Source organism: Ornithodoros turicata, unplaced genomic scaffold (assembly GCF_037126465.1).
Source record: "Ornithodoros turicata isolate Travis unplaced genomic scaffold, ASM3712646v1 Chromosome68, whole genome shotgun sequence".
Taxonomy (NCBI): domain Eukaryota; kingdom Metazoa; phylum Arthropoda; class Arachnida; order Ixodida; family Argasidae; genus Ornithodoros; species Ornithodoros turicata.
The window spans coordinates 350,831-422,184 of record NW_026999389.1 but is presented as its reverse complement, the minus strand read 5'-3'; the positions used below and the strand labels follow the sequence as shown (position 1 = coordinate 422,184).

General features: G+C 46.0%; 3 protein-coding genes and 2 long non-coding RNA genes across 6 annotated transcripts; 3 read left to right on the top strand and 2 right to left on the bottom strand.

Annotated features, from left to right (window-relative positions):
• Positions 1 to 10,205: 10,205 nt before the first annotated feature.
• LOC135374524 (uncharacterized) lies at positions 10,206 to 15,635 on the bottom strand. 2 transcript variants are annotated; one of them, XR_010416936.1, is made up of 4 exons: positions 15,450 to 15,635; positions 14,775 to 14,894; positions 12,911 to 13,040; positions 10,206 to 10,463 (listed from the first exon to the last, which is right to left on the bottom strand). It is a non-coding gene; the product is annotated as an uncharacterized LOC135374524 (long non-coding RNA). The 2 variants fall into 2 exon arrangements; XR_010416937.1 differs by lacking the exon at positions 14,775 to 14,894.
• LOC135374523 (uncharacterized) lies at positions 13,913 to 14,773 on the top strand. Its single transcript, XR_010416935.1, has 2 exons — positions 13,913 to 14,068; positions 14,247 to 14,773. It is a non-coding gene; the product is annotated as an uncharacterized LOC135374523 (long non-coding RNA).
• A 4,689-nt stretch (positions 15,636 to 20,324) lies between the features above and the next one.
• On the bottom strand, positions 20,325 to 25,006 carry LOC135374518 (neprilysin-1-like). Its single transcript, XM_064607471.1, has 2 exons — positions 24,975 to 25,006; positions 20,325 to 22,466 (listed from the first exon to the last, which is right to left on the bottom strand). Exons 1-2 carry the CDS (start codon positions 24,984 to 24,986, stop codon positions 20,325 to 20,327), a joined length of 2,154 nt encoding a protein of 717 aa, XP_064463541.1. The 5' UTR covers positions 24,987 to 25,006.
• A 9,066-nt stretch (positions 25,007 to 34,072) lies between these two features.
• Positions 34,073 to 47,375, top strand: LOC135374519 (uncharacterized). The gene is made up of 9 exons (XM_064607472.1): positions 34,073 to 34,191; positions 36,594 to 36,815; positions 36,885 to 37,074; positions 41,333 to 41,492; positions 42,248 to 42,390; positions 42,452 to 42,581; positions 42,794 to 42,985; positions 45,471 to 45,635; positions 47,136 to 47,375. The coding sequence occupies exons 1-9, from the start codon at positions 34,077 to 34,079 to the stop codon at positions 47,349 to 47,351; spliced, it is 1,533 nt and encodes a 510-aa protein (XP_064463542.1). The 5' UTR covers positions 34,073 to 34,076; the 3' UTR covers positions 47,352 to 47,375.
• Positions 47,376 to 53,276: 5,901 nt separating this feature from the next.
• Positions 53,277 to 68,773, top strand: LOC135374522 (uncharacterized). Its single transcript, XM_064607475.1, has 9 exons — positions 53,277 to 53,350; positions 53,712 to 53,867; positions 53,932 to 54,121; positions 54,959 to 55,118; positions 55,854 to 55,996; positions 56,059 to 56,194; positions 56,373 to 56,564; positions 65,239 to 65,406; positions 68,356 to 68,773. The coding sequence occupies exons 1-9, from the start codon at positions 53,284 to 53,286 to the stop codon at positions 68,590 to 68,592; spliced, it is 1,449 nt and encodes a 482-aa protein (XP_064463545.1). The 5' UTR covers positions 53,277 to 53,283; the 3' UTR covers positions 68,593 to 68,773.
• Positions 68,774 to 71,354: the final 2,581 nt, after the last annotated feature.

The following is a 71,354-nucleotide window of genomic DNA, read 5'->3' as shown; positions in this document are numbered from 1 at the left end:
GGTGGATTGGGCCTGGAAGAAGAGCCTGCGTAGCCTTAGGAAACCAAGAGGTTAGTCTGATCTTTCTAAAAATGCTTTTATTAAGCAGGAAATAAATACACATATTCAGTAAAGGATGCTCCTTATATTGCAGGTGGGTTGGGCGTGGAAGAAGAGCCTTCGAAGCCTCGGGAAACCAAGAGGTTAGTCTGATTTTTCTAAAAATGCTTCTATGAAGCAGGAAATAAATACACATATTCAGTAAAGGATGCTCCTTATATTGTGGGTGGATTGGGCCTGGAAGAAGAGCCTTCGAAGCCTCAGGAAACCAAGAGGTTAGTCTGATCTTTCTAAAAATGCTTCTATTAAGCTGGAAACAAATACACATATTCAGTAAAGGATGCTCCTTATAATGCAGGTGGGTTGGGCCTGGAAGAAGAGCCTTCGAAGCCTCAGGAAACCAAGAGGTTAGTCTGATCCTTCTAAAAATGCTTCTATTAAGCAGGAAATAAATACACATATTCAGTAAAGGATGCTCCTTATATTGCAGGTGGATTGGGCCTGGAAGAAGAGCCTTCGAAGCCTCAGGAAACCAAGAGGTTAGTCTGATCTTTCTAAAAATGCTTCTATTAAGCTGGAAACAAATACACATATTCAGTAAAGGATGCTCCTTATAATGCAGGTGGGTTGGGCCTGGAAGAAGAGCCTTCGAAGCCTTAGGAAACCAAGAGGGTCTGATCTTTCTAAAAATGCTTCTATTAAGCAGGAAATAAATACACATATTCAGTAAAGGATGCTCCTTATATTGTGGGTAGATTGGGCCTGGAAGAAGAGCCATCTAAGCCTTAGGAAACCAAGAGGTTAGTCTGATCTTTCTAAAAATGCTTCTATTAAGCAGGAAATAAATACACATATTCAGTAAAGGATGCTCCTTATAATGCAGGTGGGTTGGGCCTGGAAGAAGAGCCTTCGAAGCCTCAGGAAACCAAGAGGTTAGCCTGATCTTTCTAAAAATGCTTCTATTAAGCTGGAAACAAATACACATATTCAGTAAAGGATGCTCTTTATAAAGCAGGTGGGTTGGGCCTGGAAGAAGAGCCTTCGAAGCCTCAGGAAACCAAGAGGTTAGTCTGATCTTTCTAAAAATGCTTCTATTGAGCTGGAAACAAATACACATATTCAGTAAAGGATGCTCCTTATATTGCAGGTGGGTTGGGCTTGGAAGAAGAGCCTTTGAAGCCTCAGGAAACCAAGAGGTTAGTCTGATCTTTCTAAAAATGCTTCTATTAAGCAGGAAATAAATACACATATTCAGTAAAGGATGCTCCTTATATTGTGGGTGGATTGGGCCTGGAAGAAGAGCCTTCGAAGCCTCACGAAACCAAGAGGTTAGTCTGATCTTTCTAAAAATGCTTCTGTTAAGCAGGAAATAAATACACATATTCAGTAAAGGATGCTCTTTATATTGCAGGTGGGTTGGGCCTGGAAGAAGAGCCTTCGAAGCCTCAGGAAACAAAGAGGTTAGTCTGATCTTTCTAAAAATGTTTCTATTAAGCTGGAAACAAATACGCATATCCAGTAAAGGATGCTCCTTATAATGCAAGTGGGTTGGGCCTGGAAGAACAACCTTCGAAGCCTCAGGAAACCAAGAGGTTAGTCTGATCTTTCTAAAAATGCTTCTATTAAGCTGGAAACAAATACACATATTCAGTAAAGGATGCTCCTTATAATGCAGGTGGATTGGGCCTGGAAGAAGAGCCTTCGAAGCCACAGGAAACTAAGCGGTTAGTCTGATCTTTCTAAAAATGCTTCTATTAAGCTGGAAACAAATACACATATTCAGTAAAGGATGCTCCTTATATTGCAGGTGGATTGGGCCTGGAAGAAGAGCCTTCGAAGCCTCAGGAAACCAAGAGGTTAGTCTGATCTTTCTAGAAATGCTTCTATGAAGCAGGAAATAAATACACATATTCAGTAAAGGATGCTCCTTATATTGTGGGTGGATTTGGCCTGGAAGAAGAGCCTTCGAAGCCTTAGGAAACCAAGAGGGTCTGATCTTTCTAAAAATGCTTCTATTAAGCAGGAAATAAATACACATATTCAGTAAAGGATGCTCCTTATATTGTGGGTGGATTGGGCCTGGAAGAAGAGCCATCTAAGCCTGAGGAAACCAAGAGGTTAGTCTGATCTTTCTAAGAATGCTTCTATTAAGCAGGAAATAAATACACATATTCAGTAAAGGATGCTCCTTATAATGCAGGTGGGTTGGGCCTGGAAGAAGAGCCTTCGAAGCCTCAGGAAACCAAGAGGTTAGCCTGATCTTTCTAAAAATGCTTCTATTAAGCTGGAAACAAATACACATATTCAGTAAAGGATGCTCCTTATAATGCAGGTGGGTTGGGCCTGGAAGAAGAGCCTTCGAAGCCTCAGGAAACCAAGAGGTTAGTCTGATCTTTCTAAAAATGTTTCTATGAAGCGGGAAATAAATACACATATTCAGTAAAGGATGCTCCTTATATTGCAGGTGGATTGGGCCTGGAAGAAGAGCCTGCGTAGCCTTAGGAAACCAAGAGGTTAGTCTGATCTTTCTAAAAATGCTTTTATTAAGCAGGAAATAAATACACATATTCAGTAAAGGATGCTCCTTATATTGCAGGTGGGTTGGGCGTGGAAGAAGAGCCTTCGAAGCCTCGGGAAACCAAGAGGTTAGTCTGATTTTTCTAAAAATGCTTCTATGAAGCAGGAAATAAATACACATATTCAGTAAAGGATGCTCCTTATATTGTGGGTGGATTGGGCCTGGAAGAAGAGCCTTCGAAGCCTCAGGAAACCAAGAGGTTAGTCTGATCTTTCTAAAAATGCTTCTATTAAGCTGGAAACAAATACACATATTCAGTAAAGGATGCTCCTTATAATGCAGGTGGGTTGGGCCTGGAAGAAGAGCCTTCGAAGCCTCAGGAAACCAAGAGGTTAGTCTGATCCTTCTAAAAATGCTTCTATTAAGCAGGAAATAAATACACATATTCAGTAAAGGATGCTCCTTATATTGCAGTTGGGTTGGGCGTGGAAGAACAGCCTTCGAAATATGGTCCAGGAAGCAAAGAGGTTGCCTTATCTTCTTTTCCATTTTCACTGCAGAAATAAAAATTAGAGATGGGACGAATCCGTAATTTTCCGAATCCGAATCTAAGGAAGGTTCTGGGAATCCTCGAATCTTACGAATCTCGAATCTTTCGAATCCTTCCTTAAAAATAGTTTAAAAACCCAGAGAAAAAGACACTTATAGTGAAAAGTGCTTTGAAGCAGAATATAATAGATGTGTATAATGAAAAACAAATTAAATAAGAGTTCGCTTTCAGGACAGAAATATACCATATATATCTGGTTAAGTGCAATTTATTTAACATGTTGCTCGTCGACTACAGGAAATACATAATTCTCGAGTGTGAATTGTTTCCACAAAACTAAAACAATCAAAAGCAAAACCATGTTACTTTTTTTTAAAAAAATAATGTGAGAGTTTCTGCGTGACCTCTCAGTCCAGAACAATGGCCGACAAATCAGGCTTTCGGCGCATTCCGAAGGCGCTGATTTTAAAAGGAAACAAACAAACGTGGTTGGTAGGTTCGAAAGATTCGATTCGCCATTTTGGGCACTGAGATTCGGATCCCCGAATCTCGACTCCTTGCCTAGTATTCGAGGATTCGCGTATTCGGTTGGCACATCCCTAATAAAAATCCTTCTGTCGAACTGAAATTAAAACGCGTTCAGTAAAAAGTGATCCTTCTGTTGCAGGTGTGTTGGACCTGGAAGAATAGCCTTCGAAGCCTTAGGGATCCAAGAGGTTATTCTGGCCGTCTTTGTAAAAATGCTTTATAAAAATGCTTCTATTGAGCTGAAATTAAACCGAGTTACTCAGTGAAAGATGTTCCTTGTGTTGCAGTAGTGTTGAGCCTCTAAGAAGAGCCTTCGAAGCCTTACGAAACCAAAACGTTAGTCTGACCTGCTTTCTAGAAAAGCTCCTATTGAGCTGAAATTATACAGACACAATCAGTAAAAGAAGCTACTTGTGTTGCTGGTGGGTTGGGCCTGGAAGAAGAGTCTTCGAAGCCTCAGGAAAGCAAAAGGTTAGTCTAATCTTCTTCATACAAGTGCTTCTATTGGGCAGAAATTAGACACACATATTTAGCAAAAGGTGTTCCTTCGCCGAAATTGGACGTCAGAAAACTCCAAGGTTGGTCCTACCTTCTTTTCCATGTTCAGTGAAATAATAAAGATTCTCCTATTTAGTTGAAACTAAGCACACATATTCAGCTCCTTATCCTGCAGGTGGAACGAGAGGGAGAGCGACCGCATAAAATGGACGTCAGGAAACCCCAAGGTTAGTCCTACATTCTTTTCCATGTTCAGTGAAATAATAGTTTCCTATTTAGTTGAAACTAAGCACACATATCCAGCTCTTTATTCTGCAGGTGGAACGAGAGAGTGAACGACCGCCGAATTGGACGGGGGAAAACTACAAGGTTAGTCCTACCTTCTTTTTCTTGTTCAGTGAAATAATAGAGAGTCTCCTATTTAGTTGAAACTAAGCACACATATTCAGCTCTTTATTCTACAGGTGGAACGAGAGGGACAACGACCGCCTAATTTGGACGTCAGTAAACACCAAGGTTAGTCCTACCTTCTTTTTCTTGTTCAGTGAAATAATAGAGAGTCTCCTATTTAGTTGAAACTAAGCACACATATTCAGCTCTTTATTCTGCAGGTGGAACGAGAGGGACAACGACCGCCTAAATTGGACGTCAGAAAACTCCAAGGTTAGTCCTACCTTCTTTTTCTTGTTCAGTGAAATAATAGAGAGTCTCCTATTTAGTTGAAACTAAGCACACATATCCAGTTCTTTATTCTGCAGGTGGAACGAGAGAGTGAACGACCGCCGAATTGGACGGGGGAAAACTACGAGGTTAGTCCTACCTTCTTTTTCTTGTTCAGTGAAATAATAGAGAGTCTCCTATTTAGTTGAAACTAAGCACACATATTCAGCTCTTTATTCTACAGGTGGAACGAGAGGGACAACGACCGCCTAATTTGGACGTCAGTAAACTCCAAGGTTAGTCCTACCTTCTTTTTCTTGTTCAGTGAAATAATAGAGAGTCTCCTATTTAGTTGAAACTAAGCACACATATTCAGCTCTTTATTCTGCAGGTGGAACGAGAGGGATAACGACCGCCTAAATTGGACGTCAGAAAACTCCAAGGTTAGTCCCACCTTCTTTTTCTTGTTCAGTGAAATAATAGCCTCCTATTTTAGTTGAAACTAAGCACACAAATTTGGTAAAAGGGGCTCCCTGCTTTCCAGGTAGAATGGTACAGGAAAAACAACCGCTGAAATTTAGGCGGACAAAACACCCAGACCTTCCATTCGATAATCAGTGAAATAATAAAAATGCTCCTATTGAGCTCTAAACTAATCGTACATACCCAGTAAAAGGTGGTGTTTATTCCTCTGGTAGAATAGGAGAGAGAAAACGGCCGCCGAAATTTGGCCTAAAAAAACTCTCCTTACATTTTCCATGTTCAGTTAAATAATAAAAATGGTCCTATTCAGCTGAAACAACCGCACTCAGTAAAAGGTGCTGTTTATTCTGCGGGTAAAATGTAAGAGGAAAAACGACAGCCGAAATTTGGCCACAGAAAACTTTCCTTATATTTTCCATGTTCAGTTAAATAATAAAAATGATCCTATTCAGCTGAAAATAAGCAAAAATGCTCAGTAAAACGTGCTCTTTATTCTGCAGATGGAATTCGAGAGGAACAACGACTACCGAAATTTGGTCGCTGTAAACATTGCCAAAAATAACGGGATGGTGGTACTTCAAGAACTTCACCGCGAAAGACTCCGTCGGGTGTCAATGGATGACCTCCACTTGATGACCATGTCCGTGGATGACCTCCACTTGACCTCTACATGACCTTCAAACTCGGAACATTTTGGCGAAAAATGGCCCAAAATTTTTAATCCCGTTTGACCTTCATTGACCCTGTTTGACCTTGATCGACCTTGTATAACCTTGTTTGACCTCAAACGTGGCCTTGAATTAGTTCCGGACGTTCCCGCTAGGGGGCGCTGCGCTTTCACAGAAATTTCATGATTTTGGCTTCGAGGACTGCCACTTGTGCTTATTTTACTGAGCTGATTAATGGACTCGACCAATGGGGCTGTCCTTTACCTCCCTGCAGGACGAGTCCATTTCACTTAATGGATTTGAGGAAGATCTTCAGGTTAACGGAAAGTCTAAAATGTCGTATGGGGGAGGGAGGCGAGATCCTTCTCTCCCTTCTGGTACTTTGTTTACGGGGACGAACTTTTCAAGAATAGTTTTAGCGCCATCAAGGCAAGCGCTGCTTACCTTTCCAGCATTCTGAATTCCATGTTCTGAACGTCTCCTTAGCATCGCGCTGTTAGGAATAAATTATATTCAGCACTAGAGAACATTACGGACCAACGAAGTTTATAATGGCCTGTCTTTGTAGTGCTGCGTGCGCCATTCCTCCTGCAACATAGAGCGCACTATATGGAGCAATATACAGCTCTTGGCGTTTTAGGATGCCAAATTTCCAAGGTCCTTCACCAGTGCTGAAATGGGGTGCTTTGTATGGGGTACGCATTGTGAAGGATGACAGAGAGCAACAACACAACTGCAAAGTGTCCACCCAGAGATTTATTCACAGAATCAAACATATGCACACACACACGCTTCTGAATAACAACCTCTAGCCAATAGAACGAAAGGGGGAAGGAAAGGAGCAAGCATTATAACTCCCTCCCCTCTCCTCCTTTATTACACAAACCTGTAGTTTCACCCTGTGCTCCAAAGATCCTTCGTTCTTTTCATTCCCACATGCAAAATAAAATAAACCCCATATTAAGTATATATGCATGATTACAACTCGATCTAGACACTTAAAAGTCACTTGAGTCATGGGTAAGCTACTACAAAATGTAACTCAGTAAATATAACTAAAATCAGCACCAATGTAAGCAATGTTAGCCTGCAAAGTAGAAACTGAGTTACAGTTAACTGCTTTTGAAAGCTAAATAGTTACAGCTACAGTTATCACGTTAACTAACTTGGTTGCTTTACAGTTACCCTATAAGAAAAAAAATCGAATAAATACAACCATAAAAATCTTTTTTTTGCATTTGTACTGGCCTTGCATACTTTTAGACTGATACTTTCCCGAGCCTTAACGGCACGGTGGGTCAGTGTTTCCCAAACTATGGATGGTGACGGCTCTGGAACATGAAGAGAAATACACAAAGAATGTTCCTAGACCATGAACTGCACACTATTATGCGGAGGGGGATTACGCGGTATCTTATAATTAGGGTTAGGGTTCCGGTTAGGAAAAACGGCAATATAGTTGAAGCCTCGGCAGGACGACGCCAGGGAACTGGCATCGTCCACGCTAAGTATTACCGTACCTGAGTAACTTGAGTACATTTTGGAGTTACTTTAATTACAAGCGCTATCTCATTACAGTTAGAGGTTACTTTTCTAGAAAAGTAACTAGCTACTGCAAAAAGTAACTCGATATCTTACTTGGAACTTACGACCCAATGCTGCTTTGAACAGATATGACATACCTATTGGTGTTCTCTGAGGCCAATTTTTGAAGGTCCGTCTTCCAGTCCCATTCTACCTTCTAAATAAGGAGTACCTTCTACTGAATGTGTGTGTTTACTGAAAGCACCTTTATTTCTTTGCTCAAAGTGTTAAAACATGCAAGACTGACCTTTTGGTGGGATCTGAGGCCAAATTTCGAAGGTCCTTCTTCCAGTCTCATGGCACCTGTGAAATAAGGAGTACCATTTATTCATTGTGTGCTTACTGCAAGCAATGTAAGCACTTGTATTCTGTTCTCAAAGTGTTGAAACAGGTAAAACTGACCTAATGGTGTTCTCTGAGGCCAAATTTCGATGTCATTCTTCCGGTCCCATGCGATCTACGAGATAAAGGGTACCTTTTTCAGAGTGTGTGTACATGCTGTGGGCAGCTTATAGGCTCATTTATTTCTTTGCTAAAAGTGTCATAACATGCAAGACTGACCTATTAGTGTTCTCTGGGGCCAAATTTCGAAGGTCCTTCTTCATGCTACCTGCGAAATAAGGAGTACCGTCTAGTGATTGTGTGCTGACTTTAAGCAATGTAAGCATTTGTATTTTTTTTCTCAAAGTGTTAAAACAGGTAAAACTGACCTAATGGTGTTCTCTCAGGCCAAATTTCGATGGTCGTTCTTAGAGTCCCATGCGACCTGCGAGATAAAGGGTACTTTTTTCTGATTGTTTGTGCTTGCTGTGGGCAGCTTATAGGCTCATTTATTTCTTTGCTAAAAGTGTCATAACAAGCAAGACTGACCTATTAGTGTTCTCTTGGGCCAAATTTCGAAGGTCCTTCTTCATGCTACCTAGGAAATAAGGAGTATCTTTTAGTGATTGTGTGCTGACTGTAAGCAATGTAAGCACTTGCATTTCTTTTCTCAAAGTGCTGAAACAGGTAAAACTAACCCATTGGTGTTCTCTGGGGCCAAATTTCGAAGGTCCTTCGTCACGCTACCTGCGAAATAAGGAGTACCATTTAGTGATTGTGTGCTGACTGTAAGCAATGTAAGCACTTGTATTTCTTTTCTCAAAGTGCAGAAACAGGTAAAACTAACCCATTGGTGTTCTCTGGGGCCAAATTTCGAAGGTCCTTCTTCATGCTACCTGCGAAATAAGGAGTATCTTTTAGTGATTGTGTGCTGACTGTAAGCAATGTAAGCACTTGTATTTCTTTTCTCAAAGTGCAGAAACAGGTAAAACTAACCCATTGGTGTTCTCTGGGGCCAAATTTCGAAGGTCCTTCTTCATGCTACCTGCGAAATAAGGAGTATCTTTTAGTGATTGTGTGCTGACTGTAAGCAATGTAAGCACTTGTATTTCTTTTCTCAAAGTGCAGAAACAGGTAAAACTAACCCATTGGTGTTCTCTGGGGCCAAATTTCGAAGGTCCTTCTTCATGCTACCTGCGAAATAAGGAGTATCTTTTAGTGATTGTGTGCTGACTGTAAGCAATGTAAGCACTTGTATTTCTTTTCTCAAAGTGCAGAAACAGGTAAAACTAACCCATTGGTGTTCTCTGGGGCCAAATTTCGAAGGTCCTTCTTCATGCTACCTGCGAAATAAGGAGTATCTTTTAGTGATTGTGTGCTGACTGTAAGCAATGTAAGCACTTGTATTTCTTTTCTCAAAGTGCAGAAACAGGTAAAACTGACCCATTGGTGTTCTCTGAAGCCAAATTTCGAAGGTCCTTCTTCATGCTACCTGCGAAATAAGGAGTATCTTTTAGTGATTGTGTGCTGACTGTAAGCAATGTAAGCACTTGTATTTCTTTTGTCAAAGTGCAGAAACAGGTAAAACTAACCTATTGGTGTTCTCTGGGGCCAAATTTCGAAGGTCCTTCTTCATCCTACCTGCAAAATAAGGAGTACCTTGTAGTGATTATGTGCTTACTGTAAGCAATGTAAGCACTTGTATTTCTTTTCTCAAAGTGTTAAAACAGGTAACACTGACCTATTAATGTTCTGCGAGGCGAAATTTCCATGGTCGTTCTTCCACTCCCATGCGACCTGCGAAATAAATTTACTTTTTTCTGAGTGTGTGTTCTTGCTGTGAGCAGCCTATAGGAAGTTTTATACCGTTGCTGAAAGTGTCATAACAGATAAGATCAAATTTCGGCGGTCCTTCTTACTCTCACATTCTACTTGCAATCCTTCCTCGCAATCCAGTTGGTATTTTGTGTATACATTGTTTATTGTGCATAAATAAAATCTGAATCTGAAATCTGACTTGCAAACTAAAGAACTAAGTATATGTGCGTTGTTTCAGCTGAGTACTTATTAGCGTTTCATTTCTTTGCTTTATTGAATATAGAACAGAGTGTAAGCCCCCCCCCCTCTTAGTGTTTCCAGAGGCTAAATTTCGGGGGTCCTCCTTCTTGTCCCAGTCCACCTGCAGCATAAAGAGGAGCTTGAGGTAAAAGCTCAATTGGAGTATTTTATTTTGTGACTGAACATCAAACGGGGTAACACTTCTCTTGGTGTTTTCTGTGGCTTAATTTCGGAGGTCCTTTTTCTCGCCCCAGTCCACCTGCAGAATAAACGGGGCCTTTCCTGAGTACTGCGTTCCTAATTACATCTTAATAGGAGCATTTTATTTTTTGAGTGACACTTCAGAGAAGATTGTTGCTTTCAGAGGCTACATTGCGGAAGTCCTTCCTGTACCAGTCCACCTGCAGAATTAAGGGCATCACTCACTATGCGTGGTTATTTGACCTCAAAAGGAGTATCCCTCTCTCTCTTTTCTTTTCTTTTTTTTCACTGAAAATAGAAAAGAGGTAGAGCAGTTTTCTGAGCCCAAATTTCGGAGGTCCTCCTTCCTGTCCACCTGCGGAATAAAGGTCATCTTTGAATAAAGTACCAATTTGGAACCGTTGGTCACACGTGATAAAATCGCTAAAACAATGCTAAAAGCAATAGGGCCGACACAGGACGGACGCACTGTACTTTCAAGAGATCTTTAACGATCCGCCACTGTACACACCTTATACAGTTGTGTTAGTTCGTGTTCAGTATTTTTCTCGGATAACATAAGTAAACAGAAAACGGTTGAGAGCATTAAACAGTTTAATTTACGAAAAACAAGACTTTCGTGCAGTAGGCTGCACTTGTTCAGGTTGACCTGGTTCAGGTTGACTTCAGGTAACCTGAAGAAGTGCAGCCTACCGCACGAAAGTCTTGTTGTTCGTAAATTGAACTGTTTAGTGCTCTCAACCGTTCTCTCTTTACTTGTGAATCGTTATCGCCGGAAACTTGCACATTGTTTTTTCACGTTCTACGATGTCGGATAACATACATGAATTCCTTCACCACTAGACTTGGAGGTATCTTGAGTACCGTAACCTAAATACTCCATGTTAAATAGTTTTGTTGGTATCTTAGTACCTTGCTGAGTACGCTTCGTGAGAAGCATTTGTATAGTAATTAAGCTACTTTTTTCAGCATTTAGTACTCAGTACTCAATTACTCTTTCCGTTTCGTCGAGTAATCAGATGGGCATTCTGTTCCTTTTTTTTCTGTACTTCAATATATTCTTACTAGGATTTCTAGTTACCGATACTGCTTCCCGACTCTTTCTTACTTTTATTAGTTGCCTGACTTTCTGGTATGTATTTCAGTTGACGACTAGTGTCACCCCTTGCCGACATTCTGTCCACATATATGCCTGCAGGAGTTTATGCCAACGCTCGCCTTTCGGATGCCACGAAATATCTCTCGTCAGGGCGACTCAAACGTGACTTTTACGGCTCAGTGGCATTACCGACTGCTACAAGTTGGCTCTCCAAGATATCGTCACTGTGGCGATCTGGAAAATGTAGAACACACATGCTTCTCCGTCGACCACAGTACCAACTTCTATGGACCACACGACCAACTTTTATGGACCACACTTACAGTGTCTCAAAATCAACTATGCTCCCGCTCTCTCGCTATGACAAAATTGCTTGTTTCATGGTCAAGTGTAGCCCGCAAACGCTCTGCCCTGAAAGTATGCACTGCTGACCTTTCGGGAAACGATAATGCATTGGTTTTCACCGTCTCGCTCATACAATCAAATCACAGCGAGGAATGGGGTACAGCGCCACCTGTCGAATAAACAGCGACATTTCCTTGAGTTTGTTGTCTTCATGATATTAGTGCTTTCTTCGGTTTCAACGACCGACACTTTTATTCACAGCTACCACCACGTGACATCCTATGACCACGTGACGCTGACACATATGGCCATTCCTGACATCCATGTAAAGCTACTGCATTTGAACTCGTTTGGCAAAATGTTACATTATTACTGGCACAACTTTTATGATTGTGCCTAGCATTAATTTGCTACACGTCACTTCCTGAAACGGGCTGACCTACGTTGATATGTCAGCATTGGTTCACGTTAGGCTTAGTCTAGAGAGCATGTGAACACTGTATATTTCCATTCGCCGAACACAGAGGATTACGTGCTGACATTCGGAAGGCCATGCAAGCGATTCCGTGTTCTTTATGCGAAAGAAATGTCGGGAAAATACCTCCATACATCAGTGCTTTCCCTGTTGTGCTGGATGGTTCGGCGAGGCAGTGCAGAGGGTTGTTTTCTGTACTACAAACGCATTCACTGCGCATAGCCTTGGCGCATGATCCCACGCCCCGTTCTTTGACAGACTGAACAAAGATAACCGAATCGCGCAAAGCGCCCCGTCAAATCAATTAAGATCACGCACGTCTAGATAACAGCATGACAATGCCCTGTGAATACTTTGAAGCGAACCTGCCGATAATCTGCGTATATATAAGAGATGAAGCGAAAAATATGAAATGATTTGTGAGCGCTGAAACTTTGTAAAATTTGTCAGACATGCTTGACCATACCGTGCGTTTCCTATGTTCTTGCTCAGATGGGTTTATTGCAATGACGATGCCGAGAGACACATACTGAATGGTTTTCTATATTCAGTCCAGTGCTTGCGCCAAAGGCGTAAGGACTTATGAGGGAATGAGCGGGAAATAGCCTGGTAGAAAATAAGTGCACGCGGTAACTGCTATGCGGTTACATGGAAGAATAGAAGGTGGCTTGATAAATTACGCTTGACCCATACATGGCGCCGTAGGACTACCGAATGCACCAAACTACCGGCACCCCCAGAATAAGAATGGGCGAACGGGTTACTAAGAGATCCCGTGTTTTACAGAGCCAAAAATAGAACGGAGGTAGACAAATAGTGTAATGACAAATGGAGTTAATGGCATGTACAAGTATGCTATACCCTACCCTTACAGAATCCGTACCTCATGTTTCATTTGCTACTTCTAGTCTTGTTAGCCCAGGAAAGGTAATTGTAGAAATTGTAGCAGTAGCAGCAAGTACGTGACCGGCAACAGAGGTTGACGGCACAGCCACCATCTTTAGAATAAGAATCTGTTGAAAGAAGAAAATACAATAACTGAAATCAACCACGAAAATTTAATCAATCACGAAAGTTGCTTCGCAGCGCCAGCAGGGAATAAAATAAAAATTATCCTTGCTTCTACAGCCTAGCAAAACTAGTCAAGAATGATCAAGTACGCTGTTTGCGCACACTACACAGACTTCGCAAATTTAGAGGCCGCGGATGAAATGCGATTATGTACACACTTATTGCCTTGCCCTGCAGACTCGATTGTCACATGATATTCTTTTTCTCGTATACTAAGCTGAAACTATCACACCTTACCGTTATGAAATACGTACTCTGTCACATAATCTTCTAGCATTAAGCACCAGTCATGTCAGGTCTCTCGTGTTTGCCGCTGAAGGGTGTCGCTATGCTCTCTGTACGGATATGGTTTTTTGCGCGAAGTGTCAAGCTTGTGCTTGTTCTTCCTTTAATGTTTGTATATAGTTTTTTTTATTATTATGTCGCGAAATGTACGTAATCTCACTCTCTCTCTTAACCAGCGCTATGTCGGCTGATGAGAAGGACTAGGGCACGTAGAGCTACATAACGTAACTTTTCCTCCAGTGTCCTGTATCGCCTATATTTTCGTCGTTGTATTTTTTGTTGTTGTTGAATGTTATACGAAATAAAATTAAAACGAAGATGTTATGCATGGTTTGCATCGCCTCGAAGTCTGACGTTTCATCTTTGGGCGAATCACGAGGGAAGGGGCGGTACTGCAACGGGAGCCGTGCGGGCAAGATGGCACGCGCATTTAATCTGGAAAACCAAAATATCGTTTAGAATTATCTTTTGCTAGATAAGACGGGTGGCGATAGCAAGGTGTTATCGCCGATGGGGGTCTTACACGTGCTGTTTCCCTCTTTACTGCGAGGGAACCTGAAGCTTATATAACCCGCAGCGCTACCAAGGCAGACAGGAGAGCCATCCTGGGCGCTAGCGTGGGCAACATCTGCGGACTGGTTCCTTCGGCAGATTACGACAGCGGTCTACTACTGGGAACGGCGATGTAAGCGAACAACCATGCTGTTTGTTGCTGGTTAACCTGAATGTTGTTTGTGTTCTCTGGGACTCTCTTGTCCAGGGGACATGAGCAGATAGTTGGTAGCGGTTTTCTCGAGTGCTTTCATCCTTGTGTTGTTTTTTCCTTTGCGTTTTATTTGCTGTTTCCCGCCGTTTCTTGCCAGTCATGCCGGCCAAGAGGAATTCAAACTCCCTCGGCAGTGCCGTGAATGAACCCGCGGCACGGGACAGCAGATGACTTCCACTCCGTGTGCTGTCGTAATAGCTCGGCAGCACATCCACAGTCCTCGGACACCCGCTGCGCAGGAACTTGACGATAACGGCGCTTTCCAGCCACAGCAACCCTTGGTCGGAAGACTTCGACTTCGAGAGGCCATCAGAGTCACCGACGACGTCGTCCAGCATAGGGTGCTGGCCGCATATCCTGACTGTTTGTCCGATGACATTTTGCACTTGCCAGACGTTTTGAGAAGGTGGTAACAAGGTGTTATCGCTCAAAGCTCCCCTCTCACTCATCTTAAACATAGTGTCGCTTTAGTTTTACTGCGAGGGAACCTGCAGCCTGTGCAGCCGTAGCACTACGGGCGCGGAAAAGAAACACCTTGACGAGTGTTGGTGCAGAGGACAAATTACGGAGCAGTAGTCTTCTATAGGAAACTGTTTATGCGAATAAACATACTGTTGTTGGTTACCCTGAGCGTTACTTGTCTTCTCTGAGACTTATGTCTTTTGGTCAGATGTAGTTCGCCTGGTTTAGTTTGCCCCCTTCCCCCTCAGTGTTTCCCGAGGTCAGATTTCGAAAGCCATTCCACCTGCAAAATATAGTACATTCTACTGAAGCTTTTTTTTTTTTGTTAAAACATGCACGACTGACTTATTGTTGTGAGCTGCTATTCTCTAAGGCCAAATTTCGACAGTTTTCCTTCCATGCTATCAGCTAAATAAATGGGTACCTTCTGAATGTGTGTGCTTATACAGATAGCAGTGGAGCTAGACATAGTCTTGCTCTTAGTTTTCAGGGAGAGCGGTACTATTTGTTAGATGGGACAACCCCGCAATGCCTGCCCAAATCATGTCTACACACTAAATCTAGTAACTGGTGCAAGGTAAAAAAACATTTCAAAAGTTGCCCTGTAACCTACGTGCATGAGAAACTTTACACAGATCTATAAATAGAGGTTGGTCTTCTGCCCGCCAAGACGTAAAAATTAGTTGGTTACACCTACCACTGATTTGGTACGCAGATTACTTTCACAAACGATCTGACCAACGTTGATACGTGAGCATTGGTTCACGTTAGGCTTGCCTAGACAGCATGTGAACAAGGTATATTTCCATTAGACAAACACGGACGGTTACATACGTACTTTCGGAAGGCGTTCCGGACCGTTCTGTGCTCTTCGTGCATAGGAAATGGCGGGAAAATACCTACAAACATCAGTGCTCTCCCTGTTGTGCTGGAAGGTGCGCAGAGGCAGTGCCGATAATTGTTTTCTGTACTATATATGCACTCCGTATGGCATTGGCGCATGTTCCCATGTCCCGTTCTTTGCCAAACTAAAAAAAAAGATAATCGAATCGCGCAAAACGCCCCGTCAAATCAATTAAGATCACAACCTTCCTGCATGAAATGGCCTACTTCTTGACGTAACTGTGCCATTTCGAACGGAAACGTTATCACAATTCCGTAGAAAGAGACCTTCTGCACCAGGAGCCCCACCGCACTCTGACGCAAGTGATTTCACGTCGTGATCTTTGCATGTTTCCATGTAGGCGAATCTTTTGGCACCCATTGTAACCCGCAGTTGTATTGGAAATTAACGCTTTCTGAAAAGCAGCCGGTGGGGGACCTGGCAGATAACTGCAATGGTCCACTACACGGAACGGCGATAGGAGCGTATTATGCTGTTTGTTGCTGATTAACTTGAATGTCTGTTCTCCGGAGCTGGCTTGTTCATGAGACATGAGCGGATAGTTGGTAGGTGTTTTTCCATTTGCGTTTTGTTTATTTGCTGTTTCTTATCACTCATGACGCACAGGAGGGATTCCAGCTCCCTCGACACTGCCGTGGACGGACCTGCACCACAGGACCTGGCTACCGCAGATGACTCTGTACGCTCCCCTTCACCACAGCTCTGCTGCACGTCCGCAGTCTTCGGACATCCGCTGCGCCTGAACATGGCGATACCGACGCTTTCCAGCCAGAGCGGCCTGGTCAGCCTTCCCCATCGACTTCGACTCCTGCTAAGACTCCTGGCGTAGAATACTCTTCACAGACGGCTCTTGCCGGCAGCGGATGGGTTCCGGTTGCTCTTCTGCAAGGAGCGACGGTGTATGCAAATAAACGTGATGTTGTTGGTTAACCTGAGAGTTGCTTGTGTTCTTTGAGGCTCAGTGTGCGATGTATGGCTGTTTTGTCTGGTCGTACAATTCCATTTGGAATTATGCTGTCTGGTTCAGGGTCGATGAACTGGGAGTGGGATATCATTCCTGCTCCACAACACCAACAGGCAGGAGCTAACCTTGGGATCTGAACCATCGATGGGTTCTTCGACCGACTCCCAAAAAGAAAAAAAAACTGGAGATGCTTCCCTGCGAAGCCTTTTATAGCGCCCCCTCTTTCTTTCTTCCTTCTTTTCAGCTTTCAACGTTACTTGTGCTTGGCGACACTCGTGCTAGTAGACCATGGAAAGCAATCGGCAGAGAACAGGCGAGGCGCGCACAGTTGCTCACCGTGAAGCCGCGACTCATCCCATTGGCAACGTTGCCCGCGCTCAGACATAATTCTCTGTCGTCGCTAAAAGGCGTAATATTTATTGCGTAAAATTACTGCGAGTAGACTGAAACAGTCCCCTGTCCCTATTCTTCAGAAGAGCGTCCTACTCCTACCTTGCACTCACAAAGCGTAATCAATACGCAGCATAAGTGAGGATCCCCCCCAAGTACGCCGAACTCTCTTGTGTTCGTGCTCGAAATATCTGCGTCTCTCGTCCTGAGGCATTTCCCTTCACATTTCCTTACCGATTCGCTGGACTTTCTGCTCTTCCGCTCTCTTTATTCAGTTTCCTTTTTTTCTCTCTTTCTCTCCTTCAAATGTTCACTCAATAAACCAATTTGGCATTTTTGCTCAAGTTCGCCTCAGAAGATTCCCAACAGAGCGTCGTGGTTTATCAGAAAAACAAGAAAACTAAAAATCACGTTAACATCCGCTTTCGGATTTATCACATGACGTAAGCACTCGTCTACATGACAAGTTTGCCCGCCTCAAGTCACACTCTAGCGGTGGCGCTGCAGTCAGCACATCGTCTGCTTGGTGTGGGCAGTGTGGGCAAAACAGCGATCAATTGCAGTGAACGTTTTCATGCAATGTGGGCGCGTCGCAAAGACGTGTATCCTTCGGGTGCTCAAGCCGATGGAGGAAAGGGTGGCGAAATCACTTTTCATCACTTTCTGCGTGAAGCGAAACGAAGAAATCGTTTGATCGCTGCAGTTAAAGAGAAGGATTCCCTGGCATCGCCTTTGTGAGATTCCATCACGATACATGTGTACAAATAAACGACGCCAACATCATACGGTGCACGGTAGCAAATTAGCGCTTCTAATGCCCCAACCAAACAGCTCGCCTAAGGTGAAGTAACTCTATGCTTCCACCGACGTGTACGCTTGCGCAGTATCAGCAATGAACTGGCTCGAAGAAAAAAATCAGATAAACTACAACGCGATTGTGATCGCCGGCATGTTTTGTGGCTGGGCTGTCCAGTTGTCGATGTGCAGCGCAAAGGGACCGTCATGTTGTATACCGTTCATTAAGTTCATAAACAACTTCGTCTTGTAGCAACGCTTGTCTGATTCCCTCAGATCCCTAAATTATTCGTGTACTGTGGAAGGAGACAGTCGAGAGCGGTGTAGCAGTGCGACACGGCCGATGCCACACTTGCGGAAAGCGTTCGCACACTGCGTTCAGTTTCTTTCGTCCACACCAACCCCGCGCATGCGCAGATAGAGCTTCTTGTTTGTAAACAGTAAAGTGGTCTATGAGCACCTACGCCGACGTACGTACCACGAGGGGTTGCGACCGAGATAAAGATGACTGACGATCGCTTAAAATTATCATAAAGCATAATCAGCAGTATGTTTGTGTCCAGTGGCCGGTCTGCTTGCTTGCTTAGCAGAACAAAAACCTGAAGGCGCAGACAGAGACGTCCAAAGCATCACCAGGATAACATGTACCCCCAGTAAGCAAGGGGACCCTGCTCTCTTATATAAGTCAGGCTGTGAGAAGAATTACTTCATATTCCTTAAGTTTTCTTAGCGGAACCAAAAGATATTGGGCTTATATACACTCAAAGTTGTGAAATCTTACCTCAATTCATCTGTCCGGCATCGCAAGCTGGAGAAAGGAATCTTTCACACAATCACCACACGTGCGGCCAAATTGTTTCATCGTGTCCTCCACACCCTCACGCCTGTGCCATGCAGTCGCACCCTGAACGTATCCATACTCTGAAAGCTTTTCACAGCACCGCAAACAACGTCCAACATAGTGAAAACAAGCTCGTGAGTCGCTGTCAGATATGACGTGTGCATCTCGTGTACCAATGAATGTATTCCATTCCACAGTCTGCAACAAGACTGGTGAGAATGATGCGCGTCCCAGAACTACAACCTCATTGCCTGGCAGCCAGCGACGCTCATCGTGATCTTTACCAGAGATAAGGCACGCTGAATGCGGGTGGCACGGCGGAACCGCTCGCCTGCGAAGCGCTCGAAGGGCAAAATAGTGAAATAAACGCAGTTCGCGATTTGTTTCGGAGCTCGAATGCCTGGCAGTTTTTTACGCAATGAGACTTCGGGTCCTGTGCCGTCTCTTCATTATTACTTGGATTTTGTAGTATATTCTCAATGCCACTGCGCACGCGATCGAAGACACTGCACCATAGACATTGCAAGATGAGCAGCAGAACGAGCATTCCGTTTGCGCTGTCGCTCGTTGCTAGAAACTCTTCGTGGTGGCGACAGGTGGTTCCTGCACGAGGCTGCATGTTTGAGATCAGTATTGAGAGAAAAAGACAAACTGATTTTTACCTTAAAGCTCCCTAAACTCTATGATCCGATAAGAACGCACACGACACTTGATTCGATCCGCTTGCAGACAAACGAAAAACAGGAGACTACAACACAAATTGCATGCCGCTCTGGCAGTAGCCGACGATGACGACCATGAGGCAGTATTCTAAGCAATCAGTTCGCCCCAAAGAACGTTAAGCGAAAAAATCGAATTCAGTTTTGAAATTGACTCCCTGTATTCGATTTAGCTGGGCTTCACATCCAAGGTAACGTGACCACTAAATATCTGGCATTATTCCACAGATGACGTGCCACATATTTTGACCTGCTACTTGTCTAGTCGGCACGAATCAGGTTTAATATACATTCGTTACTCTTTCTTCATACAATCCCCTTTTATGCTACTGTACTTACGGAGGGAACCTAGTCATCTGTTAAGCATAGATGATTCTGTTGCATTTTTGACGGAACATGAATATCTTCAGAGGTACACCACGCTCGAGCACATAGCAAGTGATCATACGAGCAGGGGAATACACAGTACTGCACGTGAGAAGGAAAGCGTGGATGGAAGGCAGTGCCACATCAAGAATTGATGGCAAGGACGGAGCCGTGGTCGATTGGCCTCGTCTTCCAGGGTATCATATATTGCACGGGAAAGAGGCATATATATTCGTTCGTCCCAGCTTTGTATGATGTGAGAAAGTCTATATTGAAGTGGAGACTGGTTGTTGCTACTTCCAGTTTGCCTATGTATTATATTAGCTCGAGCAATATATTCTAGAACCTTTATCAGAGTTATCATCTGCGTCAGGACATTAGCACGCTGTGTACTGTAGAGCTCGGACGATGTAGCTCAACGCCGTAGAGCTCGAATGTTCTGAGCCCAGCAGCAGAGATGAGCGAAGCAGGCAGTTCTATGGCTTACTACCTTCTAGTCTCTAGTTCCATTATAGTCTTCTCAAACGGCGAGATACATTATAAAGTACACACGATTACTTATGCATTTTTCCCGGGGATAATAGTGGATGCAAGTGAATATTCCGTCTTTTTACGGTAGTCCTTCAGAAAACCGCAAAGCTGGTCACCGGAACAAGCACGATTATCACTACGCGTACGAATCAACGGCAGTAGATAACGCTAGCGAATATCTTCTCAATCTATTTATTCCTGTCTTATCTCTCATTATGCCAGAATATACACTTCTTTCGTGGATTCATTGGAGCACCAGAAGAGCAGTGAAATGTCTCACTGAAATGGGGAGAATACATTAGAGGTACATTACACCTTTCTTGCAGGTGGGATCCCGGGGATCCACACCAAATCATGCACCGAGACACGTAGAAGAGCCGGTCTTTCGTCAGTCCTTTAACGGGTCCTAGTGGGAGATTGAAACGTTCAGATGCGCTCCTGTACGCATTCAGGACAAATCTCTGTCCCAATAAGTCCAGAAGGATTTCGTTGCTATATTCCCGGTGCTTCCCCCGCTGCACCGTGGTTTCATTGAAGCAAGTAACTCTTTTCCTATAGGCGGCCTCACTTTCTTTCGTCCACAAGCGAGTCTGCTTCCCGAAGCCATCATGCTGCCTTCCGACGTCGCCAAAACCTCGCATGATCTCATGGGCCAATAGACTTCCTAGTGTTGCCACATTCACTTCAGGTGGCGCTCCAAACGTAAACAGGGGTCCAACCATGGCGCCAACTGGGACAAAAACTGTGTTCTCCTCTGTATTGTAAAAGGCTTTGCCCGCATGAACCGGCGGAGAAATACATTGTTTGTTTTTTATTAGTCCGCCGTAGAGGTTCTGCCATCGGATCTCCGCGACTGCTTTCCTTATAGCAATGAAGTCGGCGATGTAGGGACCTGTAAAATCTGGGTACAGTTTCTCGATCGATCGGCTATTGGGGCCTAGGTCGTATCCGATACATCTCTTCATTAATGACAGCTTCTTCAACGACGCGTTACGAGATTCATCGTCCAGCCAAGTCGATGTCGTGAAGAGCTTCGCGATTTCTTGGACGATGATTTCGGTCATGTTTTTCACGTCACTGACCCGGGTTTTATTGACAGTTTGAGAAAGCACTTCGGAGACTGCAGCCAGAGGAAAAACTGAAGAGACGGTGCCGAAGCATCGTTCCTTGGAAGATGTCTCCAAGACAGAAATCCAAGTCCTGTAGAGATAGAGCGTTGTCCTCCAGGCAATAAATATCTTGAGGGTATTATCTGATAAGTCACTGCTGCTATCGAACAAAAAATGAAGAAGTTTCATATGATGCGTCTTCACCCGCAACATGAAGTGTCCAGGAAGGCGATTATTCGTGTGGCGTGCCAGTGTGTCTTTCCATCTAGATCCCGAGAGTTCACTGTTCTGCAAAAACCCGAAATACGCGAGGGGTGCTACGATGACTGTGTCGTTCCCAAAGTCTCTTACATTGGACGCGCTGATCACTTCCAATTCTGCTTTCACGATGGCGCCGATGCGAGTTTTATCTTCTGCCGTTGAAAATATTGTCGATAATACTTCGGAGATGAATTTATGATAACGGCCGTCGACTATTCTCTGTAGTCCACTAAACTTTTCCGACGTAAAGTATGGTGCAACTGTCAGTTGAATCAGGACCCGTGGGGGGCGTCCAATTAGTGCGGGCTGCATGCTGAAGAGTAGAGGAATGTCGATTTTCACTACGAATCGTATCAAAATATCGAGTGGGTCGAACCTTAATTCATCCGGAAATGACAGGCCGTGTTGTTTCAAAAAATCTACTATCTCCTTTCTGTTCTTGCGCTGTTCCTTCTTGACTTTCAGACAATTTTGGAAGACAGCAGCTGCCTTTTGAAATGCATCTTGCTTCTCTGGCGGGACTTGTGCGGTAGAAAGCTTCTTGTGAAACGAATCTCTTAGGTTCCTAGAGGTCGCGCCAATCATTCCTCCGTAGGACCTGGGGAACATTCCGAGGGACTTCTGTTCGAGTCCGGCGCAGACAAAAGCGTGAAAATTTTGACAAGGATCTTTGGCACTGTCCAGGGACGTGTCCACGAGCCAACGGAAGCGAAGGCAGTCTTCAGTGTCACAATGCCTGTCGCTATTCTTTGACGAAGAATTCGCTTCGCCCCCTAAGACGAAGGACAAATTTCCGTTGGTTGTCGTGGACTCGTCGTCGCCCGGTCTCTTCCGCGAGGTGCGACTCTTGATGGCCACGGGAATGGTGAATAAGACGAAGATGGTGATGCAAAACGACATCGACATTATGAAGATCTTAGCTCTGTACTCAGATCGCCTGTTTCTGATGCGAACTTGGAGCGGCTCCTCAGATTGCTGAAATTCAAGGGAAAACCTCAACTCTCATGCAGTGGAAAACACTTCGGTATTCTGCAGCGCTAAATATACATAAGCTTGCTCGACGCCCGCAATACCCACGTGAACACTGTACGAAAGCATTTCGGGGGAACGCTTTGGAAACTGCAAGCTTTACGTATCGAATAACTGGGAGAAGATCCCAAATGAGATTTAAAATGAGAACACGCACGGACACACCCCGTCAAAACTGCTCCTCGCAGTGGTGGTGCTGGCGGTAATGAAGGATATCGCCATTGTCGCCACGACTGGGAAAATGGGACGACTGTGACTCTGGGAAAACGCGCGTCCTGGGCAGAGTTCTGAGGGAACTGTGACGATATATGTCTGACAGTATCTGAGGAAAATACCAGGGAAAACAACAGACAGCACAACCGGCACCCGGATTCGAACCCGAGTACCTTACCTCCCGGTGATACTATCTTCTACACACACACAGACAAAAAAGCAGTTTTCTGTCCTCTTTGGGTACCACATGCATTGCCACAGCCATTCTCCCTTTCTGGAATAAATGCACGGAGATTTTGTGAAGTGTAGTACCAGTGCCGGGAGCCAATATCAGGGTCAATGGACTAATAAGGGGAGTAAATGGGATCTGAGAAAATAAAAGCATTGCAAGTAGACCCGGGCAATAGCAGAAATGACCTCCAAATATCTACATGTTGAAGAGTCACCAGGTCAAGGGTTGTCGAGGCAACGCCTGAGCAATGCCTCTGATGTCTAGGCAAGGACGGGGTTCACCCGCATTAAATGTCGAAAGAACAGGAAACAAATCCCGGCATCCCTGCATAAGGCTTTTCTTACTGAGCCCTTCGTTACTGAAACGCCCTAAGGCGTTTTGCCGATTTGCTTTAAATTTTGACCGTATGTTTTCCGGACGTTTTGGGATTAAATCAGGAAGGCCGGAATCGTAATTATTATTAGTGGTTTATGTCCTCCTGTTGGTAATTCTGTTTATTCATCACCTGAGCTTGTAATATTTTGCCCTTCTATTGTCCTCTAGCCCTCCCCACTGTAACTAGCTCTAACAGATCAATAGAAAAACCCTAATAATCCATTATGCAGTCTAATTTGGTCTAATTTATTTGGTCTAATAATATATAATAATCTACTAAATAAATGACGATAATTCTCCGATTCTGAACGATATCCTCAGCTGCCTATCGAGATTTATCAGCAGAATCAAGCTGTGCCCAACTACTGCAACGGCACCTCTACCAGCGGAACTTTACCACACTGCACGCTGAAGGCCAACCGTTGACAGAATGATACTCTTATCACTCCTGATTTGTGAAAATTACTAGGCCTTTTTGTGACAACTGTCATAACTACATGGGTGTCACAAAAAGGCACACCTAGGGTTTTCGACAGAGCTGGGGACAGAACGCTGTCGTTTGGGAGGGCAGTGGGCAAGGAACGTCCTATGTGGCGTTCTGTGCTAAGTTATAAGATTGTAGGTTCCTCCAGTACTCCAGGCGGTGCCGCCGGAGTGCCGCTGCCGTAGCCTATCTCCAAGGTGTCCCTTTTCCTTTCACGTTCGGTTACGAGCTGAGACAGTTCAAGAGAGCACTTCTTCTTCTTCTTCAGCCAGGAGGGCAGTGGCCGCTAGCCACAAAGGGCGATTGGCCAGGGCAGGTGATGGTGTTGTAGTGCGTGAGGTAGTGCTTAAAGAGCTAGCGGCGAGTCAGCCGGCTAAAGCACGACATCCGACGGGGTTATTCTAGCAAACGTTACACATTTCGACCGTACTATAAAAATAGAAGACTGGGTTTGGCCCATCAAAAAATTTGTAGGCTGATAGCCACTTCTCTGAAGTTTCATTCAAATTTTTTGTAAGTGATATGGTCATGTAGAAAGAAAATTAAAAATCAAGCAAAATCTCGCCGCATGCATTATCAATGGCCTATTCCACACAAACACCGCCATTTTTTCTTGTGTCAGCTTCACATTCATATCACTTCACACAGGCTGCGCTGCCTACAACGATGTTACATGCCAATTCTGATGTTATGCACCAACCATGTTGTTCCAGTCTTGTCCTGTATGCTGGTGCCACCTGTGTGTGGTGCAATGAAAATGAAGCGCACACAGGAGAAAATGGCGGCTTGTGAGTGAGATAGGCCATAGAAAATGCATGGAGTGGAATTTTGCTTGATTTATAATTTTTCTTCCACAGGACCATAACGCTCGCAAAAAATTCCAACAAAACTTCAGACAAATAGCTGCCAGTACGCAAAGTTTGTGAGGTTGGATAAACCACGTCTTCTATTTTTACGATGCGATAAAAATGTGTAACGTTTGCTAGACTAACCCTGTAGATAAATGGGAGGAAGGCACGCGTAAGTAGCAGTTGCGGTTTTAGAAACGACGGTTGAACGTAATAAAGCCGGCGATGTTGGACGCCACAGCCCAGTTCCCCCTCCCCGAGTGTGAGGCCCCGAAAGATAGCAGGGAAGTCAGAGCACTTACCGAGACCCGCATCTTCTTCTTCTTCGTCCTCGGAGCAGTGGCCGTTTAAGCTAGAGGCTTCGTTCTTCTCGTTCCTCGTCGAATACAACGTCGGCCATAGATAAGACAAGTTTAACTGGACTGTGGTGTATTGGAGCTAAATGGCTGCCCTAAGGGCGCCTGCAGCTCCAGTTCTTACGCGTTAAAATATTATAATTTTGAGTGATGGAATTTAGAACCGGCCTTTTATACCGCTGTCGGCCAATCGTCGGCCAATCGCCGCTAAGGGCACTTTGCCAATTTGTTTTTCAGCACCCAGAGATAGCACTGGATGCTTCGGCGCTCCGCCTCCTCTAGGTCCGACGGCAAATCGTTTTTATGCATCCGGAGCCAGCACTGAATGCACGACGCCGCAGCATCGTAGACCTCCGCCTTCCGTGCTCCCCTCAGCGGACGGCAAATCGTGTTTCCGAATACAGCGAGGGTGCCTTGAGTCAGCTTGAGCTAAACTCTTAAAAATGAACTTCACCGCATAGCACGCTCCTAGCCAACCATCATCCCGAATGATATCGTTATCTGCCCTGATTTGTTGAAAACGGGAGTCGTACGCCTTTTTTGTGACACTTATGCTGTTCATAATTGTCACAAAAAGGCGTCTCCCCCACTCGTTTTCAACAATCAGGGCAGATAACGTCATCATTCGAGGTGATGGTTGGCTAGGAGGCTGCTATGCGGTGAAGTTCATGTTTAAGAGTGTACGCTGGTACGCCGGGCTCTGCGTGCTCTGGTGGTCCCCTTATATATAGTAAAATAAGATGATTGGAGCTGTATAAGCACTCGAGCGTCATCGTACGGGACTTTACCGTAAAATAGCTTTTGCACCCACAACTCGCGCTGAATGAGCCCTCGACCATTTGCTTGTAATGGGACTGTGCCATTTTTCAGCCATCGTACTCATCAAAATCGACGTCAAATCGTTTCTTTCCATCCACTGCCGGTGCTGGAAGAGCCCTCGGCCAATCGCCGGTAACGGGACTTATTGCCAATTTGTTTTTCAGCATCCAGCGTGAAAATTTTGACGAGCTCTTGGTCCGACGGCAAATCGTTGTTATGCATCCGGAGCCAGCGCTGGATGCCCGAAGCCGCAGCGCCGCCGACCTCCGCCTTTCGTACTCCTGCGATGCCATTTGTGTGTTTTTCCTGGTTTTTTATCCGGACGGCACAGTTCCCTGTACGAACGCCGACCCTGGACGCGGGTCTCCCCGCAATCTCTCCTTCGTGCGGTAGTCGTGAGTAGCAGTATCACCACCCCCAGCACCTGGTGACACCCCAACAAGCTAGGCCTGTCTTCAACACACGTGCGTAGCGATCCTGCAGTTTGTAAGAGAATGCACAGTGCATGTGCGGCTCTTGTTTTGGCTGAAAACAGCCGGAATCATTACTACGCTAATGCTACTATATACCATTTTCCCGTTCCTGGAATCCTTCTGTCAATGAGTGAGGCAACGCTTCCCGGGTTGCGGCACCAAGAACGTAGGGAAAGGACCCAGGAACGCTAACGAACAGCTTTAATGCAGGATGGATTCACTACACTCCACAAGCGCCGAATGCCTCCTACTTGCTCTTCTTCAAAACAGTGGCGCACAGCTTATTGGTCTTACATGGAATAGCACGACGGGCTCCAGGGTCATGTTGCATACATCAAGCGGACACTCAATCTACGTAGAGAGAGAAGGAGCAGAAATAGGGCTCGAACCCTAAGATGGATACTCAAAAAGTGAACACACGCAGTACGTTCGAACGACACACAAAAAAAACCACCTCGCAGACGACGATGGTTCTTCTCCATGGCCACGACCGCTGAAAGCACGTTCATGATTGGCTACGGCCGTTGAGAACACGATCCCAATTGGCTGACTATTAACAGTTACTTCACGTCGTCCAGCGCACAGCGCACAGCGCACAGAGGCCGACAACGGCAAGCCCTTTCACCACCACCACCACCACCACCACCACCAGCGCACAGTGACATTGCCCACATATGTGAGGCCCACAACGGCAAGCCCTTTCACCATCACCACCACCACCACCAGCGCACAGTGTTTCTGCACATAGGTGGTGTTGTCTCTATCCAGACCGTTCAGTGTGCCCGCGAAGAAGCATAGCCCTGGCCGATCTCCCTTGTGGCTAATGGCCATTCTCCGTGGCACGACGACGAAGAAGAAGCAGATGCAGAGTCTCGTTCACTTGTTCGGTTGCTCGCTACCACATCTTGCCTTGCCTTGCCATAGCACGTTAGCTCCACTGATCTCGATTGTAAAAGGCTGGATCGCGAATAGGGAGCGCGAGCGTGAAGAAACCGGCCGCCATCTTACTGTACCCACAACAGTCGCCGCAGCGATCATGGCAACTTCTTGCAATTACGGTCGTACCAACCGTACTGGCAAGGTTACATGGCCTAAATTTATACAGGTGAGTCACTCTTTATCGAGGAATAAATAGGCGTCCATTCTGTATATTCAGTTGACCATTATGAAGTGTTTTTTTTTGCCCAAAACGAGCACTGTATGCAGGTTGCTTGATCGCTCTTCCGACGTTCAATCGAGCACACTTGCATTTTACCCGGCGGAAAATCCAGTTTGAGTGCATAATATGCTTGAAAGAACACGTTACACTACACAGGTAGTGTTGTCATCAATATATGTGCGAGCACTCCAGCGCTTTTTTGCATGCATTGCTAGCATGGTACACCGTGTTCTCTGCGGAAGCAAGTGCCACATTCATTTCTTTGAATTACCTTCACGCACAAGTTCGGTATTACGTCATAATGAGACCACGATTGTCACCTTTTTTCATGTATTGGTATTGTTTTGTGCCTTGGTTTGATTTGTGACAGAATCCTACGTAACGGTGGTGTGGCGCGACTTGAATAACGCCTTTGTGTCTGAGCTGTATCGTCAGCTTGTTACGATAGTAATAATTTGTAGCGTGTCGTGCTATTTGAAACAGTTTTTAAGGCAAAAGTGGTCTCTCAATACAGGTTTCGTCATGAGGGCTACCCAGTGAATAATCTGTGCAGTGTGATACGGCTGGGTGTACAGGTAGGTATCACGTTCCTCATCCACTGGTGTCTACTTTACAGGAAGGAACAACCTCAGTGCACGCACTGTGGTTAGTCTCTCTCAGTTTTGCATATTTTCTTACATGTTCATATCAGAAACACACCTTACGCTTTAGGCTCCTTCACCCAGCAATATAATAATTAGAGATTATAATTCTTTTTAGAAGAGTTCCCCATATTCTTTTTAGAGTAGTTTTTAATCTTTTTAGTTTTTAGAAGATACAGGGATTGTAAACCATGTTTTAAACTGATGTTTTAACATTTGTCCAATGCATTTATTAAACAACATATTCATTTTTAACTGGTTGCACCCGAACCAATGTTCTGATGTATTATTTCCTTTCTTGTCGATGCACCATAAAAATTGGAATAATCATCATCAATGGAGGTTACTTCACAGCTGCCTCGACATACTCAAGAAATGGGTGCAGAACCTGCGTAATGCCCACAAACTTTGACTACCACAGCACCTCCAGAAAGTAAAGGCATATGTGTCACATGGGATTTTTAAAGGCATTCACAGTATATAATACCGTGTATGAACTGTTGTAGATCTAAGCAGTCTCTACAGTACACTCTGAGAAATTAAAACTTGTCAGGGAACTGTGATAATTGTTTCAGTTACTAGGCATGCACATATACGCTATAAGAAGAAAATTATTTATTGAGAATGCACTTCTCTGGCTACTCATGTTGTTTACACCTACTGTTGATCACATTCATTTATCACATATTATATTCTTATATATTATTATATTATCACATATTCGATCACATTAAATTTAAAATTTAGCATATATGAGAAAATATCAGGAGGGAAGTTGCTATTCATTGCTCATTCCAACCTAAAATTGAGTGCTATAAATTTAGAGAGCGTACCTGACCATTATCATTCCTAAAATATATATTGCCATTGTAGCAAGGTTACAAAACAATAAATGTAGTCTTTTGCGATCTCCCTGCACGTTCATTGTATCCTGAAACGCATAAGTGCAAGAAATAAACCTTGAACTTCAATAAACTTGATGTTGTATAAACTTGACATAAAATGTTGAATAATATAATGAACAATATAAAATATTGAATAAACTTGAACTCGTATATTCTCTTTACTCATCATCAGTGATCTGCATTACAAAAGCATATCGTGTCAGACGTTTTTGTTTGCGTTTCACAGCCTGGGTACACGAGGGCCAAAATGACAAAATCACAACTGTTTCAAGCTCCAAATAGTCCTGTTGCAATTTGAAAACCATACGTGGAGCTGCATTTTTTGGAACATGCTCCACATAACAAGCAAGACAAAGTCAGCACTGGATAGCAGGACCCCGTCCCCAAGCAACTTTTCTCACGCTGCAGTTGTATTCAACAAAAGCATGTGAGTGCTGGAGAAGGACATTCAGTTTGGCACAACCGCGCCTGCAAATAATCAGAACAAATAAAGGAAGAAGCAAACAAACATAGAAGGGCTGTACTTCAAAAAAAGATAAGTCCTGTGTCTCAAGGAGGTGTTACCACTTTCTAAGTAACTTAATTGATTAAGCTTACATCACTACCTGATTAACTGTCCTAACGAGTGTGATCTAATTGTGTGAAGTAATTATTTGGGCTGCTTCAGTGTGTCCATATTTGCGAGGCAAAGCACCGCTGTCGTTTACTAAAAGACTCTTTCTAAGGCGATGCTTGATATAAATCATACTAAACGCATACACGGCTAAAACAACGGCTGTGATTCTACAGAACGATCTCTTTCTGCCATGCGAGTATATCTTTTCCCGGACCGTTCTTTAATAAACAATTTTTGTCCAGAACGCAGTACGGGATATTATATACATGGTTGTTGTTAACCTCAAGTCGTCTCTTATTGAAATATTGGCTGGGAAATGTGCTGTAGTACAATCCCCAGCGCTGCACTGCAGTGACGGTCTAGTTTCGGAATGCAAAACATAACGTAATTAAGAATCGAACGGCAGGACACCTGTGAAACACTGTTAGGATACATCAGTATACTGGCACCTTACAAAATTGTGTGGCGACAAACAACGATCAACGCTAGCAGCGCAATAAATACTCACAATCTCTGTTGCCTCCCATTGTTTTCTATTGGCACACACAGCACTTTAGGGCCCACCAACATGGCGGCACGAAGGCACGCCTCTCCCACACGAGCCCCTCTCCCATGCGCGATCCAGCCTTTATACATAGAGATCAGTGGTTAGCTCTCACCGCCTGGTAACATCAATTATGGGTAAGCGGTGTTCCGTTTTCGTGCTTTGCAACCATTGCCTATACAAGAGGTCGGCCTGTTTTTGCAAACGATGGGCCTTTAAACGTAGCATACTGGCACATCCCCACAGGTTTACCGAGGGTGAGCTTTCGAGTGGTGTTGTATGAATGTGGTTCAGCAGTAGAATTAGGAGCACGGTTCGGTGGTTCCTTTTTGATAAATATTGTTTGTGCCGCGAAGTACCTGCTAGCAGGAAAGTTCACCTTATGAGTGGGTAGTGCTGTGGTTCCGCTTAGTCATTGAGAGCTTTTTTAGTAACTGCTGGTGGAGAAACTCTACGCTCCGGTGTTTTAAACACGCTGCCCGAAGTCTACGATTCTTTTGCCCGAGGGCCTTTCACCACAAAATAGAAGGAAAGCTGCCACCTCAAAAAATTAGGAATGAAACCATATTTTCGGGCACTGTTGTTACCCTTGCACGGTGTAACTCCCACGCCTATGTTAGGCAGCAGGTATACAGAGTATCCTACGTAATAAAAATAAAGAAACGAAGATTTGAGTTTGACCTGACGAATCCTGCTACTCCCACAAAGATATCCTAAAACGAAGATGTTTTCATGGGTAAAGCTCGGCGCATGTTAGGTCACCGAAGCTGATGGCCAGTATTTGTTAGCTAATTAATATTAATTGACAAACTTTTTTGATTATTCACTTGAGAACCAAATAAGTTATAGAGTAAGTTCAGACATTATCGAATAAGTTGTCCTCAGCGTGGTGTCTCTTTCCTGATAAGAAAGAAAGCCCGAGAAATTTCAAGGGTGCCACGTGACGGCTGCTCGTGCGTCTAGCCAGTGTAGCATGCATCGCTCTTAGAACTCCGTCAAGCGTTTGCTAGAGCAACGCATATCCACCCGATCACTACACGCTCTGCATGACACGGTATGTTGTCCAAGGTGCACATTAGGCAGTGGCTCAACGCGCTCCGTGTACTCTACCCTCGTACTACGGTGCCTTTACTAAATGGTCTTTCAGAGCCACGAGCGCGATCATTGCTTTTCCGGCGTCCCCTTCCTCCGTACGTCACGGTACCAGAGCACCCCTTGCGCGCTCCGACCTCCCAAGCTGGAGCATGGGAGTGAGTCAGGAACGCCACGCTCCAGAAAGGGAGCGCACTCCCTACGCTCTGAAACCGCTACTTCACGCGCACTATACATCTTTCCATCAAAAACGTCATCTACTGCTGTCAATCCCGAGGCTAACATTGACCAGTCTGGCAGAGCATGTAGAGATAGCCTGACGACTACCTGTCTGTTGTCCTTTTTTTTTCTGCTACCTGTACATTCGAGTTAGGGCTGGCTATTAGTATAAATGAAATGTTACCCGCTTCGGCGAAACATGCGGTTACATGGTGACCGTTACGTGGGACACCCTATGTATGTGAACACTTGCGGCTCATGACCCGCAACAGTTTGACCACAGTTTAGGATTAATATGTACTCGTCTTTATTCTCCCACTAAGGTTACAACTACTTCTCGCGTCATTTGCGAGAGGAATTCTGAGAGGAAGAGGAGAAGAAAAAAAGAAAAAATAGCATTACGTATTGAAGTAGCAAGCTAGAAACCATCCATTGTCAGTCAGCTCCCCCTTTCTCTCTCTCTTTTATTCTTTTTCTTTTTTTTTTATGTAGACGGTGTGCAGAGCGACCGCCTCGCCACCATGCGGGAGACAACCGCAAACGTGCTGGGAGTAGTACTCGGCGGCTGCATTGACAGATAGGCAAATCCACAAGGAGTGATCCAGCTACGGTGTTCATTCATCACTGTATTTCATGAAAAAGAAGAAAGAGTCTGGATGCTTCTTGCAACACTCAATGACACGCTGGAAATTATTTCTGCGGAAATCAACCGCATTCGAGCACCCTACGCCTCCTAACAGCGCCTCCCGTAGAAACACCGCCCTTAGCATGAATGGCAGCTGCGAATTACCGTCTGCGCTTTCTATTGTTTTACTCCTTCTTATGAAGGAAATAGAATTCGAGATTGTGGTGGAAATTTTGGGTTAACTACCTTGAAAGGCGTGCGCCACCAAAAGTGGTAAAATGGAAAGGATTTTTCGATTTTCTTCTTTTGGCGATTGACATCTAATTTTGACTATTTCTTTCTTTCTTTTTTCGAGCTCCACGAAACAGCGCCATGCAATCATATTGTTACTGTAAATATATTATTTCCACTTTATCACTATCAATCGGAAGGGAAACTAAAGAGCCTGAGTTATGTGGTAAAAGTTACACACGTTTTACCCTTACGAAGACGGCACATACTCGTGAAACTAAAGAACGCTGATAAGACACACATCGTCCACCCCTATTGCACTCGATTTTCAGTACATTGTGCTGCTTGGGTGGTACACACGCACACCGTCCGGCTTCACGATTCTCCTCTCTCTCTCTCTCTCTCTCTCTTTTTCTTTATTGTTTGTGTGTACGTACACGTATTTGATGGTATTTTGTGTTTGCGCGGCCCTTCAAGATGTAGAGGTCGACGCAGCCCGCGGCTATTAGAGTTTGAGGGCCCTAATCTCCATTGAAGAAGCATCGGCACGCGACAATTAACACGGACGAGTATGTCTTTATCGTGTACCCGTGCTCGAGCTTTTTCTCCACCAGCTACCTGCATTTATGCTATTTGGTCACCTCCTTTACGGAATTGTGTTTTTACGCAGCCGAAAGTCAAATGAGCTCGATGAGTGGGATGAGCGCCATGTCTGGAATGTCTGGCATGTCTGGCATGTCGGGTATGGATATCTACTGACCACGTTGCAAGGCACAGACGCTCACTATTTTCTCTTTTGCAGGGATGTCGTCAGAACAGATAGGGCAGGACAAAGGCGGTAATTGACATTTCTTGTCATTCGGTTCAGCTCTGAGAAAAACGTTTCGTCCCTCGTTGTTCATTCGACGTAGAGTGGCATCAGCACTATAGTCCCAGCAGGAACAGAAACAAGGGACAGGATATTGTACACGGGCACGCAGGGGTTTCCGTTCCGCGCTTCACTTCCCCTCACATTTCTATGTCTGCCCCTGAAGAGGCCGTCGTGAAGGGGGTGACTGCATCGGGGCTTCCCTCCCACGGCACCTCCCCCCCCCCCCCCCGAAATGCAGTAAACAAGGAGTAAGCGTGTTGCTGTTTCTCGGCTCTTGGCAATTCGCCCAAGTGCTCAACAGACTGAATCGTCACTGCCTGCTCTCTTAAAAATGAACTTCACCGCATAGCACGCTCCTAGCCAACCATCATCTCGAGGGATATCGTTATCTCCCCCGATTTGTTGAAAACGGGAGGCGTACGCCTTTTTTGTGACTTATGCTGCTCATAATTGTCTCAGAAAAGGCGTACGCCTCCTGTTTTCAACAAATCGGAGTAGATAACGATATCATTTGAGATTGTAGTTGGCTAGGAGCGTGCTATGCGGTGAAGTTCATTTTTAAGAGAGTGGGTATAGCGCTGGTGATCACGAAGCTTTTTTCGGTCTCTGTCTAGCCCCCTCCTTCTCTTTGTACACCGCTCATAACCAGCCCATTCCTGTGCTAACATCGTTGTGATTTTTTTTAAATTTCATTGTTTCTTCTTCTTTTTCGTGTCATTCTTTTTCTTCTTTTTCTTCAGTCCACTCATTATGCGAAGAGCTCAATGGCTATCAGGATGGGTGGAAAGTACTAGTGATTTTACTAGCTTTCTTTTCCAGGTGAAGAGTAAGTAAGCTACGTCTTTCCCTCGGGATGTCCTTCGGGCTAAGAACCTTCACTACTTCCAGGAAATCAAAAAGAATGATGATGATAGCGCTGTCGGTTGGCTGCATTCTCCTTCTGACGCTAGGCATCGCTACGGCTACCGGTAAGTACGCTATTTCTGCTTACACATGCGGGTTATGGTATACTATTCCACTTGGACATTGTGGAACAACGCTGATTCGTAGCCACAATGAAAACGTAAGAGGGGGTAACGTCTTACAAATGGGGTACGAAACGCTTTTTGAAGTATTTCAGTGAAACGGACCCTCCTCATTTCGACTATGGCGACGTGCATCATCATCCATGTGAGACTGGGCAGCAGCCCATCTGGTAGTCGAATGTTTCAACCGACGAGATAGAGATATACGTATAGAGCGCGCAACCATCCTGCACGCAGGGCTGACACAAACCCGCCTTGTTGTAACTGTCCTCGAGCGGGTGCTTTTGGCATAACTGCAAACTTGTCCTGGTCGCATGTCATGGAAAACGTCATTTCGAGGTCGTGGGACTTTGTTTACATGCCGTTTTGCCGCCTACACTCTTAAAAATGAACTTCACCACATAGCACGCTCCAAGCCAACCATCATCCCGAGTGACATCGTTCTCTCACATGATTTGTGGAAAACGGGAGGCGAAAGCCTTTTTGTGACAATTAACATTTCTGCATAAGTGTCACAAAAAGGCGTACGCCTCCCGTTTTCAACAAATCAAGGAAGGGAACGATATCACCCGAGATGATAGTTGGCTAGGAGCGTGCTATGTGGCGAAGTTCATTTTTAAGAGTGTACCGACATATTTCCGTCGTCATAAAGCCAAGAGATGAACGTATTTTGCCAGCGTAAACTATGCGGTGCTTCTTCCGCAACAATGGCAGACCATGGTAGACCATTTTTCCTTGCATCGCATCGGCGCAATGGGTCTTAACGCGCGGTCGTCATCACATCTTTGGAAGTCAACAGTACGAGGCCTTATGTGCAAAACTGCGCCATTTACTGCGAGATTATCGGATAAAAATAATTACCGTGATCGAAAGAGATCCTAAACGTCGCGCAGAAACATAAAACCGCATTGTTTACACGGTTTGGCCGCTGAACACGGGTGCCGCCATCTTTAAGGTCACGTGTGCCTTGACGTTAGCTGTGACCTGTCCAGGATGCATTGTGTTCGCCCAGCACGCTTTCGTCTACGGGGCAATACATTGGATGCCTGTGATCCTGCATTTCCCCTTAAAGTTTGAAGCTTTAAGGAGGCCTCTCGCACTCCTTCGCTCAAGGCAAAAACGAACGAAGGGCCTAACCGAAGGACCAATGAAACGCGAGTGCGCGACGCACGTTAGGTTGAAGCGGCCGTAGGACATGCACACTGGAGTCAGTGTAACTTTTTCTGCACGAAAACATCCAGCTGGATTGGCTATAAAACCGGTTCCTTAAATTGTTGGGAGGCATTACGGAACCGATAAATGCCACGGATTTTCGAAAAGTACGCGCGCAAAAACGCGCACCAAAGACCGCCATTTGCAAACAAGACAAGGTGAGGTCAACATGGCGCCATCCAGGGCGGCTTCAAATATGGCTGCCGGTTTATCCCTCTATTTCCCTCTCTCTCGTTGACTTTAACGAAGTAGTCGTATGCACGAGGAATAAATCCTCGTCCTCCGCTTTGCCCCTGCATGTAATTCGTGAGGTTCCCCAAACAGTCCTCGAGCCTTGCATGGTCGCCATCTTGATACCACGAGATGGGTTTGGAGAGAGGCTCCCTTTCACGCTAGTCCGACAGCGGCAATTCTTTATTTTCCGAGATTGAGAACGTTCCTATATGCTACAGCATTTACCAGCTACTGCTGTGCGAACAATTGCCGCACCTGCTTTGTATGGAGAGCTCGCACCATAGCCCGCCTGCACAAAATATAAGTACGAGTCCCTCTCACACATAGGTTGAGAAGTACTCATCAAAAAGAACTCGTTACAAGTTAATAACCAAGTTCTTCAGCATGAAATGTAACTGGCAGCTCCTGAGTACTGTCATTGATTGTACATCGCGTTTTATGGCAAAAAATACAATGAAGGAACTGCAGAGAAAGCAAGAAAATATGTGGACGTGAATGAAAAGAGTTAAAAGTAACTTGGAAGTAAGTTGCTTTGGCAAAGTAACATAAAAAAGGAACGAGTTCCTCTAAAAGTTACCACGGCGCAAAAGTACCGAATTAAGTAGCTAGTTACCAAAAAAAGAAACTTAGTTAGAGTAACGAGCTACCTCGAACTCTGCTCTCACATTCTCAATGACCTTCCTGGCAGAGCTTCCTGCACGTGCACGAAGCGCGTGATCAATGTACTGCCAAGGCTATTGAAAATGATTACTGAGCCTTGTACCCAACTTTTATGCAAGCGACCCATGGTAAGCCATATGAGTTCTGTTCATACTAAGCATCTATCAGCACAAGCCGCACAGAGTACCATGCATTTGTTGATGGTTTTGCAGACGGTGTGATTTATAATATCATTACAGGCGCTTTCCAGTTCGGTTCAAAGGGTGGAGAGGGCGATGGGGGCGACGAGGACGGAGATCAAACTGTCAATTACGAGGACTTTGGCTCGGGCAATCCTACGACGACAACTACGACGACGACCACGACAACTACCACGACGACGACCACAACCACGACAACAACCACGACCTCGACGACCACCACTACTACTACGACGACGACGACGACAACCAAGTATCCCCGTACGCTTCTGTTGCTACTTGTGGTGGCGATATTTTGATGTTGCGTCTACAGTCACTCGTAACTTGCAGTTCCACAGAAGACCATCACTTGCGTTGCACGTTGGACAGACAAGGCATTCTTTCCACCGGATGGCCTATGCAACATCCTTTTATTTACGCAGTCGTCGCCTTTCCCGTCTTCAGAATCACTGTTTGCACAGTTCCTTGCAAATGCTCAGAATTATCGATGGACTTATCATGGGATAGACATAGAGGCCTCGTAAGTAGCCTGGGCTTTTGTAATTGTGAAACTTTTCGAGAACTGCTTGTTCGGGTGTGTCTGCACCGTTTTGTACCGCTCTGCACCGTTTCTCTACCGGAAACTGCCTCTTCGCAAAGCAAAAGAAGCACCCCAAAGCGCCCTGAAAGAACTCAAGCTCTCGTGTTGTGACGTAAAGTCAGGTGAGATGTTTCTACCGGCTACCGAGACCAGTCGGGAATCATCTGCTAGTGGCGCTACCGGTCCACTGCTCCGCTTTATACGAGCGGTGGGCGGTATTAAATAGACTGCGAAAAGAACTAGTTGGCGACTGGCGTGACGATAGCAGAGCAGTTGGGGGAACAGCTTTTCTCAGCAGCGGATTCGAAAGCTCTCTCGCGTCCCAGGATTGCGCACACTGCTCATAGTCATTGTGCGAGTATGTATTCCAGGGCTTGACCATATACAATATCTACTTTTCTGACATATTCCGATTCTACTACTAATTACTCCTTTTTCGAGGCACTCCATGCTCCGTTTAGCGAGACGCGCGGCACGGAGAAACCAAGTGGGAATGAACCTTGGCGTGAAGAGTTCTTCATTGGAGACTTGCGGGGCCCGCGAACAGAAGCACTGTGCGTCACACCACAGTCCCTGCCAGTATGACGTTGGTAGGCACTGGAGGCGACGTGACTGTCTTCCCAGCGGACAGACACCTTAAACCAATGGGCAAGTTGGACGCCCCAGACTCATTGGCGCTAGGAGGTAGGCTATGTACACCCTCGGACAATTTTCAATTACAATAGGCTGGAAAGGTCGAATCACGGAACAGCAAGTGGCTGTCGTCGGACTGCCCCTGCTAGAACGACCAGCCATACGGGAACTTGCCGTCCTGCCACACCTACTCACGACATGTGGGAACACATCCACGTTTGTTCTCGGCACTCTAAAATGAAGGCCCAGTGCACGGGATATCCATAAAAGCTGATGCCACAGCGTCTTATCCCAGACAGGTCCCTATCCCGCTTCAACCAGCTGTACAACCTGCGCTGCAAGGCATAGATGGGCGTCATCAAGGAGGTTGACCACGCAATCGAGTGGAAAGAAAAATGAGGAGCTAAGAATCCGTGTTGAACACAGTGAAGTAAACGGCCTAGTCATTCGCGAGAGGTTGCCCGTCGAGGAAAATCTTGCTAAAATTTCTATACCAAAACGAGTTGGACACCAATGCTGGATGTTGGCAATTCCCCCAGCAGCGCAAGAATAACACTACATACTGTTGTACTGGCAACTGGCAACTTGCGAAAAGGTGTGCTCCGCCCCCAGGGATCTTATCTGTTGGTACAGAGGGAGAGCGTGACAACACGTGTGAAACATACACGAACGGTTCACCTTATCGGTGATAACAGCACGCATGTAGATATCAAATTGTACATATGACACTCCTTCCCTCTCCAAAAGGAAAGGCTAATACTGGACAGATAACGAAATGACGCGAAACCGTTGATAACACAACTAAACTGCAACAGATCCCATCCTCGTCGCCAATGTCATAATTGCCTGTGACTGTCGCTAACGAAGTCACTGGACATCACCGGTGAGCAGCACCGCGAGACTGGCAGCGAGCAAAAAGATGTGCGCCGCTCCCACCGATTCGTACTTTTCCGTACCTTATCTGCTAGAGGGAGAGAGCGCGACACAACGCATGTGAAACATGCACGAACAGTGCCCTTTAGCAGTGAAAACAGCACCCATTGAGATATCAAATTGTAGATATAACTACACACACACACACACACAATTACTACAATAGTCTATCCGGTCGATTTCAATTACTGAGATTGTACCACTTGGTATCGCAACCGCACCAGGATTGTTTCAGAGGAAAATGTACGGGGATCCCTCAATGTCTCGACGGCGTAGTTTGCGACATGGACGAAGCCATTCGTTTTGCACACGATAGAATAGACCATGCATTTCAAGCTGGAAAAAGTACTGCAATGCTGCAACGGCTATAGGACTATGGGAGCGCTACGTTGCAGTGGATGAGGCAATTAAAGGTACAGGGACAAACACATTGCTGGACTCCATTGCTGGTGTCTTTTCTTCGACTGCCATCAATCAATTGGAGCTATGGGACGTGAAAGAAGTGTCAGTTCCATATGACGTTCTTGGAACATTCAGTATCATCATTGTGTTGGCGATGAAAGCTGTTGTTGAGACATGTCCTTGATGAGCAGGGAATTTCTGCAGATTCGGCGAAGACTGAGGCCATTTTGAAGATGAGGTCCCCAGAAAATACGGCAGAACATCGGGTCTTACCCTGGAACCACCTTCCAAAGTTTTTGCCAGGAATAGCGGACAAAACGAAAGGGCCAGCCGCCTAGTCAGGGACCTTTCCCTTTTGTGGCTGGTTCACATTTGTACTGCGTCACCTCAAGGAGTCGAGGTGGACCTGAGGACCGCCTCAAGATAAAGCATTTCAAGACATTAAGGTGGCTTTGTCTAAGACTTCTATTTTGTCCTACTACTGGCAGTATCAGCAGACACATCATCCTACGACCTCGGGGTTGTACTGCTCCAGTGGTGTACAGAAGGATACAGTCTACCAGTTACGTACGCTCCGCGTGCCCTATCAAGCATCACACAGAAATATGCCCAGTCTGGCTGTAACATGGGCTTGTGAGCACCACGGATGCAGATATTTCGCATGCGCACCCTTGAGTACGGTTTCTTGCGCGTCAGGACAAGCAGCAACAAACCGTCGGCTGGAGGCAGAGATACAGGCATACGAGACGTTAGCAGTGGAACAGCTCCCAGCTTCCCCGAAGATGTTTTAACACATACGGAAAGAGATGAAGGCTCGCTCAGTCGGGTTAAAGGTCCTTTAATACCGCCAAAGCCAGAGGCCGAAGGTAGACTGCATGCTACATACAGTTGTCAACAAGTTCGCGAGTATTGCTGCGGAACTGTCAGCCTCACACGGCTTGCTAATATGAGATTCGAGGATCGTGATACACCCGAGTCTTAGGCAGGAAGTTCTTGGCACGCCTCCATGCAGGACACGAAGAAATTGTGCGGTGTCGAGTAATGTCATGTGATGCGGTGTGGTGGCTTGGAATTAGCAGGAATGTACAGTGTCTAGTTCGCCAGCAGTTCAAGCCTTCCCCAGCGGGACTCTTCTGCAAACTGGCTTACCAAATAAGCCCTGTAAACGGTCGACTCTGCTTAGCCGTAGTAGACTTCTACTCAAGGTTCTTGAAAATGAACAAGCTATGGACGTCTACGACTGACTGCATCATCCGTAAGCCGAAAAGTAGCCCTGCACGCTATGGAATACCGCATATCGTGCGCCTCGACAACTGCCCAAGTTCCGACAGTCAAGATATCAAGAGGTTTGGTTTCGACTTGAGAATTGGGATGATGACATCAAGCCATAACTATCCGCAAAGTAACAAGAAGCCGAAAGGGCTGTTCAGACAGCTAAAAATCTCACGAAGACCTGACCCAGAACAGACACCAGGTGCAGAGTGGTTTACGCCCGGGGAACTCCTCATGGGGAGACTGCTTCAGACATCGGTTCCCACGACCAAATCTGCTTTGGAGCCTTCTTGGAAGTGCACGCTAGTATACAAAAAAATGTAACCGTCATTAAAATACAAGGCAGGCAGGTCTCCCATCAAATACCACATTAATGCCTTCATGCATGTTGAAACCGCGCTGTTCAGGCCCGTGCTTTACCCTGCACAGCAGCTAAGGTTCAACTTCTTAGGGACTGAGCACGGTATGGTAAGACCTTCACCCAATCGAATAGGCGGAAACCATGCTGGAACTGTCGTGGAGGCAAGGGTGATAACACGGAGTGGTAGAATTTCTAGACCACCACTGTGCTTCGGATATTGTAAGGCATAATGTAAGTGCCCATTGCACCGACACCGACGCAGCTCACTGAGCGTGAGCCAGTTCGAGCTTGGATGCTCGGCTGAGTAGACTGAATAAACGGTTTGTATTCTTCTGCCTCGGAAACAGTGACGGTATTAGCGCCGGGGCTTTGCCCCAGGGCCCAAGAGGCACCAATCTCAGCTATGACGACGGCACGGAACTCTGCAGCCCCGGCGCGGCACGTTCTTTAACGCCACCACTGCTCGCTGACACTATATGCTTGACTTTGTGTAGGCTCGCTGTACCCAATAAGGAAGATTCAGAGTAGTGCTGAATCAGAAATAGCGCTAAGGTACGCAGCAACAAGTTCTCTAGCAGTACTCTGTTTGACTTTCAGCGCTGCTGCCACCGCTTACCGGCAGCTGACGTCCGTCAACGGTAAGCGGGCGCTGCAGACGTACTGGACGGGTAAGATATCTGTTGTCTCTGTCTTTGACCTGGACCTGACAACATCCACCAGTGACACTCAACTCACCAGCATCATCAATCTGCTGAAGGTACGTTCGTACACCGCGAAATCTCCAGGTTTCCTCTCTGATATCCTCTGACCAAGTACGCGTGTTTCTGCAGACGCGGTTCATCGGCACGCCTATTAAGCTGGAACCGCACGGGGCGTAAAACCTTCAGCGCATAAAACGCACCGGTGAAGACAGGCGGGCTGAACGGTATAGATCAAGTGGACTGGGAGTTGTATGCACTAGTGCGAAACATACTAAATACCGAGTACGTGTAACGAGATGCCTGTATGGAAGTGTGCTGTACCAAACTGTCTTGCACCGAAACGTCTGCGTACCACGTGGGACGTGTGGGGTGAGGCATTGCCATATAGCAGCGAAAAATCCCTGGCAGCAAATTTCCCTGGCGCATTTCTTCACGATGGTTTCGCGTAAGCGAACCAGCACTTGGACGTAAAAAGGGGCTTCTGTTATCATAATAAGCTAGCAGAACACCATCCTCAACCCTCAAAAGGAAAAAAGTGTCGAAAAAGTTTTCAGGCCATGCTCTCTTCCTTACTCTCGCGGATACCGTTCCGTGGGTCGTATCCCAAAGACACCCTGCCATGCCTAATGAGCTGCCCAGTTTTGGGTCTCACGCGACAGCGCACAGTCCCCGTCGCGCTGAGGAATACTTGGCGGCGATGTTCCCTCTTTCGACAAAAATTCGATGATGGCACGATGCTTGATTCTTTGTTTCAACGCGGCGGGTCCGTAATATGTTACGAACGTAAACATGTGTTGCCGTTGCTTTTCAGACAATCGATTCACTTCAGATAGAATTCAGAAGATACAGAAATGTGTACGGGTACATTCTGTTCGGCGCCGCGCCCCTGTTTAAGGGGAGAAATGACTACAGCGTTACGAACACTTTGAAGGCAAAGTTTCAGCGGGTGATAAAGTACGGCTCCGGTGACTATAACTTGCACTCTTGTAACTTGCCTCACTCGTTTGCTTCCCAGCGAGGCCAGACCCGACTTGGTGCTCTACAGAACAGCCCTCCTACGAACTTTAGTGAACGACCCCAACTGCCACGAAACTGGTAGTACTGCGTGGGAAAACTCTCCTCTGCCCAACATTCAGGCGTCATTCGTAAGGTTTTCTTTCACTAAGAATAGCACAACCAAGGGAAGCAAGGCGAACGAGGTTTTAAACCCCTGGCTAGAAGTAGCGACAGGAGTGTATAGGCCTTTGGCCCTTGCTACATGCCTTGGTGAAAGCCGTTGTACACTACATAGCCGTTGCTTGTCTTTTTCGGAACGTATACTACGTGGTCGGTGAAATCGTGTTTCCCTCTCGCGAAGGTTGAGGCCCTTGCATTCAGGAACCGTATCAGCCTGCGGCCGACAACAAGAGAGGCGCTAGCGTTTCACTTGGGAGGTCGCTGGAGTAACTTTGGAAGTGATCGCTTCACAGCGGCTGAGCTCAAGTTGCCGCTAGTGATACCAACCCAGAAGGTATGCAAGTGGAGTGGCTCAGGATCGAGCCTTCGCTTCGTAAGTATTCAGCATCAATAGTATTTTAGGACGTTCTGACGCCCAAAGTCATCCTATGCCATAAAGCAGTGCTTCCCAAACTGAGACGCGACCCCAAGGGGTTCGGGATAGATTCAGTTTGGGGTCGCCAAACGGCTCGAGGGGAGAGATCTAAAAACGGCAAGTGACGTCTTTGGACACGTAAGACGTCTCGCTGCGGGCCTGTTTGTCTGGAATGTCCTAAATGTCTGGACAGCTACACGAAGCAGCGACACACTAAACACGTACACCTTTTTAAGACTTCCTTATACCATGATCTGCCCGCTATTATGCGTCACGAAAGAGTGCGTGGTGTCAGCCCCCAAGGCCTATCAAACGCGCACAATCTAGTGAGTAGGAACAGTCACTCCTGCCAGCATGCTTTTTTCCCTTTCAACGATACTTTCTAGCCCGTCCATTTTTGTGTATTACAGTTCACACACTAAAATCGTGTAAAAAAAGTTCGCGATACGACATCTGTAGAGCATTTCCAAGTGTCCAAGTTTTTTTCTTGTTTTGAAAACAGCCTTGATAGCCCATAAACACTTGCCTAATGGATGTGTATACTCACATTCTGCACAACTTATTATTCCGGTTGCCAGTAGCAGTTCGTGACAGGCTAAGAAAATGGTGCTCAGAATAATGTGTCTATTGTGGAGGGGTGGGGTGGGGCCGTCCCTTACAAAAAAATAAGTTTATCCGGTCTATTGACATCCTTTGGACGCCCTATTTCCTCAATAGACTTCCTTTGGACTATTGAATATATAACCTGCCTGTTTCAAGTCTCTCGACATCTTTTCGACTACCATTTATCGTTTCTTTGGACTGTCAATGGGAGATTGGCACCAACAGTCTATAGACAACCCGCTATAGAAAGGAAATGGACATCTGCCGCTGCCTGTCTCGTTGTGTCGTTGTGTTTTAATTTTGACCTTCTTTGTGGCAGTTGCGGGCTTCCTTGTACGTGATTTTTGGCGTCCAGTAACTCCAAATTTTGTTTTCATTTTGGGCTCTGAAAATAATGGCCAGTCCCTGAGCAGGATGTAACAGGACCTATACGATGACTGAACGTATAGATAGTAAAGTATGGTACCGTAACGTTTGACCTGAAATGGACATGTGTAACACGCAGTGTCGCTGTGGACCACTGCTGTGTCGGCAACAACAAACAAAAGTACATTTGTGTCATCCGAGAATCGTAAGGATGTTCTTGCAAAACTCATGACAATCTGCTCAAAATTCGAACCGACATTTTGCGCTGCAGAAACCGAACCAATATGCCTGAACCTGAATCCAAACCGAACCGAAAAAAATAACGGTTCCGATCCCTGGTTGAAGTCGACGGACTTGGATGCGTGCGTTATCTGCTCGTCCTTGGTTTGTAAAACGGCTCCCTTCCTTTCCTTTTTGTTGTCATTGAGCTACCCGCTATTTTGTAGTAGTCTATACGTACGCTAAATATTTGTGTGCTATATGTGTTATATTATGTGCGAGAGATAATCTCGATGTAACAAGGCTGAAAATTTAGAAATGCATTATGTGAATAAGAAGCAATCATATACAGTATGCTACATTCGCTACAGCAAGAACACTACCTTTTCGTCAAGGAATATTGTTGCTTTCAGTGAGCATGCCGTCGGCTTTGCAGGAACCTGACAGCAGGAGACAGCAGCAAATCCCAACAAATCAGGGCAGATAACGATATCATTCGAGATTATGGTTTGCTAGGAGCGTGCTATGCGGTGAAACGAGTGCCAATCGTGAACTGGGAATGACAGGGAACCCCCATAATAGAATGTAACTCTTAATTCGTTGTTTCCTGCGGTTAAAGGATATAGTAAAACAAGCTACGGCAACTGCAGGTAAGCGATTCAACACTTACCCCTGTGGATATGATTTGTTGTACTACACTCTTAAAAATGAACCTCACCGCATAGCACGCTCCTACACTCTTAAAAAATGAACTTCACCACATAGCACGATCCTAGCCAACCATCACCCCGAATGACAACGTTCTCGCTCTAGATTTGTTGAAAATGGGAGGAGCAGCCTATTTTGTGCCGTGCATAATGCACAAAATAGGCTCCTCCTCCCGTTTTCAACAAATCAGGGGTTGAGAACGTTGTCATTCGGGGTGATGGTTGGCTAGGATCGTGCTATGTGGTGAAGTTCATTTCTAAGAGTGTAGCCAACCATTATCTCGAATGATACCTTTATGTGCCCTGATTTGTTGAAAACGAGAGGCGTACGCCTTTTTTGTGACTTACGCTGTTCATAATTGTCACAGAAAAGGCGTACGCCTCCCGTTTTCAACAAACCAGGGCAGATATCATTCGAGACGATGGTTGGCTATGAACGTGCTATGCGGTGAAGTTCATTTTTCAGAGTGTAGCATTACCTTCACGATAGGAAGCATACACCCTCGTGACTATTAAATTTTCGACTTTTTTTCTTTTCTGAAATGTAGCTCTGCTATGATCCCAATGATAAAGACTTCTCTACCAAGAGGTTCGTTGTCTACCACTGTCAGGGTGGACAGGACATCATCGACCAGACGAGAGTGTTACGGTTGTTGCGTGCATATGACGACTGGGTGCTCGCCGTTGACACAAATGTCACAATGAGAGTTAAGGTACGTACGCCACCTTGCTTGACTGTACCGGAGCGTTATGGGTCGCTGGGGGGGGGGGGGGGGGGTACGATTAGAGCACGGCCTTTCAGGGCCGTGTGCTCATTTTGTGTGTGTGTGTGAGTAACGTACCCCTGTAACCTGTTGCTCAGGGGCTCATATGTTAGCTATAACACTAACTGGGGTATTCCCACTACAAATCTTTTAAGAACCTACGAGGTCCTCTTCCTGCATTTGGTTATGGTCTCTAGCACTTCCGCATGAGTCACTTCAGTCTTACCGTATACAAATATGCATGCGAGAAACCGGCAGTATAGCATTGCTTTGCGGATTTGGCTTGCGGAGGAACGAATATTTGTTTGCAGATAAATGCACTGAAGGGAAAATACTACTGTAATCCAAATTTCGCACTTTGCATATGCTATGTGCCGAAGGTCTAATCACGTCGGTTATGTGTCTGCAGAATACTACACTGTACTTTTCTCTATCACTTTCCCGACAGGTGCTCAGCTTAGACTACAGACTGATAAAAATTGGAAAATATTCGTGTTCGACGAAGCGTTTTATTTTCACAATTTTGCAATTTTTCTATTGCCTTTGCCATGGCAGACAACATGGCGGTTTGAAGGCTGCAAGGAGTGCTGTTGGTTTTCAGCGTTTTTTTTTTTTCTTTCCCACCATTCGGTGAAACGTGATGAACTGAATTCAAGTGCACATTGCCCTATAGTACTGCATGTCGTATACCGGCATGGCGCCAGGTACTTGGCACAGGTCCGAGGTACGCTGCCAATCGCTGATAGCTGCACTAATAACTGTTACGAAGAGGAAGTGGAGGAAGAATTCTGTAGTACCTTTCCTGCATACTGCTTTGCTTGGCGGTACATTTCCCACATGGGTGGTGCAGCTATCAGGTGATAGCAAATCTGCTTCGCAATTTCCAGGTTCACCTGTTTGTATAGGCGGGGATAGAGCACCTCCACCAGGGGGGTGCTGAAATGTACAGCTCGACTGAAATGTACAGCCAAGCAAAAGATCTTATTGACAATCAGCGTGAACTTCCGGAATAAAGAGCTACAACAGGTGTAGACAACAGGTGTAGCATGAGACAACGAACTCCGTTCCGAAAAGATCTGATCCGTCGTACACAAGCGTAGAGGATCAAAGTAGGTATATCGAGCTAGGGGAAGGTGGAGCAAATCGGTTATAGTAACGTTGAAGAATTATTTCGACCATGTTAATGCGCATGGGCATGCAAAATTATACGTTACTTCAGAAGTATAGAAACACAGCACGAGCGCGTAAGTGTAACGTAGTGTGCAATAGCGTAGTGCAAGTCTTCTTATGATCAAGGACGCCAGATGAGGTAACGGAATTTCGGAGTATAATATATGTGTAGCGCGCGCTACATTGCGCCGCCACCAGTTGAACACTGTAACCGAGCTGGGGGGATATACGGAGGTACATAGCAGATATATGGAGGTACATACTACTACATTATTTCAGATGTGCAAGGCAAGACAACAGGGCTTTCACGGTGGCTACGTCATGTTCGGCTTGCAGGACATTATCTACAAGGGTGTTCTAGAAGGGAACTCTTGCAATGACACCTACAGCGATGCCCACAGGGATATTCGCCACGTCAAGGAATACCTGAACGACAATTTTCGTGTGTGCCCAACACTACAAAATTGGAGGAAACGTTCCGGCGACTGTTCGTGAAATAAATTCCGGCCCTGACGATCATTTTTGACACCTGCGAAACATGATAGGAACCCTTGGAGTGTTTGGCTAGAGGAATATAAAATATATTGTTACAAGGACTACGACGGACAACTTCTTGGGGACAGAACTGACTAAGGTTATGGACGGGAACCTTGTAACAATATATATAAAAATCGTAAAAAAATCGTTTTTGTTTCATCGTTCTTGGTATGAAAGCAATGCATCGAATGCTGATTTTAAAAAATGAGCATTTTATTAGGGATCACATGGTAAAAAAGCCGCATTAATTTAGTCAAATTAATGATAATTGAAAGGGATATTCAGGAGCTATCCCATCGGAAAAAATAGCCGAACATCACGCTCTACGGAGGTCGCACAGAATAGCGCACGATAAATTTTTCAGCGCAATCTTTGTCAATCCGACAAAAGGAGGTTGGAAACGCAGCCCTCCCCGACATCGCAGAAAGAACAGGCACGGCTTATCACGTCCGACTTTCGCTGGGATAATGCTTTCCCTCCCCCAATTTTAGGAACTGTTACTCTTTCTATTATCACTCTGTGGGCTGGTTACAGAACCTCCTTTGTCGCATGAGAGCGATTGCGCTCAAAAAGTCATCGCGCGCTATGGTCCGGTGCTCCGAAAAGCATGATATTCGGCTATGTTTTCCGATGGGATAGCTCGTGAATATCACTGTGAATTATCATGAATTTGAGTGAGTTCGGTACGCTCTTCATATTGGTGGGGTAAAAAAGTGACTTCAGTTCGCAAATATTTACATAATTAAACTTGGAGTACATGACATTCACATTAGGATGTGGCAAAAACCTAATAAGAACAAATGCTGTTGACCGCATGATTCTAGGTGGCGTAGATTTTTAATTATAATTCAATGACACGTTTTCTGAGACACCCTGTATAGGAAAGGCTGCTACAGGGAATGATCACGTAATGTGCCTCGTCAGGATGTCGTGGGTACGGCTTCGTTGCCATTTCTTGCCCGCATTAATTTGCCAGCTTAGTCAGCTTTACTGTATCTATGGCTTACAGGCTGTGGCCTTATTGTGACGCTTGATCCAACCATCAACGCTCTTGTTGGCCTTTGCCACAGATTTAAAGGGGTTGAGACACTTTCATAGATGTGGTTCAAATTACATCATAGACGCGTTGTACTGTAGGCCAGAATAGTGAAGTAAAAAAGCACCCTACGTGTCTTACTTCTCGAGATACACGCCCTCGGACACACTCCCGAGTAAATCGCGGACGTCAGAGAGCTCAGAGTTACGTCCATTCCTATTGGTTGCCGTGAGCACGTGACTTCTCGCTCGCTGCATGACTGGCAGCGGCGTGCGCTGTGATGTGAGAGCCGCATGAGTCTCGGCATTCGCTGTCTCCGCTTCTATTACCCTATTCGCTGTGAAACTTTCAGGGCAGGTTCACATTGGTGCGAAGAACCGCCTCTTACGTTTATCTGGGACAATGTAGAATTACCTGTCTCAACCCCTCTAACGGGAAATGTCGCACAGGGCTAATATAACTACGAGATATCTCTTAGGCCCATCATCTTCTGGAGGTAATACGAGGATCATTGTATGCATTGATCATCATACGCGCTACACCAAAACAGCAGCCTCATCGACGGCACCAGACGTTGTCAGTTTCCCCAAAAGAACACATATTTGCCCCTGGAGCGGAAGTGACGTCTACTAGGTGTGTTCCCGCTTTCTACCCAGACCGTTCAGTATATGCTCTGATATATGAAACTCCTGCATTCATCATCTCAAAATAAAGTTGTTGTTGTTGTTGTTACGAGAAATATTTAACGCAATAATTACAGCTGAACTTATCTTGCAATAAGTTCGTGTGATTTTGCATTGACAGTAAGGCAGCGCATCATTACTACTACTACTGATTTTCATTATCAAGTGTTTTGGAGCACCCGGCTATTGTGTTTTGTAGGAACCACTATCTCCATATTTTTCTTTCCTAACTCGAACTCCAACTATTGCTACTATTACTACATCATTACTATCATTACTACCATATTACTACCGTCATCAGCAGCACGCGCATGGTACCAAAGCCCGTGAAGAAGCATAAGCAGTGTTTCGTTCACCCGTTCGGTTGCTCACTCCTTCACCGCCGGATAACATCAATTATGGGTAAGCAGTGTTTTCGTCCTTTGCAACCATTGGTCAACTTTTGAGTAGTGTAGTCTGAATGTGGTTCAGGAGTGAAATTAGGTGCTTGGTGGTTAGGCGGTGACATGGTTGGTGGTTCGGTTTTGACAACGATTACTTGTGTGGCCAAGTACCTGCTAGCTGGAAAGTTCCCCTCACTTGCAATTAGCTATCCTGTGGACCAAGGGCACTTAACAACAGAACAGACGGAAGATTTTCAGGCACTGTTGTCACCCTAGCACGGCGTAACGCTTCCCTCGCCCTTGTTGGGCAGCAGGTACAGACTGTCCCACGTAACGGCCGCCAAGCTCTAAAAAGAGAAAGGGTACATTGTTGTTAAGACTCGCCGAAGCTGATAGCTAATTAGTATAAACGAAAATGCTGGCTGATTACTTAAAATTAATTTAACGAACTTTTTTAGTGACCTGAAAGTCAAGTGTCAATGAAAAGGTTATTTTATTTTTTCTTCAAATCAGATCAAGTTAACACATTCTCGAATAAGGTATCCTGAACGCGGTACCCTTTACAGGTTTTTTCGCCAAGAGAGAGAGAGAGAGCCCGACAGTACCACGTGACTGTCTGCGCGAACGTCTAGCCAGTCTAGCACGCATCGACCTTCGAACGAAACCAAGCGTTTGCAACAGCAATCGGATGTCCACCTTTCACTACATGCTCAGCATGACTGGGCTTGTTGTACATGTCTTGTTGTACATGGCTTGTCCTTGCCGTATAACTATGGTGAGTTAAAATGGTATAACGGCAGTTTCCAGAGAGCCGCCATCTTTCCTGACGACACCTGCACTGTTAAAACAGAACTTCGCTTCTAGCTAACCACCGGCTGGAATGATATGATTCTGTCTCCTGATTTGTCGAAAACAGGAGGAGGAGCCTATTTGGGACATGCATAAAGTGTCCCAGATAGACTCCTCCTCCAATTTTCATCGAATCCGAAGAAAAGATAATATCATTTGGGTTGTTGGTTGGCTAGAAGCGTGCTATGCGGGGAAGTTCTGTTTTAACGGTGCGGTAGCCGTTATAGCAGGGTGGGGGCGTCCTGGCCGCGCCGCAACCAGTACACTCTACAAACAGAACTTCACCGCATAGCATGCTGTGCTCCATCCATTGCTAAGAATGATAGGGTCGTCGCTTCTGATTCGAAGAGAGAGGTGGGCGCCTGCCTTTTTTTGTGGCAATTTAGGTACATGATAATTGCCACAAAAAGGCGTACGCCCACATATAATAACCCTATAACCCTGTCGTTCTTGGCAATGGTTGGCGCACAGAGTACCATGTGGTGAAGTGCTGTTTTTAGAGTGTACGGCAGTTTACAGAGAGCAGCCACCACGCTTGACGTCACCCGGCCGCTCTTACAGCAGAGTGGGTAGCGTCATGGACGCGTCCAGTGATATGTGCCGCAACCAATACGGCGGTTTTCTACAGAGCAGCCATCTTGGTTGACGTCACCCGGTCGCCATTACAGTAGGGTGTGGGTCGTCATGGACGCGCCCAGTGATATGCGCCGCAACCAATCGGCAGTTTCCTAGAGAGCAGCCATCTTGCCTGACGGCACCCGTTCGCCCTTACAGCAGGGTGAGGGGCGTCATGGACGCGCCCAGTCATATGCGCCGCAACCAATACGGCAGCTTCCTAGAGAGCAGCCATCTTACCTGACGTCACCCGGTCGCCATTACAGCAGGGTGGGGGCGTCATGAACGCGCACGTCGTCGACTGCTGTTAATCCCAGGGCTAACCTGGGCCTGTCTGGCAGAGCATGTAGAGATAGGGTGGACATCGTTGCTGTACACAACCTGTCCACTCGCAGTTTTCTTCTCCGGTCGACAAGTTAGGATTGGCTTATCAGTATAAACGGAATGTTATCAGCTGCGGCGGCGAAACATGCAGTTTGTTTCGAATATAGCTTTGTTTTTTTTATTTTTAGCTTGGCCATCGTTAGTCGTTACGTGGGACACCCTATGAATGTGAACACTTGCGGCTCATGAACCTCAACAACAGCAAACTGGCATTGCGTGCACTTCGGTAAAATAACAATGTGACAAATAGGAGGATTAAGATGTACTCGTCTTTATTCTCACACTGAGGTTACACACTTAGAGCAGCAACTTCTCCGGGCGTCCTATCCGGGAAACAGGAGAGGAACAGGGGGAGAGGGGAAAATAACATTACCTATTGAAGTAGCAAGCTCGAAAACATCAATGTTAATAAAGTCAACTTGCACTTTCTCTCTTGCTTTTTTTTTTCTTTTCGTCTAAGTACTGTAAGCAGTGGTAACAGCGCAGTGTGTAAAGGACAGATAATTGCGCAGCTGATCATTGTCATACAATAATGATTGTTGAAGGTTCGTTGTCGAATCGTTTTTCATGTCTCCAATACATATATATATCTGATTTGGACGATCAGTTTATTTATATCTCTTGCTGAGTCTAGTGGAGTGTCCAGCTCCACATAACTACACCGCTCCTCTTTCTTTTCTTTTCCTTTTTTGCTTTATTTTGTCTGTATATGAAGTGGAGTCATGTATCGTACACACACACCCGTCCGGCTCCACATACACCTACACCTTTTTACACTGTTTTATTTTGTCTGTGTATGATGTATTTGGTGGTATTTTGTGGTAATTACTTTCGCGCGGCCCTTCAGGACATGTCTTGTGGAGGTCTAAGTGGGTGGTCTAAGGAGTGGAAAGAGTAGGTGAGGTAAATGCGGCCCGGCTATGTGTTTGAGGGCTGCGGAGTTTAGGGATCCTACTCTACATTGAAGAAGTATGGGCACGCAGTATGTCACAGACTAGTATGTCTTTTCGTGTGTCCATGCTCGAGCTTTTTCTCCACCAGCTAATCTGCAATTATGCTATTCGGTCACTCCTTTATGGAATTGTTCTTTCCGCAGCCGAAAGTCAAATGAGCTCGATGAGTGGGATGAGCGCAATGTCTGGCATGTCCGGCATGTCTGCCATGTCTGGCATGTCTGGTATGTCCGGTATGGATATCTACCGACCAAGTTGTTATGTACAGACGCTTACCATTTTCTCTTTTCTAGGGACGGAAAGCATAGGACAGGACAAAGGCGGTAATTGACATTTCCTGTTATTCGGTTCGACTTTGAGAAAAAGCGTTTCGTCCTTCGGTGCTCGTGCGTTGTAGAGTGAAGAGGTATCAGCATTACTAAGTGGCGGATACAAGTGAGCGTACACATTGGATTTTTCTCTCCCCTCTTCCCCAAACTGAGGGTCTGGATCCGCCCCTAGCATTAGTCATAGCAGAAACAACAAGGAACAGGACAGTGAATACAGGCACACGGGGGTTTTCGTTCCGCCCCGCTTTAGCTCTAGCTTGGGGCTGCCCTTGTGATGCGTTTGGGGGCTACAAATGTATAAATATTTCTTAAGTAAGCGTGCTACTGTGTCTCAGCTCCGGGGGACTAGCCGAAGTGCTCAACAGATCGAATCATTACTGACCGGGTATAAACCTGGTAATCTCGAAGTTTCTCGGTCGGTCCCAGTCCAGTCTGCCTTTTCTTTTTTATTTGCTGCGCACAGCTCATAGTCAGACCTTCGATGTGCTAACATGGATTGTTGTACTCTTGATGCGAAAAGTACATGAAAATAAAAGTAGATGGTGGAAAGTACATGTATTTGCTTTATTTTCCAGGTGATGAGTAAGTACAGCAGCGTGCTTCCCGTCAGGTATGTTGCGTGCTGATAACGCTCACTACTTCCAGAAATTCAAAAAAAATGAAAGTGATAGCGATGGCCGTTTGCTGCCTTCTCCTGCTGGCACTAGGCGTCGCTGTCGCCACCGGTGAGTATACTATTCCATGAAGACATTGCGAGACAACGCGTTCATACAAGACCGTGATATTGGCGTTTTCGAGCCTGGGTCTGAGAGTTCCACAAGTCGGTCATACCCGTTTCTTATTCTATTTCTACGCGATATCTAGCAGGGAGCCGCTCCGATGAATAAATACAGCAGTCCCGTGTTCAGTGAACTTTTGTTCCAAGCTGTACCAGCTACTGACGCGCGAACAATTCTGTACACTTTCGCTGGTTGTGGGGAGTCATACGGGAGCTGTTCATACTACGCATTTCTTAGCACAAGGCGTACAAAGTGCATGCCCTCGGTGATGGTTTTGCAGACGATGCAATGTACCATATGATTACAGGCGCACTGCGGTCCAGTTCAGGTAGTGACGGAGGTGAAGGGGATGGAGATACAAAGGCCTATGACGAAAATTACGACATTCCCCGCTCCAATCCTACTACTGCGAGCACAACGACGACCACGACCACCACGACAACCACCACAACTAAGTCTCCCCGTACGCTTCTCTTGCTATACTTGTGTTAACGATGGATGTTTCTGCAATCGCTTTTAACTTGCAGTACCGGAGAAGACCATCGCTTGTGTTGCGTATTGGAGAAACAAAGCGTTTTTTCCATCGGATGGTCTCTGTGACATCCTGTTATTTACGCAATGGTCGCCTTTCCCGTCTTCGGAAGCACTGTTTTCACAGTTTCTTACAAATGCTCGGAGTAGTCTACGGACAAAGCACGGGATGGACATAGCGGCCTCGTAAGTAGTAGGGCTAGGGCTGCGATGTGTTTGCTCCACTTTGTAATGCCTCTACCGGAGAAAAAGAGAGAGAGAGAGAGAGAGAGAAGGAAGAGGAACCCTCTCTACCTCAAAGAGGAAGTCTACTCACGTATTGTGTGATGCGAGCTGTTCCTGCTGGCTACCGAGAACAAAGCTGACTCACACTATTGCCTTCCAGTGTGTGCGAATGCAGTAAAAGCTCGTGTGGCTCAGTGGTTAGTGTGCTGGCCATGTCAGTCATGTGGAGACTGGGAGGTACACGGGGTCGAATCCCGGTGCCGGCTGTGCTGTTTGGGGTTTTCTTGGGTTTTCCTCGCACGCTGAGCCCACGTCTGAAGCCGACAATCGCGAGCTCTTTCCGATGCCCCACCACCTTGCGTGCGCTGTGCTGCACGGTTGCTGTGGTGACCAAATTGTGCGTCGCTCCACGTATCATAGAGAACTACATAGGCCGCGTTCCCGGAAGAATGTCAGCGCAGCCGCACGCACGCATTAGATCGCCCGCTAGCGACGCGACCGTTTCTTTGCCCTGCTTCATGCGAGCGGCAATAACTGCAAAACGAGAGGAAGAAAGAGGGCACGTGTCTCGCTATTGGTCGACTGACATTACGTAGCAAACTGCCCTCCCAACGGAGCAGCTTTTCTGAGCCGCGAGATTCAAGATGTCCCCGTAAATTGCTACTCTATCCATGCGTGTCTTGCCGTACTACATTCAGTGAAATGCGTTGCGCGGAGTTATGAAGTGGGAATAGCGCTGAATAGCAAATCTCTGTGGTAAAGTACGCCGCAAAAAGTCTGGCTCTGTTTGCCTTTCAGCGTTGCTGCCACCGTTTACCAACAGCTGAGATCCGCCAGTGGTAAGCAGGCGATGAGGTCGTACTGGATGGATAAGATAACAGTGTTCTCCACCTTCGACCTCGACTTGAAGACATCCACCACGGATGCAGAAATCAGCAACATCATCAATCTGCTGAAGGTACAGTTAGTCTTCGATGAAACAAGCTCCAACTTTTCGCTCACATATCCTTTGAGCAAAGACGTATGTTTTCGCCAGAGCTGTGAACGATGTAAAATGATAAACGATGGTACGATGTAAGTGACATTTCCCCGAGCTTCAGATGTAAGCGACATTTCCTCGAGCTTCAGATGTAAAACACAGTGAAGAGGACAGGACAAGGACAAATGCCATTGCTGCCTACATCACCTCCGCCGGTACAGGCATTGTCCAGTTCTAATACTTCTATGTAGTTCCAACAATTTCTAATATATCACTCAATGTCATGCCAACATGGCATTGGAGTAATGATTGAATCATGCTTCCAAAAATACGTCTTCTACACATCCTGAGGGAGTGTGATCTCTTGATATCACACATCCTGATATCACACATCCTGAGGGAGTGTTCCATTCGGATATCGTCCGTTAAATGCTTTTAACATCCACGACAGCGATACCGATGTCACAGGAAAGTCAAAACACCTAAGCTGAGCTTTTGATGGACAGCAGCCAAATACAGGCCAGTTTTGTCATATCACGTGAAGCCGGTTTTTGTGTGTGTGTGTGTTTCTTTTTTTTAAATACCTTCGTCGCAACCATGCCTTCTGTTTTGCGGCTCACTACTTCACCTGTGCGAGCGACCCGTGTCTCCTTGTCACGCAAAACAAACCTCACATTTCGACAGTCGAAAAAAAGTGGTATTGTTGCTTTTCAGGAAATCGCTTCGCTTCAGGAAGAGTTCAAAAGGTCCAGAGATGCGTACGCGTACATTTTGTTCGGCGCCGCGCCGCTGTTCGAGGGGAAAAATGACGCTACTGTTATGAACACTTTGAAGACCAAGTTTCAGCGGGTGATAAAGTAAGAACCCGTCGACTGTAATTTCCACGCTTGTAACTTACCCAGCTCGTTCTTCTATCCAGCGAAGCCAAACCCGATTTGGTGCTCTATCGCACAGCACTGTTGAAGGATTTATCAGGAGCAAACACGTCAAACTGCCATGAAACTGGTCACACTGTGTGGGAAAACGCCCCTCTGCCCCACATTCAGGCGTCGTTCGTAAGTGTTTGTCACTCGTAATAGCTCAACTGGGGGACGCAACGCCATCCTACTCTTGGCTACAAGTGGCGACTAACCAGGCTTTGGTGAAAGCCGGTGTACACTACACAGTCGTTGATTGCCTTTTGACAAACCTCTACTACATGGTCGGTGAAGTCCTGTTTTCCCCCTTGTGAAGGTGGAATGTCTTGGATTCAGAAACCAGATCCGCTTGCCGCCGCCAACAAGAGAGGCGCTAGCGTTTCACTTGGGAGGTCGCTGGAGTGATTTTTTTAGTCAACCCTTCACAGTTCCTGAGGTCATGGCGCCGCTGGTGATACCAACCAACAAACTATGCCGATGGAGTGGCTCAGCATCAAGCCTACGATACGTAAGTAACGAGCATCGTTCTCACACCGAAAGTCATCCTATAACGCCATAACGCCGTTTGTCATTGGAATAGTGGTTAGGTTTTCCGACGTCTAGCGACTATAGTGAGTTGTCCAGGATGTCCCCTTCGCGAGGTTAGTGGTAGGAGAACACAATGACATGCCTATTTTACGCATAATTCCAGCAGTAATAGCAAACCAGGGTGTAGACTTCACCCATTCACAATAGCAAGGCCCGACTATCCAGCCATATGGCACCACGGACAACGCAGATCTGCCAGATCTGGCACGGCAACGCAGATCTGGCATCACAGCCAGATTCTGACAATCAGTCATGGTCGTGCGGTCGAACGGACAACCAGTAACACAGTGCACGACACCATCGCGGACGGGACGCGAAATTATGAGCTGAGATGCCTACCAGACTATATGCTGGACCGAAAACAGCTGTCACAGTGCTGGACAAACGTTTACGGAATATACGCTCCGGCGCATTCTAGCACATGCACAGCACATGGGCATGCACAGCTAGCGCATGCACATGCACAAGCTAGCAGCGAGTGGTACCGTACGTAAATTCCCCTCTCAGTAAGTTACTTCGCCTTGCTCCCTACCAAGTAAATCCCTCACGATATACAATTAGTAGAGTGACTTCATAAACACTGAAAATAAAAATAGTGACTGGTAACTATAGTGCAGTCATTCATGATGTTGCAGCGTCTTGGTTACGTATTTATTGGTGTTGCACTAAGGCTCTAAGTTGCTGAGATCCTTACTGCTTGACAGCAGTCTGTACCACAGTAAAATGGGCCTTGCAGTAACTGCCTCACAACAGTCTGGCCTTTTCGGACAAGGACTAAGTCAGGAACGACCGAGCATGTCCTAAATCGGAAATATTATATGAGAGATTCCTCCAAAAAAAATATCCAGTGACACTGGAGTGCAACCGTTTCACGGTGTCTGTATGACGCACACAGTGGCTTATCTCAAACGCGGAGATGTGTGGCAAAATATGGGTAGGGTGGTCAAGGTTTTTTGTTTCTGTTAGCTCCGCGAAGCAACTGTAGCTATAAGCGATGTACAGCCGTGGACAGATGGGGAGAGGACAGCGGGAAGGCAGGAAGGACAGAATACATTCCTACTACAATGGTAATAGCTAAAAATCTTGACAGGACGAGGAGAGTGGTGAGTTAGAACGCTAGGGCAATCTGGAAGAGAAAAAAGAAAAGAGAAAAAACGAGGACTAGACAGGTCAAGGCGTCTTGTATTGTCTTGAACTGGGCACTCTGACAATTTGAACGTCTCAAAACTGTTTTCGTTTTTCGTTTTTTTTTTATTTTATGCAAGAGCATTATTCGGCTGCCTTATCAGAAATTCCTGAAATCTGCGCCGGAAGCTCAGCTCGGACGATAGATGGCACCACAGGAACTGTGGGAGCAGAAAAGTTGATGGCACGCTATTCAACGAGACTCCTCTTATTTTCTCGCGTGCAGAAGGTCATTTGAGAATCCGTAGGTAGTCGCATGCGCTTCTTTATTTCTGATTTATTCCGGTTGATATTCGTTAGTTCTCAACTCTGTTCATTTCAAGTTTCAAGGCACTGTTAGTTCTACGTTCCCTATATCAGGCCTATATCCAGAACACGTACCACTTTTAATGGGAAGCATTCTTTAGCTACTAACACCGAAAAAGTGTTATGGTTCTGGAGCCCTATTCCGAGCTATGTCGGTAGCGCGAACGTGTCGTTCGCGCTCCTCACTATCATCTGTATCCAGATTATCAGCACAATACGCAAAGGTTTGCCTGAAGCTTACACCTTTCCACTTGTCGACTGTCCTGACAGCTCCTTCTACGGGAATTTAATATTGCGACCATAGCTGGGCGGCCTCACTCATGAGGACCCTCATGAGGACGCCTCACCCTCACCTCACGACGATGAGGTGAGGGTGAGTGAGGCCAGACCACGCTGAAAGTTCCTCATGAGGACAGTCGTGAGGCATTGTCCCTCATGAGGCCTACCGTGAGGGCCCTCATGAGGCCAGTCGTCGTGAGGCCATCAATACGTGAGGGTGCAACGTATTCCGTGAGGAGCCTCACCGATGAGGCCGTGAGGCCTTTTGTGAGGAACCTCACCGATGAGGCCGTGAGGCCCTTTGTGAGGAACCTCACGGTTGAGGCCGTGAGGCCCTTTGTGAGGAACCTCACGGATGAGGCCGTGAGGCCTTTCGTGAGGAACCTCACGGATGAGGTCATGGGTCCATTCGTGAAGAGCCTGACGGATGAAGGGGAAGCCACTGTATCCCCTCGCTTGGAGAAGGTGCGCGGCAGATGACATCACTCTGCGCGAAGGGCCAATGGAAATTCGAGGATCTTCGAGGATCGCCATGTTCCGTTCTTAGGTTTCATTCCTCCATATACAGGAAGGTCCACCAACCATGATAGAAATTCATAGTAAAAGACGTTGGGCCCGGAGAACATGCGGTCAAGGAATTTTTTTTCTGCCAATAACTTTTGCCCCATATTGGTAACATTTTTATTTCATTTTAATTGACGGAAAGTTAATTTCTTAAATTGAACTCCGAAATTTTCCAAGGCAACCTGACGTTTTCTTTGCGGAAATGGGTTCCCCTTGGTCATTTTTCTCAGTATAGCACATAATCCCACTCGTAATGCAATGACAATTGCCGAAATAAATTCGTCGAAAATTCGTGGAGATGAGCCCTTGGCTCCGTCTCTTTTTTGACGGCTCTAAGTTTGACCTGCGAAGAAAGGAGGTTACATTGACACGCCACACGATGGGGAAAGGGTTACAAGCCTTACCCACGGAACAAACACCCGCGGTGAGTGCGGGAATCAGAGCTATCTTATCAAAAATGGGGTCACCCGACGTGTTGACGGGTAGGGAAGGAAATACATTTTTGGACCGTTTTGCACTCCGGTCTCAGTGAATGCTGTGAACCAGCAAACGGCAGCGATGGCAAGCACCGTGTATTCCAACCAAGTAAAAACAAGGATGATCATTGCTCTCGGGGCTGCAGGTATGGACTATGACAGAGCAGTCCTCAAATACAGTGAAATGCTTCCAGGAACTAGGGTGGTGAGCTCTTGTACCATAAGGCGTGCATTTGTGAGACTGTCCACAACAGGAAGTTTCCATTCCGGTACCCACAGCCGGTCTCTGCCACTGAGTCGACACAAACAAATTAGGCCCTAAATGAAGTAGGAGATGATCTCCACGTAAAGTCTGCGCACCCTGGCAAAGTGAGCACAGACATCAAAGTCAAGTGTGCTGAGGATACTACACAAGCACAAACTCTACCCGTACCACGTGAGCCTTCATCAACATTTCCAGCCGGGCGACAACCAGAAACGGCTGGATTTCTGTAACTGGATCCGATGTCGGACCCAGGAAAGCAGAAACTTTGTGAACAGGGTCATTTGGGCTGATGAGGCCCACTTCTGCCATAGCGCTCAAGTGAATCGCCACAACGCGCATTATTGGAGCCAAATAAACCCACACTGGCTACGGGACTGCAAGTATCAGTACGAGTGGGGATTGAATGTATTGGCCGGGATTTATAACGGAGCCATCATTGGGCCAGTATTTTTCACGGGACCCCTAAATGCCAACCGTTACTGTAGCGAAATTTTAGATGCCGTATTCAGTTTTATTGATGACCTGCCTCTTGCTGAACAGACCCGCGTGTGGTTTTAGCACGATGGGGCTCCACCTCACAGCGCGCGGCGTGCGGTACAGCTGCTCCGTCACATGTTCCGGGAGAAGTAGGCTGGCTGATTTGGTCCAGTGTCATGGCCCGCCAGGTCTCCTGACTTAACGCCGATGGACTTTTACCTCTGGGGTCGCATCAAAGACGAAGTATACAAAAGCGAACCACGATCGCCGGCTGACCAGCAGGTGAAAATCACTGCTTTCTGCTCGTCGCTTTCCAGATCCGAAATAAAAAGGGCCGTGGAAGATACAATTCGGAGATCCCACCTGTGCATTGCAGCAGATGGCGAACGCTTTTACGCTAATGATAACCTAATCAAAGTACACAGGAAGTGTGTTGAATGTGAAGAAATCCGTAACATGTTGAAACAAACGAATTGAAAAAAGAAGAGAGCTGACAGGCGTTCGTGCATACAACTCTCTCTCTCTCACACACATACACAGGTTCATAACAATAAGGTGGTGCAGAATAACTACGAGACCGCTATCAGCGGTCATAGTGAAAACTGCCGCGTACGCACCCAAAAGCTAACAAACACACTCAGCAAAACACGAATAAAGCAAAAAGAGCGCGACCCTGAAACTGACGTGGGCAAAGCTGATACCTGGCAGCGGAACTCTTCTGTGGGTTGGGTTTGTAACCCTTTCCCCCTCGTGTCGCGTGTCAATGTAACATCCTTTCTTCGCAGCTTTGCGCTCAAACTTAGAGCTCAAACTTAGAGCTCAAACTTTGAACTCAAACTTTGAACTCAAACTTAGAGCCGTCAAAGAAGAGGCGGTGCCAAAGGCTCTCATTTTCACGATTTTCGGCGAATTTATTTCGGCAATTGCCATTGCATTACGAGTGGGGTTATGCGCTATACTGAGTAAAATGACGACGGGGAACCCATTTCCGAAAAGAATACGTTAGATTGCCTTGGGAAATTTCGGAGTTCAATTCAAGAAATTAACTTTCCGTCAATTGAAATGAAATAAAAATATTACAAATATGTGACAAAAGTTACTGGCAGAAAAAAATCCCTTCACCGCATATCTCTCCAGGGCCTACGTTTTTTACTATGAATTAGGGTTGGGGGACCACCCTGTATGAAGGCTACCATGAAGAATCTCGCTTCAAAGGGGCATGCGACTTTTTCATGAGAGAACTTACAGATAAGTCATGACTATCTTAGGCGGTTACGTTATGTTGTTGCATAATATAAAACCCCGAGAATAGGGAACACGATTCCGAAGTCGTGTTTTGAGCGCCACACTACCTCTTGTGGATTCGTCTTTCTGCCTGTTTACTGGAATAGCAGCCTCGTTTGGAAAGGCCCTGTACCGTGTTTTCGAAAGCGCGTGCAGCTGCTTTCCCCCGCTAATTTCGAATGATTGCAACTGGACACACACGTGCTGTGTCGTGCCAAAGGTGCCATGTGCGGTGTTTTTGTAGTTTCTTTTTAAACAAATGTTGCCGCTGCTGGGAATGGAACGAGGCTTTCTTTTTATTTTGACATCTCTTGTTCCTAACAGCATAAAGCTCAATATAAAGCAGCCTTTACGGGGCTCCCCAAAGTCTGTGCGACAGCAAAAGTGCTAAGGAAGAAACTAACAAAGCAGAACAAACAAATAACAATCAAAAAGCTCTATGATGAAAAACCCGATACTGGGGAAGAGACGAAAAACAGACGTTGAAATTGAGAGTTTGTGTGCGTCGTCTGTTTTTCGTGTTTTCCCCAGTCTCGGGTTTTTCATCATGGAGTTGTAAGAATTTTCAAAATCTTTCTTTGTCTCCTCAAAACGAAGCCAGGAAAACTGGAATCCCCGTGACTGTAGCGCGCCTTTGAAATGTAAAAGAAGGAGAAGAAAAAACAACAACAAAAAGGCACGACCTGATTGCAGGTGCGATTAAGTAGCATTAATTGTGCCCAAAAACTTCAGCTGTGAGCGTATCCTCAGATTCTGGCAGCAGCGTCATACGGTTCTGAGAATCGAGTACAGGATCTCTTCAAGCACTATTCCCCGCCACCACCCGATCATTTCCGTAAGGTACATCTGCACTGAAGTATTTCGGGCTCCACTTTACTGATGCCAAACACTAACGTTAAACCTCACTGTGACAGTAACAACTGTCAGCACATTTCTCCAAGCACAGTACGAAACCCTGTAAACAGTTTAATGCCGCGCAGTATCATTAGTACCAACTACCGACACTGTAAATAAACACCGACGTGACGATGCCGTGACGTGACGCCGTGACGTGACGACACCGACGTGACATGTGAACATGACGGAAAGTTCTTTTGAGGCTCACGTGTCTCCTAGTGACTTGAAGACACATGAGGCCATGTGGGTCCTCATGAGGTGAAGGTACGTGAGGCCACGAGGGCCCTCTGAGGTGAGGGCACGTGAGGGTGAGGACACGTGAGGCCATGTGGGTCCTCATTAGGCGAAAGTCCGTGAGACGCCGTGAGGACATGAGGGCCCTCATGAGGTGAGGACACGTGAGGATGAGGACTCCTGAGGCCATGAGAGCCCTCATGAGGTGAGGACAACTGAGGATGAGGACCCTCATGAGGTGAAGATACGTGAGGCCATGAGGGTCGTGAATAGCCTCATGAGGTGAAGGCATGTGAGGATGAGGATGGTGAGGCCTTTCGGGATCCCGATGCCCCGAAGTGAGGTTCGTGAGGGAAAAATTTGAAATGGAATGTGAGGGTGAGGGCGACTGAGGTTAAGTTATTGGTGAGGAAAATTTGGTGAGGGTGAGTGAGGCTGATAAAGTCTGCGCTTCGTGAGGTGAGGATGAGTGAGGCCGCAGGAAAATGCCCACCTATGATTGCGACTGACGGACCATTTTCATGTACGCGTCGCTCCGGCGGCGAGAGACGGCATGATAAGACATTAAGCAATGATAACAAATGAACACCACGTGGGCGTAGCTGGCATCTTTTGAGGATAATGCAGAACACTTTATTTTTAATGGTATAGCCGGCTCCTGTGGAAGCACACAGCACGTGATACATCCCACGAAAACTATCCATAACATGCCATGTTTTCATGCCAACTGTCATGGTGACGCTCATACCACTTCGCCTGCCGTGCGGAGAAGCAGCAACCGGGCAAGCACACAGCTTCAAAGCGCATGCGCCAACACCGGCAAAGAGAAAGATGCTTGAATGTTTCGTAGTTTCGGCAGTCGATGACGCAACACATTACAGGCATTGCAGAAAAAAGGCTTCACTATGTCGCATCACAGCCCACACTGTACAAAAGCAGCCATGATCATTTCATGCCATGGCGGCCGCCACCAGAGGGAGCTGGGCATGCGCATACGCGTACTCAGAAATGGTCCCTTCTGTCCAATGGACCATTTCTGGGTACGCGTATGCGCATGCCCAGCCACTTCTGGCGGCGATCGCCATGTTTGTTGACAGGAAAACATGCTGTAGGCTGTGATGAGAGTTGGCGAAGCGTTTGCTCGCAATGCCTATGTGTGAACTGCCGAAACATGAAAGGCACAAACGTCAGTGTATGGTTCTTCTGGTTCACCGTAAAAGCATCACCGAATGAGGCGGAAGATGATTTCGTGTGGATGACGTCGAAGACCTCACGTGTCACGCTCCCCGTCCCCAACATCTTTCTCTTTGCCGGTGTTGGCAGTGTTGGCACATGCGCTTTGAAGCTGCTGGCAATGCCTGTAATACGTTGCGTCGAACTGTAGGGCGTCGCCATGATAGTTGGCATTAAAACATGGTGTGTCATATGACTTAACAAGTTTTCGTGGGGTTTTTGGGGTGCATCACATGTTGTGTGCTTCCACAGGAGCAGGCTATACCATTCAAAACAAATGTTAATGTGTTAATTTGTCATCATTGCTTCGTCGTCTTCTCATCATGTTATGTCTCGCCACCAGGAGCGACGCGTACATGGAAATGGTGAATTCAGTGTAGACCACCAGCAAAATGCACGTGAATAAATTGCGGTGCTCGATCACGAACTGCAACACAATTTTATGTTATTCGTATGTTGAGCGAGAGACTTCTTCTCAATCCTCAACGCGTCGTCGTCGTCCAAAACGAAACGTTTCCAAAACAAGGCATTCCACGTGATTATCCTCCTGCTACGCTATTGGCAGAGAGTGCGGCGTCTCGTTCCCATACGTCTTAACCCCTGACGACAGTCCAAATCAAGCGCACTATCGTTAAAAGGGACGTGGGAATACCAAAACTAGGCAAGTGTCGCTACCGGTGCTCGTAATCGCCTTCTACCGATACTCCTCTAGCGACACCGTCGCTGGCGCTCGACAGCGGCTCTGAATAGGGCCCTAGGAGGTATACAAGCGCCGCGTGACGTGTAAAGGAAGCGGTAGTGCACTCCTTCGGCGCAAGGAGCTATACCCGCACTGCGCGTACCTCGGAGCGGTAGTACGCACTTGTTCACATTCGCACAAAAACCAATGCAAAACCGATTTGTAAGTGGCGCCCTGCAGTGGCGCTGACGCCAATGCGTCGTAAACCGTCTATAATAAAACAGTTTATAAAACCCGATCTTGAGGCGCTCGTTGTGTCAGACGAGATAGGGCCTCGCAAGCGGCCACGATCCACAGAAGAGGAGCTCCTCGAACGGAAACAGCGCACGGCGACGGGACAAGACCAAATCTGTGTGTCACTTCAATGCACCGTTCTGGCCCACGACAGCAACTCGTAGCCTCAACCCAATACTGAAACACGACGGCAACATGGCCGGCAATAATGCAAAGACATCCGCCAAGAGGGTCGCATCGCTGGTGCCGGAGCAATTGCGTCCTTGTATTCATAGTGAGCTGCGTCGTAAGTTGCGATCGTAACAAAATCTGGCCTCCTGTTGTGCGTGACGTCGTGAACCTTCATACACGGTGCTTCGCGTATCGTAGGGGACATGCGAAGTGGTTTCTCCAAAATGTTTCATTTTTGTCTCAAATGTAGCTCTGCTATGATCCCGAAGACCACGCACCGGATGGGAAGAGGTTCGTATGCTACCATTGCCGGGAACATGCACAGGACGTCATCGACCAGAAGAGAGTGTTACGGCTACTGCGTTCATTTGTAAACTGGGTGCTCGCCATTGACACAAACGTCACAATGAGAGTTAAGGTACGTACCACAACCATGCTTGGCTGTGCCAAGCGTTGCTATGGGTCTCCGGATGATTTTTCATGGTCTTAAACAAGCATTACACACAAGCTTTCATGTAGAAGACTACAGAGTTCGAGGTAACTCTTTACAAGTAACTCGTTACTGTAACTAAGTTCATTTTTTTTGGTAACTTGTAACTTAACTCGGTACTTTTGCGCCGTGGTAACTTTCAAAGGAACTCGTTCCCTTTTCAGGTAACTTTGCCAAAGTAACTTAAGTTAAGTTCCAAGTTACTTTTAACTCGCTTTCGTAGACATATTTTCTTGCTTTCTCTCCGGTTCCATCGTGGCATTTTTTGCCATAAACCGTGATATTCAATCAATGACAGTATTTTATTCAAGAAGTCAGAACCGCTGCCATTGAAATTAAGCTGAAGAATTATGCGCCCACAGGGAGTAAGATGCAAAGCGTTCGAATAGACCTGTACCAGAGAAACGTCATCATAGACATACTGAAACAAATCCGAAGGAGAGGGCTGGGTTCCACGAAGGGGCACTTGTTAGCTGCCTTCCATTGAAAGAAAAGCAGGACCAAGGGTCGCGTTCCTTTAAGGGACCATATCGTCATCCCCTCAAGACCGTGGCTTTCAGGCGCGACCTTGTTCACCTCTAGCTTCGAGCGCAGTCATATTCTATGAAATTTGTGGCGCTGTGGAACACTATGGCGTCATTTGTTTACAAACAGGGAGAGGTCTATTGTTGGACATAAACGAAAACGATCTAAGCGTGTTGCGCTCCTCCGCAGGCAACTCAAGGTCTAACTCAACTGCTCACGCACGCTGTACCTGCGTAATGCTGTATTTGTGTCCGAAGTAACTTGGAAGTAACTCGTTCTTTTTTTTTTCAAGTAACTCAGTATCTGCGAGTTACATTTCAGGCTGAAGAACTTCGTTATTAACTTAGTTTTTTTTGGACGGGTAACTTCTCAGTCTATGGAAGACTACATTTGTTTACATGTGCATACCACGTGGTGCGTGATATAAGTATACAACGCGACACACGTTTCCTTCATTTTTTGCCTTTCCCTCCTGGTATCTTATACTCACGTGGGCAACGCGTTGTGTATATATTTGTGAATCTTGCACCTGAAGAAAGGCAGTCTACCAGGTCCTCGTTGCATTTGTTTTCGTGTCTAACACCTAGTTGGACCACGTGAGACACACAAGCCCTATAGTGCATATAAATATGTAAGTGAGAAACCGATAATAAGCATTGCTTTGCGGTGGGCAGACTTGATTTGCGGAGGAATAGACATGGCGTTTGCGGATTTGTGTCCGAAGTAACTTGGAAGTAACTCGTTCTTTTTTTTTCAAGTAACTCAGTATCTGCGAGTTACATTTCAGGCTGAAGAACTTCGTTATTAACTTAGTTTTTTTTGGACGGGTAACTTCTCAATCTATGGAAGACTACATTTGTTTACATGTGCATACCACGTGGTGCGTGATATAAGTATACAACGCGACACACGTTTCCTTCATTTTTTGCCTTTCCCTCCTGCTATCTTATACTCACGTGGGCAACGCGTTGTGTATATATTTGTGAATCTTGCACCTGAAGAAAGGCAGTCTACCAGGTCCTCGTTGCATTTGTTTTCGTGTCTAACACCTAGTTGGACCACGTGAGACACACAAGCCCTATATTGCATAGAAATATGTAAGTGAGAAACCGATAATAAGCATTGCTTTGCGGTGGGCAGACTTGATTTGCGCAGGAATAGACATGGCGTTTGCGGATGAATACTGAGATGAAACTTCCGAGTACATCTACTGCACTCCAAATTCCATTCTTTGTATATGCCATGTTGCTGAATACTGCCGAATACTTTTCTCTATGTAGTATACTTTCCCGTCAAGTACTATGAACTACGGGTAAAAATACCACAAGAAAATGCACTGACGGCAGGCCGTTGACGTTTATGCTGCTGCGAATCGACAGATATGCGAATGGGTACTTGGCTTTGACTGCGGTAGACACTGCAACCTGGTTCTATTGGTTTTTACCTTGTTCCCTCTACGTTGCAATTTGTAACTTTTAATGCACGCTTTTCAGTGATTTTTTGTTTCGCTTTTTTTTCTGCCAATAACAAAACCACATAACGTTACATATTCTTTTTGTTGCGATATATATATATATATGAAGGTTGCAAGGAGTGCATATTCCAAATGTGCACAACCGGTGTACTTTGGGTGCATTTTCCTTCCGAAACCACCAAATGCCTAAACGTGATGGAACTGCACTCAGGTTGCAGCGTACTATGCAGTTCACGGAACGCGCTCCGGAACACACATGTGCCTAGCTACCCCGTACGGTACCCCTTACGGTACCATTCGCTGCTGGCCTGTCACCCTGAGGAAGGAATGCGCCGGAGCGTGTTCCATAAACTTTTGTCCAGCACTGTACAATGCACTCCAATAATGCCAGATACGTTGCCCATCGCTGATGAATGCACATATTAGTGAGTTATGCCATACCGTATGCTGTCGCGTTCGCGTACATAAGGCGTAGCGCAGATGGTTCTGCGCGCGCGCAAGGCAGAACCAGCACGCTCTCCCTTACGTACGCAAAGGCAACAGCGTATGAGATACTAAAAACTCACTATTGTTACGAAGACGTATTCAAGAAGAATAATTTCTTCTTCAAGAAGAAGAAATTCTGCTTACCCATTAAGTGTGGCGTCGGTTTTCTCGTGATCCGACAGCGCGTTAGTCTAAGGGTGCCAGATGAGGTAACGAGATTTCCGTGTACTAAGAATATATAAGAATATCGGATGTGTAGCGCGCGCTACATTGCACCGCCACCGGTGGAACACTGTAACAGATCTGGTACATTGCTTCAGGTGCGGAGGACATACGGAGGTACATAGCAGGTACATACGGAGGTACATATACATACTGCTTCATTATTTCAGATGTGCAAGGCAAGACAGCAGGGCTTTCACGGTGGCTACGTCATGTTCGGCTTGCAGGATATTATTAATGGCAACGCTTTAGAAAAGAACATCTGCAATGACACCTACAGCGATGGCTACAGGGATATTCTCCACGTCAAGGATTATCTGAACGACAATTTCCGTGTGTGCCCATCACTGGAAAATTGGAAGAAACAACCCGACGACTGCCCATCCAGTCCTGGTGATCATTGTTGACACGCTTCTCCTGCGAAACATGATAGCAGCCCTTGGAGTGTTTGGCTAGGGAAATCACGGGTGCCTGCTCACAATGACCGTTTGCGAGAGAATATAACACAGTAGAGAGCGGATAGATATGCACTAAAAACTTCTCAAATATGCCGTAAAAATCGACATACGCATAAACATTTCTGTTCCATCGTTCTTGGTATGAAAGCTCGAGTGCTTGTTTGAAAAACGATGAGCATTTTATTGGGGACGCACCACACACAGACACATATACCACAAACAACACTCGTGCCACAGATAGAAATCGTGGAGATGAAGGCTTGGCTTTCAGCACTGCATGATAGTGGCCAAAATTATCATGCGTGGCACACATGAGTGATGTCCGCACATCAGTAATAGGTTGATCTGATACATTAATGTCTGATCAGCATTGAGAGATGATCATGCGTGGCACACATGAGTGATGTCCGCCCATCAGTAATAGGTTGATCTGATACATTAGTGTCTGAATTTCGGTTTGCCAGAAATAGCGCCTATTTATAGTCGAGTTCACCTCCCTGCATAAAATCATTGCACTATCAATGCAGAAAATAATGCACCTAAACTTTGGGTGGCAACGAATAGACAGGTGCATGTACCATCGAGAATGTAAACGCAGAAAATATATGAACAGAGTACAAGATCAATATCCTCACCTGCTTCAACGGCAATGGCCCTTGAACACCGTTGAACGTTTAGTTCGCTTACTTTGTAAGCGGAGATTAAACCAGTATCGCCAAGACATTGCCGTGTCGTACCTTCATTCACAGTCCTGCTCATCTGAGATGCGGAGGGAAACGTCCCTACCTCACCGACTGCCCCACGCTGTGGACAAGGGCATTCGGGTAGCGAAACAGGCGCCACCTCCTTATGGCACGGTGCTTTTGATATTGCCTATCTTGTGCTTATCTGGCAAAGCGCGTACCGAGACGTTCGAAGGGCAATGTATGATTAGTATCTTGATTAGTTCATGATTAGTTCACCGCAAAACAGGTCTTCAGGATTTAGATCACCACCACCACCAACTCTCCGTCTGCCGTCTGCCACCCCCTGACGCTCACCTGTTCTTCCCATTTATTTTTTTTTTTCAGAATTTTCTTGGGCGCACTATGTCACACCGTAAGCCCTGCTCCGGGCTGCTCACACCTTTGGTTTTGTTTTGCATTTGTTTGTGAACTGCAACTACCTAGTAACTAGTAAGCTAACTTTTTCAGTAACTAGCTGTACGCTTTTTCTTTCACATTTTCTTCCTCCACCCGTTCCTGCCTGTTAATCGTGTGCTCGCACGACCGGCCGTAGCTCGAAAGGAAACGGTACGTAGAAACTGAGCAGCTATCACCGCATTCGGAGGAAGATCCACAACTTGACCCCACCCGTAGTGACAGTTCACTATGCCAGGATACAGAGTAGGGTTGCCACCTTTCGTAGTGAAAAATACCGGCGAGGGAGAGGAGGTGAATAGAGAGAAAGAGGAAAGTCTCGCGGGAAAGGAAAGTGGGTGAGGGGTGGATGAGGGGGGGAGGGGACAGAGAGAGAATACGAGGAAACATAAGCTGAATCAATGATGTCGTCAATCAAACCCACGTTGGGTCTGTGCTCCAGATTTATTCAAGCTGTGGTGGAATGTTGAAGCGAAAACCTCGCAAAAGCCCCTGTGAAAGGTCTTGAGCCACAAATACCGACAAAAGGCTGTCGTTATCCCCTTCCTACCGGCAACCGGCAGAGCGAGCAAATAACCGGCCTTGTGGCAACCCTAATTACAGAGTCGTTCGGAGGGGGGGGGGGGGCGAGAGGGGAAGCCGAGGGGCAGGTCCTGGTGGGATTGTCAGACAATATAAAGCGGGAGTCCAGAGAATTTACAATCCCAGCCATGTAGGTGAGAGTTTTCTTTATTTACGGAGCTTCAGAGAGCGGTGAGTGAGTGAGGGGGGGGAGGGGGCGCTGCTTGGTGGAAACTCTCCTTAGGACGACTCTAGCAGGATGTGTTCCAAGTGCCCTCGCACAGACGTACAAAGCTTACATTGTAGACAAAGGGCTCAAATTAAAGTTGGATGTCAATGTAAATGTAAACGGAATGTAAAATGGAATGTAGAATGAAATGTCAATGTAAAACGGAAGAATTACTCCGGTGCAAAACGGAAGAAGCGCTGGCTCCGTCTGGTGACCCAAGTGAGCGGCTGTTCGGGACGCTTCGGGAAATCTGCTTCCGCATAAAACTACAGAGACAAACTTCAGGTATAGTAACTGTCATTCAAGTGCACCCTGCACAAGTAGTTGAGATTGCAGTAGGGACTAATTTAGAATAAAAGATTTTGGAGTCGTCCTTTTGCCACTTTGGAAAGTAACTGTAAAGTAACAAAGTTACCCGTCATGTAACTTCGCTAATTACTATTTGTGCAGAGTAACTGCACTTCTAACTTAGGTACTTAGGCTCTTACTGTTTCGAGTAAGTCTTTCCAGGGCACATAAGAAGGGACATACATCATGAACGCTTTGTACTGCAGGCCAGAATAGCAAGGAAAAAAAATAATCCTACGTGGTGGTGGAATGGCTCGCCGTTGTCGGCCTCAGAGAGGTGGGCAACGTCACGACTGACGCCCTGGGGAATGTGCGTCCTGGGCCGACTTCTAAGGGAACTGTGCCGACATATGTCTGAAAGTGTCTGAGGGAAAACCAGGAGAAAACCCAGACAGCACAGCCGGCAACGGGATTAGAAGCCGGGTACCTCCCAG

Bases quoted from the DNA above. Each gene is read 5' to 3' on its own strand.
- LOC135374522 (XM_064607475.1), top strand. From the start codon at position 53,284: ATGAAAGTGATAGCGATGGCCGTTTGCTGCCTTCTCCTGCTGGCACTA. The intron at 55,997-56,058 runs GTAAGAACCCGT...TCTTCTATCCAG, and splicing joins AAGTTTCAGCGGGTGATAAA to CGAAGCCAAACCCGATTTGG. The intron at 56,195-56,372 runs GTAAGTGTTTGT...CCCCTTGTGAAG, and splicing joins CCCACATTCAGGCGTCGTTC to GTGGAATGTCTTGGATTCAG.
- LOC135374519 (XM_064607472.1), top strand. From the start codon at position 34,077: ATGTCCTTCGGGCTAAGAACCTTCACTACTTCCAGGAAATCAAAAAGA. The intron at 36,816-36,884 runs GTACGCTTCTGT...CGTAACTTGCAG, and splicing joins GACGACAACCAAGTATCCCC to TTCCACAGAAGACCATCACT. The intron at 42,582-42,793 runs GTAAGGTTTTCT...CCTCTCGCGAAG, and splicing joins CCAACATTCAGGCGTCATTC to GTTGAGGCCCTTGCATTCAG.